The sequence below is a fragment of the Cornus florida genome, unplaced genomic scaffold (genome assembly GCF_030987335.1).
Source record: "Cornus florida cultivar Cherokee Brave unplaced genomic scaffold, ASM3098733v1 CherokeeBrave_3.0.0_Hap2_Chr03, whole genome shotgun sequence".
Taxonomy (NCBI): Eukaryota; Viridiplantae; Streptophyta; class Magnoliopsida; order Cornales; family Cornaceae; genus Cornus; species Cornus florida.
Window position 1 is genome coordinate 58,998,895 of NW_026775573.1, and position 66,295 is coordinate 59,065,189.

At 34.7% G+C, this 66,295-nt stretch overlaps 2 protein-coding genes and 1 long non-coding RNA gene across 3 annotated transcripts; 2 read left to right on the forward strand and 1 right to left on the reverse strand.

Moving 5' to 3' along the window:
• The first annotated feature begins 8,203 nt into the window (after positions 1-8,203).
• LOC132300618 (MDIS1-interacting receptor like kinase 2-like) lies at positions 8,204-11,932 on the forward strand. Its single transcript, XM_059797793.1, has 2 exons — positions 8,204-10,589; positions 11,154-11,932. The coding sequence occupies exons 1-2, from the start codon at positions 8,255-8,257 to the stop codon at positions 11,522-11,524; spliced, it is 2,706 nt and encodes a 901-aa protein (XP_059653776.1). The 5' UTR covers positions 8,204-8,254; the 3' UTR covers positions 11,525-11,932.
• A 41,037-nt stretch (positions 11,933-52,969) lies between these two features.
• On the forward strand, positions 52,970-56,202 carry LOC132300619 (probable leucine-rich repeat receptor-like protein kinase At1g35710). The gene is made up of 2 exons (XM_059797794.1): positions 52,970-54,871; positions 55,437-56,202. Exons 1-2 carry the CDS (start codon positions 53,053-53,055, stop codon positions 55,805-55,807), a joined length of 2,190 nt encoding a protein of 729 aa, XP_059653777.1. The 5' UTR covers positions 52,970-53,052; the 3' UTR covers positions 55,808-56,202.
• LOC132300621 (uncharacterized) lies at positions 55,611-57,633 on the reverse strand. Its single transcript, XR_009480513.1, has 3 exons — positions 57,498-57,633; positions 56,985-57,086; positions 55,611-55,750 (listed from the first exon to the last, which is right to left on the reverse strand). It is a non-coding gene; the product is annotated as an uncharacterized LOC132300621 (long non-coding RNA).
• Positions 57,634-66,295: the final 8,662 nt, after the last annotated feature.

A 66,295-nucleotide genomic window follows, 5' to 3' on the forward strand; every position in this document is an offset into this window, starting at 1 on the left:
GACTCAAGCTGAGAATAATGCTCACGAGGGAAACACTCGAGTCTTGTTTTCTTTATTCAAAGTTGTTGTCCAATCTGGGTTAGCTCGTATTTCTTATTGTAAAAGTGCAAAGGAAGCATGGAACATACTTCAACTTACCTATGAGGGTACAGATGAAGTCAAATCTTCAAAGATTGAGATGCTTGTGTTTCAATTTGAAAATCTTAAGATGGAATAGATGAAATATTTTCTTAGTTTTATATGAAACTCAACCATATTGTGTTTATCCTTCAAAACCTAGGAAAGAAAGTGATATATAATAAAATTAACAAGAAAATCCTTAGGTTTTTGCTTGAAATGTTCCAAAACAAAGTTGGAACACTACAAGCAACTCAAAACACCAATACCATGCAAGTTGATGGGGTTATAGGTCATATTAAGAGCTATGAGATAAAGTACTATGGAAATTCCCAAAAGCCTAAAGACTTAGCCCTAAAAGTTTCAAAGTCCGAGTCTTCCAAATCTAAGGCTAAGTTTGATAGGGAGTCTGATGAAGAGATTGCTCTCATCACTAGGAGATTCAGAAATTTGATCAAGTCTGAAAAGATGAATGCAGTTAAGAAAGGGGGAGTGTCACACGATGCATGCCATGACAAGCGGTGACCGGTCGCCAGATTGGGCCACCAGTCGCCAAAATCCCTACATTATGATGAATAGTGATTTTGCCCAAAATAAAAAAAAAAAAAAAGAAATTTTTGAATCTAAATCGCCTTTGTTCCACATTGAACCCCAATGCCTCTAAGGTCCATACCAAGTGAAATAAAGCATAGAATAATATATAACATTTAACTATATATATTTTTATAACATATATAACACTATCTATTTATATAACATGTACATTTAACTATATATATTTATATAACATTGACAATCCTAACATTACGAATACTATTACTATTAATAATGTAAATAATAATAATAATCATAGTAAAACTATCATTTTATACATATATACCCATATATATATATATATATATATATATCACTATTCATAGATAAATATCCGTACCCATAAAGACTCATATCCAAGTAGTCCATGCAACTCATTGGGTTGGTCCATTGCTACTATCTAAATTCATATCCTTTAAAAAATAAAAATAAAATAAACATTAAATTCCTAAATAATTACACAAAATCACATAGCATTTAAACAATCAATTTCATTCAACAATTAATTAAAAATACACCATTTAAGCACACATTTAAAATAAACAAATAATTCAATTAAAACACATCAACAATTTGCCACATAATCAAATAAAATATAACTAAATAATTAAATAAATCCCGATACTATCCTTTTAAAATTAGGGGTATTACATTGTATATGAAAATGTTCTACATTCCAAAAAAAAATGGGTAAAAAAAATTGAAAAACATATGTATTGATGTGGCAATTGCTGCAAGCAAAAAATTTAATTTATGGGATAAAATCATAAAAGTAGTGTATTTTGGTAGAAAATAGTATACATATTATTTCTCTTATAATTAGTTATTTAGTGAAAATCAAAAGCTTGACCACTAGTATTACAACTTTGAATGATCAGTCACCTTGGTGATGACAAAACCCACAAACAAGGCAGAAATTAGTCTTGGAGGGAGCCAAAAGTCTCTGGCTTGACTTCCTTTGGCTGTGTGTGTGGACCTAATTGGCGGAGAGGAAGACCATTTAACGTCTTCATTACTTTGCCGTGTTTAGCAGGATTGTCTAATACCAACTCCCAGCAATACGGAGACCGTGACAAGTTATGTATTCCTTGACCAATATCAATTGGACAAATAATATCACTCTCTAAAGTTTTAAACCTCCCAAAATTTCTAAGTGGAACTATCAAATGCGTTAATACATTAATCTCATCTTGACTTGGACGGAAGAGACCTGGTCTAGCAAGTTTGCAATGGAGAAAATTTCATCACAACCAATTGGGGCCCTATTGCCGACAATGCTACGAATCTCTAAGGAGTTTCTTGCTAGCAGGTACTCACTTGCTAAACCTCTGCAAAAAATCTCACTGTCGCAGCTAATGAATCTAGATACATAATTGATCAATTAATCATGTAATCTTTGTATTAGTCACTGCAAAATACAAAGTGATAGGGTTAATTTCTTGCTTGCTGGATTTCCGCTGGTTATTGACTCTATGCATTCCTATTACGTCGTCTAATAAATCAAGATGTTCATCTGTTCAATTGATACATTAAATTTGCGAGTGTCTCATGATGTTTTGTGCCAGCCTAATGTGTGTGTGAGAGGGAGATGGGAGGCTTCATGTGGGGAGTAAAGGACAGAAACATTGCATCTCAATTCTCAAATAAAAGACAATGGCTTTGTTTATTGAGCAACTGAAGATGTTGTTCTGGTGGATATCACTCTGTCACTCCGTAATGACATTGTGAAATCCACTAGTAGTTTGGTTTTTATCCTTGCCTTATATATATATATAACAAAAACAATTCACTGAAGCTTCTCTTATTTGTCAACTGAAGCTACATGGCTCCTGTCAGTATGGTTCTATTGTCTACACTTCATACTAATTAAAGGAGAACTTCAAATTTAGAATCGAGATCTTCACTGCCCAAAGATGCCAACGAGATATGTGGCAAGAGTGCCCCTCACAAATTTCTGGTAGGAAGAAATGTTTGTTTTTTTAGTTGGCAGCAGAACTCCCTCGGGCAGAGCCCTTTGGACCCCCCTAAGGTACAAATTGGGAATGCTACATCTGGCCCTACAGATACAGCACTAGATTAAGTCAGGCGATATAATGGAGGGTTGGGGAGTCGAACCCTAAATATGTTAGAGCCAAAGCCCTCTCCTTACCGCTAGACCAAACCCCTGGGGGCTGGTAGGAAGAAATGTTATGAAGCTTAACGAGGACATAATTTAAGAAGTATGGCGTATTCACATCAACTAATACACACGAGAGCTTTCAGAAGACACAGAACCAACAGTGAAAAATTAAAGGTAGCTATCAAAACCATCTCGTATGCATGTTCTAACTGAAACTTAATATAAACACTATATGGGAGGCAAACTTGACAACCATGGTGCTTCTAACTTCAAAGTGTGTATCAAGCCATAAAAAATATATTTTTGCACGGTTTAACCCAATCAAATGGTTGTTGAGACACCGACCAGAATAATAAACATTTTAAGAAATATAATAAAATAATATCAAGTCACCACAATCATTTCATGCCTTCTGGCATTTAAGACGAGAAAAATCAAATGCATCGGGTGCTGTGAACGAAATTCAGAGACTGGTTCCAGCATCAGTTATTATATTTGATTAAAAAAAAAAAAAAAAAAGCTACCAAAATTCTAAGAGGATTAAACACGGGAAAAAAAATAAAATAAAAAAGTATACACAATCAAGAAAACACTAATTAACCAAAAAAGAATATTCAAGAGATTGAGAATAAGATTTTCAATTGCGAAAGGGTTTTTTAGATTATGCGTTTCTTGAAAATCTCCTTGTTCAATGATGAGAGCTACAAACGCATTTTACTAATAGAACGCACCTTGATCTGATAGGCTTTCGCATTACATCTCTCCGGTGGGTTAGTCGATTGGCATAACTCTCGCCTCAAATCCTGCTTAAATTCCTTACTCTGTGTTTGGCAGCAAGGTGTATTGAATATTATAAATATATATATATATATATATATTAACAAAATATTTCTACAAAAACATATAGGAAAATTTTATTTTCTTTAAAAATTTATATAAAATTTCAATTATACTCATCTTTTTACTTACTAAAATAAAATGTGTTTATGCATAATTTTTTTATAAAAATATTATAATAATTATATCTCTCTTTATGTATCATCCTATTAAATTTTATTATTTATATTCCTTTTATTTTTTTTAAAATATTTATTAATTATAAATCTATTTAAATCTATTGTCATATTTAACAAGAATATAGACAATTTAGGTAAATTATAACATTTTTTATTAGTTTTCATGCTGTCCAAAATATGAAATGAGATTTTTTTATGTTAATTAAATGAATTTCATGCTAATCAAATGAATCCTTAAAATTTTATTTTTCTTTTCTTTAGTTCACTTTCTTACACTATTTCCACTGTAAATTTCCATAAAACCAAAAGATCCTTAACGCCACTCTAGAATTTAGTTTTTACTTTATTTTATTTTTTATAATAATTGTCAAGTGCACTTGTAACAGAAAACTTTCTATGTGAATTATGTAATTACTTAATGCATGTGAAATGAAGAACTGCATGTGTAACGTGCTAATTATAAATATTAGTTGTAATGTGTAATATTATATTTAGTCACTCAAATTGTCTAACAGAAAATATAAAATAAAAACATATCATCTTCCAATTAGTTCTAAAGAAGTTATAGAGAATTTTGTTATATATCAAAATATTTTTTAATAGGAAGTACTGTATAAAATGTTTTGTGTGGGCTTGTGTATGTTCAGGTAAGTACTCACACTTTTGCATACTCCCAAGGCTCGAACCCCTCCTCTCATCTTGAGGAGGGGAAGTTATACCATACCATTGGGCTTGAAGCCCTTTTTGGTTACTATACGTGAAATGTTTGTCCAAGAGAATGCCAAGATTGCTCACGTAGTCTCTAATCCATGAATTTGTCATAATCATGTTTCGTTTATTTAGTTTTGAATCCTGATGGCTAAAAATGTTACTGTATTCTTTGTGGTGGCTATATTCTGCTATGAACCATATAGATGATTGCTGTGATTGTGTGAATTGCGTGAATAAATGCGCTATGCGGTAGTCTTTTGTGAAAATTTTGGCATCATAATTATTTAGAGCATCTAAACTTTGCAGCAAGAGAAATTTTCATGGGTAGGGTTTTAGTGGTTGCGAGAGGGATTTACAAAACTTTGCAAAGGTTGATGACGTATCAAACTTTAAGCGGTTTTCACATTATAATGGGCCACATCATTTAGTCAACCTTATCTCTTAAAGGTGTGTTGTCGAATTTTTATTGGCCCTATTCACGTTACAACTAAGCAACTTCAAGTGACAATATTTGAAACTGTGTTAAAGGGTGAAATTATCTTTTGCCTTTTCCGGTGACCTGATGGGGTGAATTGCAACAAAATAATAGTTTAGAGGGGTTTCTTGTAGTTCAGAAGGGTTTCTTGCAAAACCACAATAGTTCAGGGAGTTTTTTACATTTAACCCTAATAATAATAGTAAAATTATCTTTATATACATATATACCCATGTATATATATAGACCACTATCCATGGATAAATATTCATACCCATAAAAACTTCTATCCAAGTAGTCCATGCAACCCATTGAATTGGTCCATTACTACTATCCAAATTCATATCCTTTAAAAAATATAAAATAAAATAAACATTAAATTCCTAAATAATTACACAAAATCGTATAGCATTTAAACAATCAATTTTATACAACAATTAATTAAAAATACACCATTTAAGCACACAATTAAAATAAACAAACAATTCAATTAAAACACATAAACAATTAGCCACGTAATCAAATAATAAATAAAATAATTAAATAAATCCTAAGACTATATTGTGTCATTTTTTTCATGTATATGAAAATGTTCAACATTCCAAAATAAAAAATAAAAAAAAAAAGGTTAAAAAATTTGAAAAACATATGTATTGATGTGGCAATTGCTGCAAGCAAAAAATTTAATTTATGGAATAAAATCATAAAAGTAGTGTATTTTGGTAGAAAATAGTATACATATTATTTCTCTTATAATTAGTTATTTAGTGAAAATCAAAAGCTTGACCACTGGAATTACAACTTTGAATGATCAGTCACATTGGTGATGGCAAAACCCACAAAGCTTAGCAGAAAATAAACAAGGCAGAAATTAGTCTTAGAGGGAGGCAAAAGTCTCTGGTTTGACTTCCTTTGGCTGTGTGTGTGGACCTAATTAGTGGAGACGAAGACCATTTAACCAAAGTTTTATACCTCCCAAAATTAAGTGGAACCATTAAATACGTTAATATATCAATCTCATCTTAATTTCGACGGAAGATAAAACTCTCAAAATTTTTCTAAGTGGAACCATCAAATACGTTAATATATCAATCTCATCTTGACTTGGACGGAAGAGACCTGGTCTAGCAAGTTTGCCGTGGAGAAAATTTCATCACAACCAATTGGGGGCCTTTTCTTTTTTTTTTTTTTTAAAAAAAAAAAGGCTGGTAATTCTATTTTGACTTTTCATATTTGGAAACTTTTAAAAATTCTTTTTATGTTTCCTTCACAATTCTCAACTCTACAAATATGAGTTTTGATTTTGAAATACTGTTATCTTATTATTTTTTCAAATGAGAATTAAAGAAATTTAATTTTATTATTTTTCACAATTAGAGAAATAATAAATAATAAATAAAATCAAAAATGTTATTTTATTATTTTATTATTTTTCAATTATGCTCAAATAATAAATAAAATCTAAAAAAATTATTATGCTCGAATAATAAAACTAAAAATGTTATTTATTAATTTTCAATTATTCTCGAATAGTAAATAAGATATTATTATATTATTTTTCAATTATACTCAAATAATAAATAAAATTAAAAAATATTCATTATACTCAAATAGAAAAATTAAAAGTGTTATTTTATTATTTTTCAATTATACTCAAATAGTAAATAAAAAAGTTAATTTAAAAAAATAAAATAAAACCAAACAAATGTTCTTACTCTCTTTTCAAAAATGTAATTGCCGAGAAGGTCACAAAGCAAATGTAATTTGAAAAGGCTCGTATTACAGCATTTTTGCTTATTGTGACTTCAACCCGTAAGCTTGATTCACATAAAAATTACTAAATGTGTTCTGAATGAATTTCTTAACAACAGAACCATCCCAAAAAACCTATATTTCACATAAATTTAAACTATTGAGATTTCAAACCTAATTTCTATAATATTATTTTTTATAGCAGAAGAACTCTAAGAAATGGTCCAATAAAAAAAAGGATTTGAAGACATTATTCATCACCTTCATATATAATAAATATTTATATTATTGGAGTTAATTGACAAGGATGGAAGGTCGACAAACTCAGGAAAACCTCACCAAAAATGGCCATCCCAAAATCAGCTCCTAAATTAAAGTAAAATGTACCGGCCTTTTGATTCAGTTTTCTGTTTGAAAAAAAAAAAAACAAACAAACCAAATTAGTCTCAAAATTCGTTTAACTGACAATTGTGTTGAAATCAATGCACGAGGGGAAAAAATTTAAGAAAAGAACCGAATTTAATAATATATTTTGGTTCGTTTGGGTTGTTGTGATTATCAGTCGTCTTCTTAAAATTACTGTTTGTTTTTCAAGTTCTTATGAGTTATTTATGTATATTTGGACTAAAAACAATCTGAACTTGTCAAATTTTCTTCTAGTTATTCATGAATTCGAACACATATCTTTTCCAACTAAAATAAATTATAGTGTAAATTTGAAAATTTCCATGTAAGGGGCTTCCTAAAAATTTTGAAAAGAAGAAAAACAGTTATTATTGTGGCTTCCTAAAAATTTTGAAAAGAAAGAAAAACAGTTATTATTGTGGGAAAAAAAAAAAAACAAAAAATGGAAATGCATATTACCTACAACCCAAAATAAATAAAACAAAAATGAATAAAGAAAAGGGAGAGAGAGAAGAAAATAATTTCCCTTCCTAATGAAAAGAGTTTGACTCCGGTGGTCTACGTCAACTTGCATTATTACTCCTGTTCTTTAAAAAATCAATAAATTTATTAAAAATCGATTAAGAAAAAAAAAATCACAATTAGAATAATTAATTTTGTTAGCTTACATTGATTTGATTTTGTTATATGCGGACCACAACTGCGACTATAGTGCAAATTTCGAAAAAAATAGGATTGAAAAAAAGGAAGACCTTGACACCAGTGTCTAAGTCAACTTGTGTTATATCATTTTGTATTATTATGGGTGTTCTTTAAAAATTCAATAAAAATAATTAAAATTTATTAAAAATCCATCTATATATAAATAAATTTAAAAAAATAAAATTACAATTGCTATAACTAAAAAAAAAAAAAAAAAAAAAAAAAAAAAAAAAAAAAAAAAAGACCTTGACTCCGGTGTCCAAGTCTCCTCCACACAAGTCCTTTTAAGTCTCTTGAGCATGATGATGATTATAAGCCCATCTGTTACATGCAATTGAATCCGATCAAATAAAACTTAGAATCATGTTATCCTCCAAATCCAATTCCAATTCCAATAATCTATTGTTTGTTATATGGTCTGTCTCACTCTTTTACTATGCTACTAATATTATTTTTACTATCTCTATACCTTATGTGGTGGCAGGGTCCACATCATCGGCATCGTCAAGAGAATTGGAACTAGAAGCTCTGCATAATAGTGGGTGGTGGGAAAACACGTCAGATGTTCATTGTAAATGGACTGGTATAGTTTGCGATGAGGCTGGAAGTGTCATCCAGATTAACCTACCTCACTGGAATACATTGGAAGATAAATTGGGGAAATTTAACTTCTCTTCCTTCCCAAACCTGGTCCGACTTGACCTCAGCTGCAATATGTTGTATAATGATTATACACTCTCTGAGTCGAGTGTGCCAGATCAAATAGGTACACTTTTAAAACTCAAGTACCTCAATTTGTCCTCTAATCGTCTTTATGACAAGCTACCTCTTTGGCTGACTAATCTGACTGAATTAGTAGAGCTTGATATTTCTCGGAACCATATTATATATGGTTCCATCCCTCCAGAAATAGGGAATCTAAAGAATTTGATTTATCTTGACCTCAGTCACAACCGTCTCCAAGGAACAATCCCAACGGCTGTTGCCCACTTACCCAATCTGACCTCATTGGACCTAAGTGACAACCAACTCAGTGGATCAATTCTTTCCGGCTTAGGGTCTTTGACAAATCTGATTGAGATAAACCTTGGTTACAACCAACTCGAAGGATCAATTCCATCCGGCTTAGGGTCTTTGACAAATCTGATTGAGATAAACCTTGGTTACAACCAACTCACTGGCTCCATACCTTCAAGTCTCTGTGAATTGTCCAAATTGACGTTCTTGTCCCTTGCTTCAAATCAAATCAATGGTTCCATCCCTGCAGAAATAGGGAATTTGAGTAATTTGGTAGATTTAAGACTCAATGATAACAAAATCAGAGGCCCAATCCCTTCAAGTCTCTGTGAATTGTCCAAATTGACATACTTGTCCCTTGCTTCAAATCAAATCAGTGGTTCCCTACCTCAAAACCTTACCAAATTATCTGAACTCACATATCTTGACATTTCCTCCAACCAACTCACTGGCTCCATACCAATCCCAACTGCTATTAAGAATTGGGCTAATTTGAAACACATGAAATTGTTGGGCAACAGCTTGAATGGCAGCATTCCGCCTCAGATAGCTAAGCTTCCTTCGCTATCATACCTAGATCTCTCATACAATACCCTCTCTGGCAGCATTCCGCCTCAGATAGCTAAGCTTCCTTCGCTATCATACCTAGATCTCTCAGACAATAGCCTCTCTGGCAGCATTCCGCCTCAGATAGCTAAGCTTCCTTCGCTATCATACCTAGATCTCTCATACAATAGCCTCTCTGGCAGCATTCCGCCTCAGATAGCTAAGCTTCCTTCGCTATCAAACCTAGATCTCTCATACAATAACCTCTCTGGCATCATTCCATTTCCCCCATCTCTTATATGCAAAACATCCATCATTTACTTGGATGGCAATCCTTTTCTTGAGAATAAATATTCATGGTATGAAAAATCTTATTCTGTTTCTTGCCATCCATCATCTTCCAAGAAAAGAATTGCAAATTTTCTTCCAATTGCAATTTTTCTTCCAATTGCAATTTTCATTGTCTCCATAATTCTAGGATATTTTTACTACTCAAAACGCAAGGTTAAGAAAACCCAGTCTCAGTCCAGAGTGACAAAGCATGGAGATTTGTTCTCAATATGCAATTATGACGGGACAATTGCATTCGAAGATATAATCGAAGCAACGGAGGACTTTGACATCAGATACTGCATTGGGACCGGAGGATATGGGAGTGTTTACAGAGCACAACTGCCCAGTGGGAAAGTAGTTGCCTTGAAGAAACTCCATCGCCTGGAAGGCGAAGTGCCAGCTTACGATAAAAGTTTCAGGAACGAAGCACACTTTCTATCACAAATACGACATCGGAACATTGTGAAACTCTATGGGTTTTGTCTACACAAGCAATGCATGTTCCTGGTGTATGAGTACATGGAGAGGGGAAGCCTTTTTTTGGTCTTGACAAGTGAAGTGGAAGCTATGGAGTTGGAATGGACTCAAAGGGTGAATGTAGTGAAAGGCATTGCCCATGCTTTGTCTTACATGCACCATGATTGCACTCCACCCATTCTTCACCGTGACATTTCGAGCAACAACATTCTATTAGATTCAGAATCCAAAGCTTGTGTGGCTGACTTTGGCACTGCTAGATTGCTGGATCCTGATTCGTCTAATCATACCGTGATAGTAGGCACTTATGGATATGTTGCTCCAGGTACAACACTGCTCTTTATTCCTTAATGTTAACTATATCTACCATTCTTTCCGTCTAATAAAAAGGGAATATAATTAACAAAATTGCGTATTATAGCATTTTTTTTTTTTTTTTAAGTTTTTGGTTACAATTTAACAGCAAAATTGTTTTAGTTGGTAAAATGTTTTCTATTCCAAGAATGATTTACTCTTCTACTAGCTGCAAGTCATTTTAGGACTTTTTAGTTGAAGGATCTCTGAGTATGGAAGAGACTGTGGTTTTACTCTCTCTACATTTTCCAACAAAATCATAAGGAAAAATTCAAAAAATCTCACCATCTGTACAAAATCAAATCTCACTATCTGTACAAAATCATAAGGAAAAACAATTAAATGTGTCTGTAACTGCTTCACTATGGATGAAACAAATTGATGGACAAATTCCATAATATTTAATTTTGAAACAATCTCGTTATTTATTTATTTATTTTTTTCTTACTGCAAAGGATAAAGTAAAAGTTGGTTTCCTCTTACATGTATATTTCTTGTTGATGCATCACTTGCATAATTCTTTTTGTTGATGCAGAACTTGCCTTCACCATGGTTGTGACTGAAAAATGTGATGTTTATAGCTTCGGAGTTGTGGCACTAGAAACACTCATGGGAAGGCATCCAGGAGAACTTCTCCAATCATTAGCATCAACATCAACTCAAAATATAATGTTAAATGATGTGTTAGACGCACGCCTCCAAGCTCCAGCAAGCGGAGTGGTTGCACGGGATGTTGTTCTGGTTGCTACATTGGCATTTGCTTGCTTACATCCTGAACCAAAGTCTCGGCCGACAATGCTACGCATCTCTCAGGAGTTTCTCGCTAGCAGGTACTCACTTGCTAAACCACTGCAAAAAATCTCACTGTCAGAGCTAATGAATCCAGATACATATTTGATCAATTAATCCTGTAATCTTTGTATTAGTCACTGCAAAATACAAAGTGATAGGGTTAATTTCTTGCTTGCTGGATTTCCGCTAGTTATTTGACTTTATGCATTCCTATTATGGCGTCTAATAAATCAAGATGTTCATCCGTTCAATTGATACATTAAATTTGTGAGTGTCTCAAGATGTTTTAAGAAGAAATGTCATGAAGCTTAACGAGGACATATTTTAAGAAGTTGTAGGCGTATTCACATCAGTTATTATATTTGATAAAAAAAAATAAAAAAAAAAACCTACCATAATTCTAAGAGGATTAAACCCCCCCAAAAAAAAAAAGAAAAAGGCAGACACTATCAAGAAAACACTAATTATCCAACAAAGAATATTCAAGAGATTGAGAATAAGAAGAAGAAGTCGGGTACAGAGATTGCCGGTGCAAATGATGTGGAGATCCCAATTGCCAGCACTAACATCATTCTCTTCTACTCCAACATTTTACATAAATCACCCAATGCTCAAAAATTTTATCACAATCTGCACCAAATTTTACAATAACTAAATTAACAAATAATTAACACCCGAATCTGCACCAAAATTTACAATTACTAAATTAACAAATAATTAACACCCGAGTAATGGCGAAGCACACAAATCTTCCAAAATTCTTGGAAAAAAATGGAAATTGTGACTTTATTCCTTAACATCACCTAACAGACAAAACCCAAAGATCCCAACACAAAATTTCAAATTCCATGGAATCGTGTTGATTCTACGGCTGTATTTTCAAGATCTACATAAAAAGCGTAAAATCGCATTGAAATATACAAAAATACACACACACATGAACACATGTACAAACGTATTCAAATCAAGACTCAGATTTGAGTTTTCAATTGCGAAAGGGTTTTATAGATTATGCCTTTCTCGAAAATCTCCTTCTCCTTGTGAGAGCCACAAGCGCATTTTACTAATAGTAGTACACCACAGTAGAACGCACCTTGCAGTGTTCAAAACGTTGCGTTTTTGTTTTTTTTTTTTTTTTTTTTTAACTCCCTAGCTCCCCAATAATAATAATAAATAAATAAATGTCATGCTTTTCTTTTTAGCATGTCCCAAAATAATTGTTCCTTTCGTTTTTCAAACACTATATTTTATATTTTTTCATATACATTCTTTGAGTTTAAAATTTAAAATTTTAATATTTAAAGTTTAGAAGGACAAATTAATAACTTTCTAAGAAAATAACGCATCCATAAAAATTTCTATTCCCCCAAAACAATATCTAAATTGAGACAATGGGAATCACATAGACTATTTGGATAGGAGGTTTAATGGTTATTATATATATAGATATGAGATAATTCCAAAAAAATGTTGTTTTGGAGGTCAAAGGACAAATAAATGGAGTCAAATTCAAGTTTTTCAAATTAATGGAGTTTTCTCAAATGCTAACATGGACATGGATTTTACTGTAGATCATTTATCCATTCCCAAACTGCCCCTCAAGAATTGACCCAACAACCCAGAACACGAAGGTACCAAGAATTCCATCTATTTTGTTTTGTTTGGATCTGTTAATTTCATCCAAATGAGTTTTGATTTGGCCTCTATCTTGACTCAGAAAATTAACATGGGTTTGCCCTAATTCGCCGCAATCAACTCTAACCAGAATTGGAAACTGGTCCGGTTGAAGGGCAGTCTCTAGCAACGGAAGCCAAACAGTCCTTAGATCCGTCACTGCCGATGACGCCTTTCACTGCTCCAATCGAACCTTGGGATCTGATATACGAAGTTGCTGGACAGTTCGCGAGCTTGAAGACGAACGGTGAAGGACCTGTGCAAATAAAAATGTTGCACAAATTGTTTATAAAGATATGAGAAAATTTTATATGTTGAGATATGTGAATGGTAAGAACATTTAATTAATCAGAGAAACGGATGTATCACCATTCCTTGGTACATCAGACGGTTCTCGAAGCAGTACTGGGACACAAAATTGATCACAGCCAAGAAACGGTGCCACTACGTATATCGGATTTATCAACCCATCACCGTTCGTCTTCAAGCTCGCGTGGAGCTTAAAAAAACACAGTGCCACTCGAATCACTCTCTCACTCCAAATTTATCAGAGGCCAGTCATGTAAGCTCTATAATTAAACAGAGTTTTGGCAGAAACATCAGCCATTTGATTGTACAAAATGCCCTTAACAGTCCAACCAAAGTTTTTTCTCTTCTCGACCAAATTCTCCGGCCAGAATCCCATCGTAGCACCACCACCACTCCACTTGCAAGTGCAACATAAACAATCTGAATTTACAATTTGGGTCTAGACATGTATAATATACTTATTTAATTTTGACATTAAGCAACCCCATCATATAAATGTATAATTTGATTTCAGTCAACTTTCACGCAACCGCAGGCCAACAGTATTGAAGTCGGATTTGATAAATCTAATTTCAATCCAACCCATCAACTTTATGTTCTGTCTTTCTCTAATCTATGACCGCCTTTGTGCTTTATTGTAAGATCAAATTTCCCAACGTGATGAATTACCCTGGAACAAGTCGTCGTTGTCTGTTGAAATGACTTGGATTATTGGGTCATTTCACAACAATATAGATGGGCAGTTTTGCAATAAAAAGATAATCTACATTAAAATTTCGTGTCCATGTCAGCATTTGAGAAAACTCCATTAATTTGGAAACCTAAAATTTGACTCCATCTATTTGTCCTTTGACCTCCAAAACATTATTTTTTTTGGAATTATCCCTATAGATATATAAATAAAAGGAAAATAATTTATTAATTAATATTACTGTAACTTAATATTAATAATCTGATATATAAATTTTTAAATTTGTATAATAACTATATACATAGATTATATACGTAACATATTGTTAGTTACCTAGTGTGTGTGTGTTGTCGTCGCGTGCACCAACAAGTTGTAATAAAAGTGTGGCCAAGTTTAAATTTATAAAGTGTTACTACTAACTCTAACTACTAATATAGCTAGGGTGAGTAAGGATCATCCCAAGGGATTGGGGGCTATGTTAATATGGAAACAAGGTCAGATTAGTAGGTCAAGTGAACAAAAAGTGTTTTGATTTGCCAATTAAACTACAATGTAAATAAATTCAACACGAAGCAATTGAAGTAAATAAAATGATAGAGAACAAGAAAGAGAGGTCTTGGGATCTAGAGGTCACCACTAAATATCACCATTCTAGACACTCAATGTGTAATGAATGAGGGGAAACATGTGTTACAATACAAAGAGGTGTGATTGATTGAATCAACAATCATGGATTGACTAATTAAGTATACATTGTCTAGACAACCTAGTGAATAGCACAATATATCAAACTAAGCCATTAATCCTTCCTTTAAGCTCACAATCAACACACTAACAAGATAGAGAATTGTACTACTTGCATTCATAAGTATGGAACATCAACAACAAGTATGGATTGTCCTCACATCTAAGAAAGTAAAACACCTACACTACTTCAAAGTTAAGGACTTGAAAATTAAACTAAGGTAGAGGCACAATCCATCAAGAAATGAGTATGAACCATCAAATAAACCACAAGAGTATTCTACTTAAGCACTATGCCTTAACAATCTCTAGATTCATAACATCAATACACATAGACATGCATCAATAACATAAAACCAAGTGATAAATACATGAACATCTACTCTAGCATACATAGACATATGAATAGAATGAAATGATCAATTGGAAGTATTAATCAACACAAATCATTGTAAGAACATGATTTATATATAAATCAAGTGTCAAGACAACATTACAACACAAATCCCCTCAAAATACAAAACATCAAGGTCTAGAAAGCATGCTTAGGGCTAATTCTAGCCCCAAGAAGATGTTTAGTCACTCATTGATGTAGTCATCCAACCCTCAAGGGCCATCTCCATGGTAGAAATGCTCTTCTTCTTGATGGAAACCCTAGAAGAATGAAAGAACTCCCAAAAATAGTGTATGTCTCTCTAAGCTCTAGCCTCATCTCTAAGATATGTGATATGAGATATATTAAGATATCTAAGTTATGTTGAGATGTGATGTAAAAATGGCTCAAAATCCTTATATGGGTAACTCAAGTGTCACACCCAATGGTCAGGTCTCGTGCACTAGGACCCCTTCCAATGATTGTACAACGAGCCATCTTTTAATGAGCTGGACTCTGTTTTAATTCGGACTTGAGGAGGTTCGATCGATCGAATTCAGATGAGATCGATTGAACTGTGGGCAAATCCATCGAATTACGGCTAAATCAATCAATCCTTGGCGGCGCCTTTTTAGAATACAACAAATCTCTGAGATATTTTGGGATATTTTGGGAAAAAGACAAAAGTGGTAGGTGAGGATAAGATCAAGGAAGTTCGATCGATTTGAAGGAAGTTGGATTGATCGAAGATAGAATTTCTTTAAGGATAAGGACAAGGGTTCTTGAGATACCCCTTGGATCCGAGACACGGGTTGATCAGGCCCAGGCCCAAACCCGAGGGAATATCAAACAATTAATATTTTATAATGAACACGGAATACAAAATAAACTAAGAAATGAAATTAAAGCTGGAAGGAACTAAAAATCGAATCCGCAAAATATTATAATTATTAAAATCCATCAAACCCAAACTCCAAAACTCCATCAGTTTACAACTTGGGAATCCATCTCTAGTGGACCCCTATTAAACATCCAAACGGAAGATAGAACAACTGTAATCAACGTCCAGAAATAAAACTATAGAGAGAGCCCTACATCGTCGGAAGAGTTAATAGAGACCTCTGCTCAGCACGAACACATCTAAGCCTGGAACTGTCGTGTATCTGAAAAATAGAAGTGGGTCAGGCCCACGCGCAAGTTCTATACTACTACAATCCAAATAGAGGCCCGATATGCATGTACATCCTAAACAATTCAACAATAGCTAATAGTCCGTAAATATATATATAGTCACACTAAAGGACTCCCACTGGACTACAAGCCGGTCTCAACCTGAATAGAGGCAACATGCTAAAACGCACACGAAGTGGGCATATGTACCTATACCTAAACAGGGTACACCTCCAACCATCGTAGCCAGCTACACATCCAGATGCATATACGCTCCCTAGCCATCGGTCCTGAGGCTTAAGCTCATACCGAGGCACCATAACAGTACATATATAAAATCCATCCAAAATCCCTGGTATTGCCGCTCAACAAGTAGTTGCCATGACAATACAAATCCACGGGACTTGACTTTTAGTTAATCCCATCCTTATTCCAAGTAGGTGGGTAATGGTATTATTTTAAAAACCAAACCCATCCTTAGTATGCCACTGTCCCATACCGGTGCCTACTTTTCAATCCTCCAGTAGTCAAAAATACCAATAAATCAAGTATATATCAACTAAATTCCAACATCCAACATTCAATGTTAGCAGTGATAAAATGTAATACCCCTAATTTTAAAAGGATAGTCCTGGTATTTAATTTTTCAATTTATGTTTTAATTGACTTATTTTTGAATTATTTGACGCACTTGACTTATTTGTGTTATTTAAATTTATTCTTTGGGTTACTTGTTTTCTTTGATTTATTAAGTTGTTGAATTCTCAGATTTATTTAGCTTTCATTAAGTGCTATATCTTTGTGACTGATTTTATTATCTGTTTAATTGTTAATATTGCTTAAATTGTTTATTTAATTTTGTTGTTTTTTTTTAATTGATTTATTTGTAATTGTTTTAATTATTTTAGAGGCAACTTAACTGTTTCTAATTATTAGGGTTTTTGTTAATTTCATCGTGTTTTATTCTGAGCCGACCTGTGGGTGGTTAAGGATTAAGGTTAGGGTTTCAGCTTAAGCCTATAAATACATATGTTTACGTCTGCTAAGGGTTTTTGTAAACCCTATTCACCATAGTCACGTATACAGTGATACAGAGGGTTGTGAGGGCAGAGAAACAGAGAGTGAGTAATTTACAGAGAGGGCTTAGGAAGGCAGAGCAAGGAAAACTAAAACTTAGAGACGTGGATTCAGTATTTCAACTTTGAAACTTAAGGCAAGTCTCTGTTCTTTCTCTATCCCTTTAATTTGTGTTCTGTGCATGCTTAGGAAGACTCTAGGGATTAAACTACGTTTTAATTACATCTTTTAAACATGTTTAATCGGAATATTAAAGTATTGAATAAATCCAGTTTCAATTGTTTTAACAGTTCAGTGTTGAACCTTATTATCGTTGCTATAAAAGTTGATGTTTAATTAAATTCTAAGCTGTAGAATTCTACCTTGTGATTAATCTGGGATGCGGATGGAACCTTAATACATGTAATATAACTGCATTAAAGGTCTGGAAACCACCGGGGTCGGAGAAGACAAACAATACAGGGGAAACGGCTCTTAAGGGTGTGAGAGACGGCTCTCAAAAGGAGGGAGCCGCCTCCCACAAAGCTAGAGCCGGCTCTCTAGGGTTGAGAGCCGGCTCTCAATAGCCTAGAGCCGGCTCCCAAGGGTGGGGAGCCGGCTCCCCTTGAATGGAGAAGGCTCTCCAAGTTTCAGAGCCTTCTCTCTCTCTTTTGTTTTTGCGCGTACTGAGTTTTAATGGACTGTTTGGCTGAGACTGAGTTTCTGAAACTGTTTCAAGGCTATTGAATGATGTAATACACTGCTTAAGACTTATATATGAATTGAGAAGCAAGCTTATATCCAAGAATTTGGGATGGAATTAGCCTAGGTTTTAAAATAAACCTGTACAGGGTAAGGTTTGACATAAATTGGTAATTACTCAATGTTTTTAGTAAGTTGGTTTCTCTGCATGTCTTGGAGTTATAAATCATGTTTTGCAGCTGTGTTATAAGCATACTGTTGTTTAATAATATGCATGCTTAGTGGGGATTAACTGATGATTAAATCTGTTATAAATTGTATCTACTATGACACTGTTCGGAGGAGTTGAGTGTATAGTTTTATTTTGCCATATTAGTGGACGGTAATTGGGATTCAAATTCTTATATTGGATGCATAATTTAGTTATACACATGTTAAACTGTACTTATGCAACTTTTGGAGTATGGTTGATTAGTATCTGATACTGTTTTCATTAACTGTGTTATCTGGAGGAGCTAAATGTACAGTCTTTTTATTTATAACAAGAACTGTGATGGGATATCTAAATGTTATATTGGATGCATATATTGGTTGTGTACATGATAAACTATATTTATGTTTATTCTGGGATGTGGTTAATAAGTAATTATACTGTGTTATTAACTACGGAAACTGGAGGATGGTATGCGCCGGTATGGGACGGTGTCATACTAGGTACGGATTAGTTCAGACACTAAGCTTTACCTAAATTTGGATTAAGGTATGGATTAATCATAAAGATTAAGTCCATCACCAACATATGTCATATCAATTGTGAATTGAATGATCCACTATAGTTTCAGGATGGATTTGTTATACATATATCAGACCACTACACAGATGGATGGTATTATGTATTAGGAGGAGTACGGACTTTAAATATATATTATATGGTGCCGTGGTATGAGCTTGAGTCTCATGACCATGGTTAGGGCGCGTATATCACCTAGGATGGATAACTGGACATAGGTGTTGTTCCCTGGTAGGTCTGGGTACTCATGCCCACCTTAGGGTGCGTATTTGCATGTTGCCTTCTATTCAGGCTGAGACAAACCTACTGGACTAGCGAGCGTCCTATAGTGTGTACTATATACTTATATGGACTACTCTAGTTATTGTTGAGTCTTCCTAGGATGTATCTGCGTATCGGATTACTGTTTGGATTGTAGTAGATCAGGACTTGCATGTGTGCCTAACCCACTTCTTTATTTTTCAGGTGTTCGTCAGTTCCAGGGTTAGAGCTTGGACGTGCAGAGTAGATACAGCTATTCATTCCTCCGATTATGTAGGAGCCTTCTCTATGTTAGCTTTGGATTTTATTTTTATTATTTCAGTATCTTTTAGAGAATTTCAATAAGGGGTCCAATGGATGGATTCCCGAGTTGTAAACTTATGGAGTTTTGGATTGTTTTAGATTTCAATATTTATATCTTAAGGATTTTCAGTTAGCACTCTTCCAGCTTATTATTTTTATTTCTTATTTTATCTTGTATTTTGTGTTCGATTATATATTAATTGTTTGATATCCCTCGGGTTTGGGCCTGGGCCTGATCAACCCGTGTCTCGGATCCGAGGGGTATCACAGTTGGTATCAGAGCACTCCAAATTCAAGTGTCTCTAGGATTCTATCGTATAAGACTTTCGCGTAGCGTTCTCTATTGTTTAGAGCTTAAGTTTAGGATGCATTGTATTCTTTACAGTTTGGTTTAATCGTGCTGATGTCTGTCTTTCTGTGTTGACAGAATGGCTAATGCAAGAACTAGACGGAACAATCGGCAACGAAGGGATGCGGCCCGTAGGCAGCGTCAGGAGGATGAAGGTCTGTTTTATGAAGAACAGGAGGAAGTTCAGCAGACTGGGGATCAGGGAGAAAATCCAGATTTTCCTCCTCACCTTAATGACTTGTTGCTCGGGCTATAGAGGCAGGGGTAACAGCTGCACTTCGGAATCAACCTCAGGTACAGCCGGCACCACTACCAGCACCAGTGGTTCAAACGGATTCTTGGGGAAAGGCTAGGAGCTCTTTCACAAAGGGGAATCCACCTGTGTTCTCAGGCTCAACCGATGCGAGAGCAGCTCACCAGTGGAAACAGGACATTGAGCGTCATCTTCGTTTGGTTCAGTGCACGGAGGTTCAAAAGCAGATGCTTGCTACTTTCAAGCTAGTTGGGGATACACTACAGTGGTGGGAGTCAGTTACCACCCCAGAGGAGAGGATGACATTGCCTTATGATGAGTTCAGTACTCGCTTTGATGAGAAATATTTTCCCTATGCGGTCAGGGCAGCTATGAAGACCAAGTTTCTAAATCTGCAGCAGGGAAACATGACAGTGGCGGAGTATGAGCAGCAGTTCATACGTTTGTCTCTCTTTGCACCGGAGGAGGTGGATACAGAGGAGAAGAAGCGTAACAGTTTCGTTAAGGGACTGATGTGGTCTACCAAGAGAGCTATTACAGGTAGTCCAGCCTATACTACCTATGCTCAGGTGGTAGACGCCGCTCTACAACAGTATCAGTTGACTGTGGACATCAGACAATCTCGTGGTGAGAAGCGGGGTGATAAAGACTCTACAAATCAGTCAGCTGAAAAGGGGAATGGTAATGGTCACCGGCAGAATGACAAAGGCAAGTTCCAAGGACAACAGCCTTGAAAGAAGCACAAGGGTGGTTCAGATGCTCACCAGAATGGGGCACCTATTCAGAGGCAACAGAATGGGGGACCACAGGCAGGACAGGGTCAGCCACAGGCTAACCGACAGAGGAGGCCATTTGGTACTTTCCAGGGTAGTTGTTACACTTGTGGAGAGTATGGTCATACCACCAGGCAGTGTCCTAAAGCAGGACAGGGACAGGGACAGTATGTGCAGTAGGGACAGAGGGCACCAGTGCCTCTACCAGCTCCACAGGTTCCACGGATTCAGGGACAGACACATCTGGCTTTACCGGCACCGCCGCAGACTCAGGGACAGGCACCACAGCAGTTGCATTATGGCAGGGTGTATAACCCCATGCCACAGGATGTTCAGGCACCTCAGACTATTGAGGGTAAGTTTCCTATTCATGGTTTGCATGGACGTGTTTTATTTGATACAGGTGCTACACACTCATTTGTAGCTAGGACTTTTGTTACTTTATGTGGGATGAGGACGAGGGTATGCATTAGACCTCAGGGTATTTCTACACCATTGGGTGATACAGCTATTATACATGAGAGTGATGGGCCTGTGACACTAGATATTGGCAGACTCAGATTTCTAGCCAATCTATTGGTCCTGGACATGCACACTTATGATGTGATACTTGGGATGGATTGGTTGTCTCACTACCATGCCCAAGTTGTTTGTTTTGATAGATCTATTATTTTTACCATACCTGGCCAGGATATGTATGTAGTAGCTATGCCACGTTCTAAAGGAGGCGGTAACACCTATTTGTTCCATGTGGAGGAGAAAAAGGATGAGGGGATTACTGTGTCATTGGATAACATACCAATTGTACAGGATTTCCGGGATGTATTTCAGGAGATTCCAGAATTGCCACCTAGTCGCGAGATCGATTTTGTGATAGACTTAGCTCCAGGCACTGTGCCTATTGTTAGGGCACCCTATAGGATGGCACCGGCAGAGACGAGAGAGCTGAGGGATCAGATTCAGCAGTTACTCAGCCAGGGTTTTATTTGTAGGAGTACATCACCTTGGGGAGCACCGGTTCTATTTGTAAAGAAGAAGGATGGTTCGCTTCGTCTGTGTATAGATTGCAGGGAGTTGAACAAGGTTACGATTCGTAACAAGTATCCTTTGCCCAGGATTGATGACTTGTTTGATCAGTTAAGGGGAGCCACATATTTCTCCAAGATTGATCTGCGTTCTGGGTATCATCAGCTGAGGGTTAGGGAGCAGGATGTTCCTAAGACAGCGTTTCTCACAAGATATGGTTCTTATGAGTTTCGTGTTATGCCGTTTGGGACAACTAATGCACCTGCAGTGTTCATGGACTTGATGAATAGAGTCTTCCGGGCTTATTTGGATCAGTTTGTTATTGTCTTTATTGATGACATCTTGATCTATTCTCGGTCGGAGGACGATCATGCTAGACATCTTTGCATAGTCTTGCAGACGCTCCGTGAGCATCAGTTATATGCTAAGTTCGAGAAGTGTGAATTTTGGCAGCGGGAGGTGAAATTTCTAGGTCACGTGGTGTCAGAAAAGGGGATAGCAGTGGATCCAGCCAAGGTTTCAGCGGTGGTTGAGTAGGGACAGCCTACGTCACCTACTGAGATTCGGAGTTTTCTCGGTCTGGCAGGATATTACAGGAGATTCATCCAGGGGTTCTCCAAGATAGCAGGACCACTCACTCGTCTGACCAAGAAGGGTGTACAGTTCGTGTGGGATGAACACTGTCAGCGAGCTTTTAATGAGTTGAAAAGGAAGCTGACTTCTGCACCGGTTCTGGCTACTCCGCAGAGCGGGATAGAGTATCTTGTTTACACGGATGCTTCGTTGCAGGGTTTCGGATGTGTATTGATGCAGGAGGAGCGACCGATTTCTTATGGATCTCGAAAACTTAAGCCTCATGAGCTTAATTATCCAACACATGATTTGGAGTTGGCAGCAGTGGTCTTTGCCTTGCGTATTTGGAGGCATTATCTGTTGGGTGAGTCCTTCAGATTATTCAGTGATCACAAGAGTCTGCAGTACTTGTTCACTTAGCGAGAGCTGAATATGAGACAGCGCAGATGGTTAGAGTTTGTAAAAGACTATCATTTTTTTATACAGTACCACCCAGGGAAAGCGAATGTGGTGGCGGATGCACTCAGTCGCCGACCTGTTGGTAGTCTTTTTGCTCTATTCACTACTGAGTGGAATGCTTTGAAGAGTGTGGATGAGTTATCAGATGCTTTTATGGCTTGCATGGTGGTTACACCTTCCATCATTCGCAAGGTCTTACAAGCACAACTCACCGATCAGCAGTGTGTCGACAAGGTCACAGAGATAGCTTCCGGGGAGGTTCCATTCTACTATGTTGGGGCTGATGGAGGTTTAAGGTACATGGGACGGTTAGTGGTACCTTCTGCTGATAATTTGAGGAAGGATGTGATGACTGAGACTCACCACTCTGAGTTCTCTGTTCATCCAGGAGGCGATAAGATGTATCAGGATATGAAGCGGCAGTTTTGGTGGGCAGGTATGAAGAGGGACATTGCTCTTTTTGTTTCTCAGTGTAGTACTTGTCAGATGGTTAAGATTGATCATCAGAGGCCACCAGGAGCTCTACAGTCACTACCAATTCCGGAGTGGAAATGGGAGAGCATTTCTATGGATTTTGTAGAAGGATTGCCAAATTCTTTCAAGGGGCATAATTCCATATGGGTCATTGTGGATAGGTTGACCAAGTCAGCTCATTTCTTGCCTATTTGCACTGACTACACTTCGGAGCAGTTGGCAAGGCTTTACATTTCAGAGATTGTGAAGCTACATGGCATTCCATTATCTATTATATCATACAGGGATTCGAGCTTTGTATCTGGATTTTGGAAGAGTTTTCAGCAAGCTTTAGGTACAGAGTTACACCTTAGTACTGCTTATCATCCTCAGACTGATGGACAGACTGAGAGGGTGAATCAAATTATGGAAGATATGCTTCGGTCTTGTGTTCTGGATTTTAAGGGCCACTGGGAAGAATATTTGCCACTTGTAGAGTTTGCTTATAACAATAGTTTCCAGAAGACTATTGGTATGGCACCATTTGAGGCATTGTACGGTCGACCGTGTCGATCACCTGTTTGTTGGATGGAGGTTGGGGAGAATCAATTCTTGGGTCCTGAGTTCATCAAGGATACCTCTGAAAAGATTGCTCTTATTAAGGATCGCATGCGTACTGCTCAGAGTAGACAGAAGAGTTATGCTGATCGGCGTACTCGTGCTTTGGAGTTTCGAGTTGGAGATCAGGTTCTACTCAAAGTGTCACATATGAAAGGTGTTATGCGCTTTGGGAAGAAAGGGAAGTTGTCTCCGCGGTTTGTCGGTCCATTCATGATTACGGATCGAGTGGGAGCTGTGGCTTATCGGTTGGCACTTCCGGATAACTTGGATCGCGTTCACAACGTGTTTCATGTTTCCATGTTGCGGAAATTTCTGCGAGATGAGGATCGGTATCAGCATATCGATGTTGGGGAGATTGAGTTGCAGCCGGATGCAACTTATTTGGAGCCACCAAGTCGTATTGTTGACCGTCGGGATCAAATCCTTCGCAATAAGGTTATCCCTTTGGTTCGTGTGCAGTGGAGTCATCACAATGAGGCTGAGTCCACTTGGGAACAGGAGGATGTCATTCGCCCGCAGTTTCCTGAAATATTGGAAGAAGGTAAGGGCGAATTCCGAGGACAGAATTCCTTTTGTTAGGGGAGAAGAATGTAATACCCCGAAATTCAAAAGGATAGTCCTGGTATTTAATTTTTCAATTTATGTTTTAATTGACTTATTTTTGAATTATTTGACGTACTTGACTTATTTGTGTTATTTAAATTTATTCTTTGGGTTATTTGTTTTCTTTGATTTATTAAATTGTTGAATTCTCAGATTTATTTAGCTTTCATTAAGTGCTATATCTTTGTGACTGATTTTATTATCTGTTTAATTGTTAATGTTGCTTAAATTGTTTATTTAATTTTGTTGTTTTTTTTTAATTGATTTATTTGTAATTGTTTTAATTATTTTCGAGGCAACTTAACTGTTTTTAATTATTAGGTTTTTTGTTAATTTCATCGTGTTTTATTCTGAGCCGACCTGTGGGTGGTTAAGGATTAAGGTTAGGGTTTCAGCTTAAGCCTATAAATACATATGTTTACGTCTGCTAAGGGTTTTTGTAAACCCTATTCACCATAGTCACGTATACAGTGATACATAGGGTTGTGAGGGTAGAGAAACAGAGAGTGAGTAATTTACAGAGAGGGCTTAGGAAGGCAGAGCAAGGAAAACTAAAACTCAGAGACGTGGATTCAGTATTTCAACTTTGAAACTTAAGGCAAGTCTCTGTTCTTTCTCTATCCCTTTAATTTGTGTTCTATGCATGCTTAAGAAGACTCCAGGGATTAAACTACGTTTTAATTACATCTTTTAAACATGTTTAATCAGAATATTAAAGCATTGAATAAATCCAGTTTCAATTGTTTTAACAGTTCAGTGTTGAACCTTATTATCGTTGCTATAAAAGTTGATGTTTAATTAAATTCTAAGTTGTAGAATTCTACCTTGTGATTAATCTGGGATGAGGATGGAACCTTAATACATGTAATATAACTGCATTAAAGGTCTGGAAACCACCGGGGTCGGAGAAGACAAACAATACAGGGGAAACGGCTCTTAAGGGTGTGAGAGACGGCTCTCAAAAGGAGGGAGCCACCTCCCACAAAGCTAGAGCCGGCTCTCTAGGGTTGAGAGCCGGCTCTCAATAGCCTAGAGCCGGCTCCCAAGGGTGGGGAGCCGGCTCCCCTTGAATGGAGAAGGCTCTCCAAGTTTCAGAGCCTTCTCTCTCTCTCTTTTGTTTTTGCGCGTACTGAGTTTTAATGGACTGTTTGGCTGAGACTGAGTTTCTGAAACTGTTTCAAGGCTATTGAATGATGTAATACACTGCTTAAGACTTATATATGAATTGAGAAGCAAGCTTATATCCAAGAATTTGGGATGGAATTAGCCTAGGTTTTAAAATAAACCTGTACAGGGTAAGGTTTGACATAAATTGGTAATTACTCAATGTTTTTAGTAAGTTGGTTTCTCTGTATGTCTTGGAGTTATAAATCATGTTTTGCAGCTGTGTTATAAGCATACTGTTGTTTAATAATATGCATGCTTAGTGGGGATTAACTGATGATTAAATCTGTTATAAATTGTATCTACTATGACACTGTTCGGAGGAGTTGAGTGTATAGTTTTATTTTGCCATATTAGTGGACGGTAATTGGGATTCAAATTCTTATATTGGATGCATAATTTAGTTATACACATGTTAAACTGTAATTATGCAACTTTTGGAGTATGGTTGATTAGTATCTGATACTGTTTTCATTAACTGTGTTATCTGGAGGAGCTAAATGTACAGTCTTTTTATTTATAACAAGAACTGTGATGGGATATCTAAATGTTATATTGGATGCATATATTGGTTGTGTACATGATAAACTATATTTATGTTTATTCTGGGATGTGGTTAATAAGTAATTATACTGTGTTATTAACTACGGAAACTGGAGGATGGTATGCGCCGGTATGGGACGGTGTCATACTAGGTACGGATTAGTTCAGACACTAAGCTTTACCTAAATTTGGATTTAAGGTATGGATTAATCATAAAGATTAAGTCCATCACCAACATATGTCATATCAATTGTGAATTGAATGATCCACTATGGTTTCAGGATGGATTTGTTATACATATATCAGACCACTACACAGATGGATGGTATTATGTATTAGGAGGAGTACGGACTTTAAATATATATTATATGGTGCCGTGGTATGAGCTTGAGTCTCATGACCATGGTTAGGGCGCGTATACCGCCTAGGATGGATAACTGGACATAGGTGTTGTTCCCTGGTAGGGCTGGGTACTCATGCCCACCTTAGGGTGCGTATTTGCATGTTGCCTTCTATTCAGGCTGAGACAAACCTACTGGACTAGCGAGTGTCCTATAGTGTGTACTATATACTTATATGGACTACTCTAGTTATTGTTGAGTCTTCCTAGGATGTATCTGCGTATCGGATTACTGTTTGGATTGTAGTAGATCAGGACTTGCATGTGGGCCTGACCCACTTCTTTATTTTTCGGTTGTTCGTCAGTTCCAGGGTTAGAGCTTGGACGTGCAGAGCAGATACAGCTATTCATTCCTCCGATTATGTAGGAACCTTCTCTATGTTAGCTTTGGATTTTATTTTTATTATTCCAGTATCTTTTTGAGAATTTCAATAAGGGGTCCAATGGATGGATTCCCGAGTTGTAAACTTATGGAGTTTTGGATTTCAATATTTATATCTTAAGGATTTTCAGTTAGCACTCTTCCAGCTTATTATTTTTATTTCTTATTTTATCTTTTATTTTGTGTTCGATTATATATTAATTGTTTGATATCCCTCGGGTTTGGGCCTGGGCCTAATCAACCCGTGTCTCGGATCCGAGGGGTATCACATAAAATAAGCATTGATAAACAGGGTCACAACAACAACATATACTTGCCCAGTTTAAGTTGTTCCCTTTAGTTTGATATAAAAACAGAATTAATTAAAACTTCCATTTAACACCTTACAAATGACATACAGATATGTAGGGTATGTATCACAAAATCCTAACCTCCACAGTTGATACTAACTGTGATAATGTAAGCATTAAAACAATATTCACAATATGTATGTAGACATGCTCAAACTATAGTGTTCCACAAAACCGATCTAGTGTTAAACTCAAATTCTCCTAGTATTTAAGTTCCAACAGTTGCTATTACAGAAGTTAAGATAGCTATCATCTAGACCCATCCTTCCAATAATTTATACTAGCAGTGGTAAGAAAAAACGTGAACCACAGAACCACAATGCATCCACAAACATGCTTAGTCTAGGTTGAACAAACATACAACACTACTGTAACTACCAGTTTCATAGCAAAACAGATATCATTTTCGTTTGGTTTAATCTTCATTAATCCTGGAATCATTTAAGAGTGCAAAGAGTATGAAGCCTAAGGGAAAGAGTAAGGATAGAATCTTGCCTCAGAAACTTTTGTTCAAAGTTTCAACGTCGTTTTCTTAAAAAATCCCGGCGAGTTCCAAAACCCGGTTACTGTTCACGGGTACAAAACACTATTCCTGAACTCAAAATCTAATCTCCACCGTTCAGATTGTGCGACACTGAGTTATGAACCTATCCTCCAAATTTTAGCTCGATCGGACCACGGACGAAGCGGGATCAGCTGTTTAATGAAATCTGGGCAGAATGGAAAAAAACCTGTGCGACCCAGTTACTGTTCATGAGTACGAATCACTGTTCCCGAGGTCAAACTCTGATCTTCACCATTCAGATTGTGCATCACTGAGTCGTAAACCTCTCCTACAAAATTCAACTCGATCGGACCATGGACGAAGCAGGATCGGATATTTGATGAAATCTGGGCAGAATGGAAAAAACCTGTGCGACCTAGTTAATGTTCATGAGTACGAATCACTGTTCCTAAGGTCAAACTCTGATCTCCACCGTTCAGATTGTGCGTCACTGAGTCATGAACCTCTCCTCCAAAATTCAGCTCGATCGGACTACGGACGAAGCCGGATCGGAACTTTGATCAAACCTTGGCAGAATGTGAAAAACTGCGTTTTTCCTTCTCCACTTCCACAAAACGTATGCTTTGTTTAAAAAAACCCTACACAGACGTCTACCTTATACTTATAGAGTTTTCCTAAACCCTAAATTCATTTAAGTCCAACTCACAATCCTAACCGGCCCATCCAATTAACGTAGAAACCTACGACGGCTATAATATAAAACCCTAATTTATACTGTAATTAAAACCCTAGTTAGATGTATTTACCTAATTACCCTATTCACCATTAAATACTTAACAAATAATCTAATTGAACAAAATAATAATTAGTAAACCCAATTAAACCAAATAAGACACACATAGAATAATTAAACCAATTACACTTAAACCATTAATGCCAATTAAATATTTAAAATACTAACAAGTAATTCCAATCAAATAACTAAACCAATTACACTTAAACCATTAATGCCAATTAAATAATTAAAATACTAACAAGTAATTCCAATCAAATAACTAAACCAATTACACTTAAACCATTAATGCCAATTAAATAATTAAAACACTAACAAGTAAGTCCAATCAAATAACTAAAAATAAATATCATTTAAATAAATTAAATCACCACAAAAGAAATAAATTAAATCACCACAAAAGAAAACAATTAAGCACCTAATAAAAAAAATAATGACACATAATCAAATAAAATGCACTTAAATAATAAATTAAATACCATTAAATACCAAGAATATCTTTTTTAAAATTAGGGGCATTACAGTTCTGATCCATCTCATCTCGGTGAGGCTGGATCGATCACTATGAGATCAATCGAAAATATTCTTGATCGATCGAAGTTTGCATATTTCTACCACTTTGCTTCCACTTTGCTCCATTCTTCCATTCAGCTTGAGATTGCTTCTTTTATGCTCTAATTTGGCTGAATTGACTTATTTTGGGGATAAGCACCTAAAAAGTGCAATAACATGAAATTAGTCTAAAACGGGAAAATAAGATAGATAAAGATCCTAGAATACTCTAGCTTAAGGGTTAAATGTGCACTTTTCAGCGCTCATCACACCCTCAAACTTAAATATTGTTAGTCCTTAGCAATAAATTACAAAGTAAAGGAATGAAATGAACATCTATACAAGTATGAACTAGAAAATAATAAATGGATAACGCCACTTTCGTAGGGAACACGATTCCATTTAGTACATGCAACAAGCCTTTTAAACCCCTAGGTTACCCTTAGTGGATGAGTGAAGTCTTGTGAGAGTTTTCAGAAATTGTGATACCCCTCGGATCCGAGACACGAGTTGATCAGGCCCAGGCCCAAATCCGAGGGAATATCAAACAATTAATATTTTATAATGAACACGGAATACAAAATAAATTAAGAAATAAAATTAAAGCAGGGAGGAACTAAAAATAGAATTCGCAAAATATTATAATTATTAAAATCCATCAAACCCAAACTCCAAAACTCCATCAGTTTACAACTTGGGAATCCATCTCTAGTGGACCCCTATTAAACATCCAAACGGAAGATAGAACAACTGTAATAAACGTCCAGAAATAAAACTATAGAGAGAGCCCTACATCGTCGGAAAAGTGAATAGAGACCTCTGCTCAGCACGAACACATCTAAGCCTGGAACTGTCGTGTACCTGAAAAATAGAAGTGGGTCAGGCCCACGCGCAAGTTCTATACTACTACAATCCAAATAGAGGCCCGATACGCATGTACATCCTAAACAATTCAACAATAGCTAATAGTCCATAAATATATATATAGTCACACTAAAGGACTCTCACTGAACTACAGGCCGGTCTCAACCTGAATAGAAGTAACATGCTAAAACGCACACGAAGTGGGCATATGTACCTATACCTAAACAGGGTACACCTCCAACCATCGTAGCCAGCTACACATCCCAATGCATATACGCTCCCTAGCCATCGGTCCTGAGGCTCAAGCTCATACCGAGGCACCATAACAGTACATATATAAAATCCATCCAAAATCCCAGGTATTGCCGCTCAACAAGTAGTTGCCATGACAATACAAATTCACGGGACTTAACTTTTAGTTAATCCCATCCTTATTCCAAGTAGGTGGGTAATGGTATTGTTTTAAAAACCAAACCCATCCTTAGTATGCCACCGTCATATACCGATGCCTACTTTCCAATACTCCAGTAGTCAATAATACCAATAAATCAAGTATATATCAACTAAATTCCAACATCCAACATTCAATGTTAGCAGTGATAAAATAAGTATTGATAAACAGGGTCACAACAACAACATATACATGCCCAGTTTTAGTTGTTCCCTTTAGTCTGATATAAAGGCAGAATTAATTAAAACTTCCATTTAACACCTTACAAATGACATACAGATATGTAGGGTATGTATCACAAAATCCTAACCTCCACAGTTGATACTAACTGTGATAATGTAAGCATCAAAACAATATTCATAGGATGTATGTAGACATGCTCAAACTATAGTGTTCCACAAAACCGATCTAGTGTTAAACTCAAATCCTCCTAGTATTTAAGTTCCAACAGTTGCTATTACAGAAGTTAAGATAGCTATCATCTAGACCCATCCTTCCAATAATTTATACTAGCAGTGGTAAGGAAAAACGTGAACCACAGAACCACAATGCATCCACAAACATGCTTAGTCTAGGTTGAACAAGCATACAACACTACTGTAACTACTAGTTTCATAGCAAAACAGATATCATTTTCGTTTGGTTTAATCTTCATTAATCCTAGAATCATTTAAGAGTGCAAAGAGTATGAAGCCTAAGGGAAAGAGTAAGAATAGAATCTTGCCTCAGAAACTTTTGTTCAAAGTTTCAACGTCGTCTTCTTAAAAAAATCTCGGCGAGTTCCAAAACTTGGTTACTATTCACGGGTACGAAACACTATTCCCGAACTCAAAATCTGATCTCCACCGTTCAGATTGTGCGACACTGAGTCATGAACCTATCTTCCAAATTTCAGCTTGATCGGACCATGGACGAAGCGGGATCGGATGTTTGATGAAATCGTGGCAGAATGGAAAAAAAACCTGTGCGACCTAGTTACTGTTCACGAGTACGAATCACTGTTCCCGAGGTCAAACTCTGATCTCAACCGTACAGATTGTACATCACTGAGTTGTGAACCTCTCCTCCAAAATTCAGCTCAATCGGACCACGGACGAAGTAGAATCGGTTGTTTGATGAAATCTGGGCAGAATGGAAAAAAACCTGTGCGACCCAGTTACTGTTCAAGAGTACGAATCACTGTTCCCGAGGTCAAACTCTGATCTCCACCATTCAGATTGTGCGTCACTGAGTCGTGAACCTCTCCTCCAAAATTTGGCTCGATCGGATCACGGACGAAGCGGGATCGGAGCTTTGATCAATGCTTGGCAGAATGTGAAAAACTGTTTTTTTCCTTCTCCACTTCTCCAAAACGTGTGCTTTGTTAAAAAAAACCCTACACAGACGTCTACCTTATACTTATAGAATTTTTCTAAACCCTAGGTTCATTTAAGTCCAACTCACAATCCTAACCGGCCCATCCAATTAACGTAGAAACCTACGACGGCTATAATATAAAACCCTAATTTAAACTGTAATTAAAACCCTAGTTAGATGTATTTACCTAATTACTCTATTTACCATTAAATACTTAACAAATAATCTAATTGAACAAAATAATATTAGTAAACCCAATTAAATCAAATAAGACACACATAAAATAAGACACACATAGAATAATTAAACCAATTACACTTAAACCATTAATGTCAATTAAATAATTAAAACACTAACAAGTAATTCCAATCAAATAACTAAACCAATTACACTTAAACTATTAATGCTAATTAAATAATTAAAACACTAACAAGTAATTCCAATCAAATAACTAAAAATAAATATCATTTAAATAAATTAAATCACCACAAAAGAAAACAATTAAGCACCTAATAAAATAAATAAATAAATAATGACACATAATCAAATAAAATGCACTTAAATAATAAATTAAATACCATTAAATACTAGGAATATCCTTTTTAAAATTAGGGGTATTACAGAAATGATACCCACAAACATTAAGCTCATTATCACAAAAGAGGCACTAATATTGCAAACTAGCAATGGGAGAAAACTACCTCAAGTATGCAATTTTTCAACCGTTTCCAAGCAATTTCCCAAAATCTCAACACCAAGTAAACAAGTATGGTCCTCCACACATCAAGAAAATAATCATGCAAATCAAAACAACACTAGAATCCTTTTTGAGTGGACCGGTGTCAAGTATGTTACTATCTAAGCCAACTAAAGAAATGATCACATCCTTACCCTCAAACTAGCAAACAAATCTAGTACCTATCATCAAGACAAAGAGTGGACCTTTTATTAAAGCTTTATTCACCAGGTGCGCTTATTCTTTTCACTCATTTTTCAAAATTTATTTATTATTTATTTTATTATTATTTATTTTTTTCTCTTTTTAATCCTAAGGATCAAAGATGGAAGCATGGTGCAATGTGTTGATCTATTAAGCTTTCTAGTGATCTATGAGGTCGAGCATTAGGTCAATGACTCCCAAACCGGACGGCTTTAGGGAATTAGGTGTTCAAACATCCGTAAGGACTTACAAGCTCAAATCAACTAAGTTATAAATCAAAACAACTTCCATCTAATCATTTCCCACTTCTCACCTTTTAGGATAAGTCCTCACTTTTTTTATTGCTTTTGCAATTTTTTTTTTTTTTTTTGAAATTCAATTATTAACCTAGAGTTTGGGTCCTCCACCTTTCGGCGCGAGAAATTCAGTGCTTGATGAGGCTAGAATCCCGGCTACTCAATGAAAAGGGTTTGTTATCCACCTTTATCAAGAATGAAAGTTTTCAATGCACTACTAGCCCAATTAGGATATAACCAATCCAATAATCAACAAAGCATGTACCCCACAAATGAATGCTAGTGTGCGTTTGTGCTAGTGTAGAATTCTAGAGTGAATCTCAAAACAATCACAAAATCAGGATGATGTGGACCACAAGTGTAAACATGATATTAATCTTTCGAAAAATTTACTCCTAAATTGCATCTACAAGGCATACAATGAATATTGGACTCTCAAGTCAATCAATTTTTAAATTTTATGCAATATAATCCTCAAAAGATCAAAATCATAGCTAGTTATGGACCAATCATAGAAAATCCCTCAAATACACAAGTCATACTCAAAATTTTGAATTGAAAGCAAACACTACAAATAACACCCATTACCCCCAAACTTAAACGGCACAGTGTCCTCAATGTGCAAAGAGAATAAAGGAAAGAGTATACTAGTGCAGCTAATGCAAAGAATGGCCGGGACACAAATATCCGAAGTGGGTGGTACAACCCCCCCAAACTTGGGATTGACTGTGGTCCTAAAAAGATGGCACTGGGACGAAATCTCATTAGATAACAAAGGGATAATAACAGTGCACAGTGGACATGCAAGTGTAAATGGGATAATAAATGAAATAAGGAGAGAGGAATAAGGATGGTCCTGAAAAATTTTGGGCAGCACTTTCTCTCACTGAAGTCACTGGGATGCACCTAATAATGGAGTTAAGAACAGAAAGATGTATCAATATAAGAATCTGACATCCAAACATAGCATGCATAGAAAGAGAAAAATAATGTATGGTACATTACAGTATCAGGGCCAACAGACTGGCCGCAAAAATATCATAACAGTATCAAAAATAGCAGGTATCACAGATATATATAAAAAGATGAAAGAGATGTATAGAGATCAGGCAAAGGAAGTAGGGCAAGCGGGGTATGATCCCCGAATATCTCTAGAAAAACCCTGCAGCACAGCTAAAACGTCCACATGGAGAGAGGATATATCTGCTCGGAGAGAGACTACCGCTCTCCTAGGCCAGGTGTCTGAATTGGAGCGTCAGGTATGACTGGATCAGGAGACTGATGTATGTCCTAACTCTGCTCCTGTGATTGACCTGGTAACCCCACCGGAGAGTGATGTAGTAGCTTCTCTGGAGACTGCTGCTCCAGGTCTATCTCCATATGTGCGGCAGCCGCCGGTGGGTCTGCTAGATCATCTGCCGTTGCTGCTCCTGCTGCTGCCTGCTTTGCCATCTCAGCTAGCTTTACTTTTGCAGCCTCCTCTGCTGCTAAGATGGCCTCCTGCTCTAAATTCTTGATAAGAGCATTATAGCTCTTGTTCCAATCCTTCTTGCCATAGTGGCAAACCCCTATCTCTGGACGCTCCTCCGGGTGAAAGGGATAGTGCTGGTCCCGAAGGATCTGTGTAATAAGGTGTTCGAAGGGGAGGAACTTAACCCGCTTGGGCTTGACCTTGCTGATGTAATCCGTATATAGCTTCATCAATACACTCTAGTAGAGTGTAGGAATAGAGATCCAGTGGCCTGTATAAAAGGCGTAAAGGGCAGCCAGAAAGTCTGAATGCCTCTAGATCTTATGGCCTACCATAAATACGTTTCAGTACAAGATCGAATCTAAGAACCATAAATCGTCAGGCAGATAAGTCCGAGTGGCGAATGTCTCGCCATCACTATAGTGGCCAGTTAGTGCAACGACCATGTCTGCATCAGATGGCCTACTTAGAATATGATAGTTGTAATACCCCTACTTTAAAAAGGGATAAAATTGGAATTTAAATGTTATTTTATGTGCATTTTTATTTTATTTATTAATTTTATGAATAAATGTTTATTTGTGTGTATTAATTGATTTATTTGTTAATTATTTATTTGCGTTTATTATTTTTGTTTAATTGTCTTAGTTGAATTATTTAACATTATTTGCATTAATTGACTTAATTGGATAATTTGATTTAATTGATTTATTATTGTTTATTTTAATTAAGGGTGTAATTCTTTATTTGTTGGTTTATTTTAATTACTTGTTTTATTTATTTTATGTGTTTTAAGTGATTCGTTGCCTCCTTATTTGATTTAATTAATGGGTTTAAATTAATTGTTTATTAAGTATTTAATTTTTGAACAGGGTAATTATGTCATTCCCATTAACTAGGGTTTTAGATACGTTTTAGTTAGGGTTTTTGGAGCCGTCTCATAAGCATCTGATATCTAACTAAACTCGGATTAAGTTTAGGGCTTTATCTCAATGTGACAAGGATTAGGGTTTTAGTATTTAGTTTATAAATACTCCATTATGCGTTAAGCTAGGGTTTTACGATATATCACGTAGTATATACACGTAGAGAGTTCTGCAAAACACAGAGAGATGCAGAGTAAGGGTTGAGATAACAGAGCAAATTGTGAGTTCTCGACTGAGGTTTCAAAGCCAAACCTAGGAGAGGGGAAACACAGAAGTAATAGGAGGCTAAGCAGTATTTCAGTGTGGCCAGAACAGAGGAAAGCAGACCAACTATTACAAAGGCAAGTTCTATCTTCCTCTTTCCCTTTGAGCCGTGTTCTGTGCACCTAGATATGCTCTAGGGTTTTAAGGAAATTAATAACTAAATCATTCATGTATGTTATACATCAAATTAATCATATGTATGCTTTGAATTATTTCTGTGATGATTTCTGCAATATCTGTTACAGTGCATGCAAGTTGGTTCAGTTTTATGTCCTTTAAGCATGAGGGTTCTGGTCGTAGTTTTGTCTCTGTTTTTATTGCAACTACTGTAAACTACGTATGGAAAGACTACGGGAGTTATGTAAATCTCATAGGAGGGTTGCTATTAATATTTTAGATCTCTGTTGCTTTTAGCTTCGTTGTAATCTATGCATGAGGTTTCAGTTTTTCACAAGTTTACTTCTGTTAATTGATTTAAATTGCTATAATCAAACCTTGGGGATGCTATCAGGAGGGTATTAGATCCTTTAGATCAGTTTAAGAAACAAGCAGAGGGGTAGGAATTGATCGGAGAAGGAGCAGATTGACGAAAACGAAGCAGAGACTGAACTGGAGGCTCTCAAGAGGGAGAGAGCCGGCTCTAGGAAGTCAAGAGCCGGCTCCCCTTCAGCAAGAGCTGGCTCCTAGGGGATTGGAGCCGGCTCCAATAGGGGAAGAGCCGGCTCCTCCATTCCAAGAGCCGGCTCCAATTTATTTTTACGTCCAGAAAGTGGTTTTAGGGCTCTGTTTGGTGTTTTGAGCACTGTTTGGGCTTCTGAGTGATTCTAATGAATTGTAGGGACTTAACAGAGGATCTAAGTAGTTAATTTTAAGTGTTATTAAAATTAATGTTGCACGGTTTAAGCCTTTAAGACAAAGGATGAAGCAGTGTAAAAATATACCACGGTGTATGCTACTAACAGAGAAAGGAACTAAATGGCTTGATTAAATTTTAGAAATTTAATAAGACTACACGGGGGATTAAATAGTTAATTTTTGGGTGTTATTAAGACCCTAAATTAATTTAAAGTTAATTCTAAATTAACGGATCAAACTGTATAACACTTATGTATAATGGTATACGGTTGGTGGATGAATGAGGTTTTAAATGCTTAAGCTTATTTTTTTTAGCATTCCAGTGGGATGTAATATATTTATAAAATGGTCTTAAATATATTATAGGGTCATTGATGTGTTAGATGTAATCTATGCAGGCTCTGGAAGTTAGTTATTGATTTATTAATTCATCCCCTGCAACTATATGGTTAATTGGTTGGATTCATATTGCTGAAACATTTAAAAATCTTCGGTGATTAATTGGATATTGGTTTTGGATTTTAAATTACTGTACTATCATTCGTAGTCTGTAATTTACATGGTTTTGGTTTTAAGTTGTTGAAATACTAAACACTATTCTACAATAATGTGGATGGTTGGTTTTGGACTATAAATTACATGCTTATTATTTATGCCTTGTAATTTACCTGGAATTATGTATTGGAACATAATTGCTAAATTCTTATACTTAATTCGGTCAATTATTTGGAATCATATATTGGATTATAATTGCTGAATTCTTATATTAAATTTGACCAATTATTTGGAATTATGTATTGGATTTTAATTGCTGAATTCTCACATTAAAATTCTGTCAATTATCTGGGTTTGGTTTTGCATTGTAAATTACTTGCTTATCATTTGAATGTTGTAATTTACATGGATATGGAGGATGGTATGCACCGGTATGGGACGGTGGCATACTAGGTATGGTTTAGCTCAAAATGCTAATTCCTACCTTATGGATTTTAATTGGTGAACAGTATGACTGGTTCTATCAATTATATGGACTTTGTGGATTGTATGCACCGGTATGGGACGGTGGCATACTAGGGACAGACTGATTTAAAATACTCAGTCCTACCTATTTTGGAATAAGGGAACGGGTTGTTAAATAAATCCTCCTTATATATATATAAGTCGGTACGGTTGAATACGCCGAATGACTTATTGGATTTCTTGTGAATGGTTAGGAACGGAGTTTAGATATATATGTTTATGGTACCACGAGTTGAGCTTGAGTCTCGAACTTGTTGGTTAGGGTGCGTATATGCAGTGGACGAGTAGCTGGTTATAGTAGGTTGGGTGTACCCTGTTAGGTCTAGGTACTCATGCCCACCTTTGGGTGCGTATTCGCATGTTGCCTTCTATTCAGGTTGAGACCCCTACTGTAGTTCAGTGAATGTCCCATAGTGTGGATATATATATGTATGGACTAGATAGATATTGTGAGGTATCTATGGTGTATCTGCGTATCGGGTCACTGTATGGATTGCAGTTAGATTAGAACTTGCTAGTGGGCCTGACCCACCCTTTTATTATTTTTTTTCAGGTGTTCGTCAGTTCTGGGCTGTAGAGCTTGATCGTGCTGAGCAGATACAGTTATTCACTCTACTGATGGCGTAGGATTTTATTTCATGTTAAGACTTGGGTTTTGTTCCAGTCTTTTGAGTACCATTGGTTTTTAGGGGTCCACTAGATGGATTCCCGAGTTGTATACATTGGAGAACGATTTCCATTCTTGGTGGATCAGTTGTATCAAAAATAGTTTTAATTATCAATGAAATTAGTTATTCTGAGGTTTTCAATTATTGGATTATTATTCTAGGTTCTTTTCAGCAAAATTTTATTTATTCTTGTTTTCTATATTGTATTCTGTGTTCATTAAATTGCTAATTGTTTTGATATCCTCGGGTAATCGGGCGTGGGCCTGGCCAACCCGCATCCGGAAATCCGGGGGTATCACAATAGTGAAGATCAAGAGGGCAGACATGCAGGCATCGAGAAGAAGTGGCCAAAGTATCCACTGTGATGCGGATGGGGTGGCCATCAATAGTAGTCCACAGCTCCGCCAAGTTACTCGGGGCCGACCGGAGGTTCTGGAAGAACAACCGGACGAGCCGTTAGTAAACTGGGTTGGCCATTGGGGCCAATATAGCTGATATGCTGTGCCGCTGAATATCTTCAAAGGCTGCCTTGGTCAAGACTGACCGGGAGAAGAAAGCAGTGTCGAACTCAGACTCATGTGCCACTGAAAGGCGTAAGTATTTCTAGATAGGTCTATTGCGGACCTGGCCATGTTGTGCCGGTGGTGGTGATGGAGAAGGCATATGCTCAGCCTCATCAGAAGAAGATGATGCGGAAGCAGAAGACTATAGTCTGGTATCGGCTGATGAGGACTGAGCTGAAGCTGGCACGTAACTCCCGAAAACAAAATCGGAATCAAATATATGCAAATATATATATACATATATATTACTTGCTTTGAGACTTCAAAAATACGTAGAAATCAAACATAGAAACTCAGATCTAACATAGAAAACACGGAAGAATCAAGATTAAAGCTTAAAGTTGAAAATAAAACTTAAAACTTACCAAATCGAATGACAGAAGTGGAGATGAAGAGATGAAATGAAATCAGAGGCAAGAGATGGAGTTCGAAGACTTGGGATGGTCGCCGGAGGTTCGCCGGAGGTGGGAGAGATGATGGGCAGCGGTGGAAGAAGTTAGGGTCTGAGATCGATCTTGAAATCGATCTAAATGACCTTTGGCTTCTATTTTTAAAACGATCTCTGACATGTTTGATCGATCATGAAAGAACCCAGATCGATCGAACAAATATCGATCTGAAAGGGACTCAGATCGATCTAACCTCGCAAAACGACAAGTATTTTTTTCAAAATTTTTGAATTTTTTAAAATTAAAAATATTTTTGGATTTTCGAAAAGTAAAAAAAAAAAAAAATGAAAGTAAAAATAAAATAAAATAAAATTCTTTTAGGATTTTTGAAAATAAAATGGAATAAAAATAAAAATAAAGAAAAATATTTTTTGGATTTTTGAATTTTGAAAATAAAATAAAATATTTTTGGTTTTTGGTTTTTGGTTTTTTTTTTTTTTAGAATGAAATGCAAAATTCAAAAAGCAGTCAAAGTCAACAAAAAGAACATGGATCGATCGATCCAACAGGTGTAAACCTGCATACAAGTTTAAACGATGCACAGAGAGGCCTTTTTCTTGGGTTCCAAATTTTTTTCTAAGTATGGACAGAAGATCGATCCAAGGAAGAACTGGATCGATCTTGGAATTCTCAGATCGATCAGAAAGGAACTTCGCACAATACATAGGGAGCTGATTTATGCAGAGAATTTACGCACGATGGAACAGAGAGATGATTGGATGCAGGGATGGCTGTTCGATCGATCGAACCTCTATCGAGATTGATCGAACAGGCACAAAATGCTTAATTTGAAAATGACAGTGCATGCATTCTCAACCAAAGTCCGTAACAATGTGTATGAACTCAGAACATATCTAGACGTCGCAAAAAATGAAAGGTAAAATATAAATGAGGGAGGAATAGGGTTGTAAACTATACGAAGCACTAGTGTTTGATGTTTCTAGCAAGATGTTGGGCTCTTTTAGCCCGGATAAAAAATCTTGTTGTGCACCCCCTCCTTGACGGGGTGAATGGCACTTTAAATCCCACCCAACAAATTGTTCCCTAAAGAACTTGTTGAATTTGAATCAAAAGAGATTGACTATTTTTTGTTTATGCAATTCTTGGGCTTCCATGCCCTTTCAAACTTTGTTGTTGAAATAACTTTCTTAGAAATCAAATTGGAAGATGAACTTTTGGAAATTTGATCTTCAAGTAACGACTCAACTTTGTCACATTCATTGCCAAGACGTTTTTCCACAACACACACTTCTTCATGCTTGTCTATTGAATTCGGGGTTGGATTGAAAATATTCAACTTCACTTTCATGTGGCCAAATGAGATTTTCATTATCCCCGTCCTACAATTGATGTTGGCATTCGCGGTTGCCAAGAAGGGACGACCAAGGATAACGGGAATTTGGCTCTTAGGATTTGGAACCGGTTCCGTGTCAATGACAACGAAATCAATGGGAAAGAAGAACTTATCAATTTTAATCAACACATCCTCAATGATACCCCGGGGCTTTTTGATGGATCGGTCGGCAAGTTGCAAAACCACCGACGTCGTTCAAGTCTCCTAAGTCTAAAAGAGCCCGATTAATGACATGGTCACCAATGATGCAAAAAGTAGTAGGTGAACCGGGGTCCTTAAACTTTGGGAGAGTGTTGTGTTGCAAGATAGAGCTTACTTGCTCAGTCAAGACCACTTTCTTTGGTGTTTGGCTCTTATTCTTCCTCTTTTGGGTAGAAAGGTCTTTTAAAAACTTAGCATAAGCCGGAATTTGCTTAATTGCATCCAAAAGTGGAAGATTGATCTTCACTTACCTAAATACTTCAATTATTTCATTCACCTTAGTCTTTTATTTTTCAAGAGAAATGGACCTTTTCAAGGCGTCTAGAAATGGAGCACTTGGCTCAAAGTCTTTTTCAAAATCTTTTGTCACAACATCCTCAACACAAGAATTCTTCAAATCATTGTTCAAATCACTTTTCAAATAATTTTTTAACACTTTCTCAACAAAATGGTCATGCACATGCAGTCAAGGAGGAGTAGAATGTGAAACGGGATGGGTGTCAACTTTTGGTTGCACCGGTTCACTCTTTTCATTGAAACACCAATTTGATTGTCCACAATTCTCCCACTTCTCAAGGTCGTCACCGCACTAACATGTTCAATTGTGTGACCTTCATTGGTTTCTACAACAAATTGTTGCTTTGGTGGGGCATTTAGAGGCGTCTTCCCTTTCTTTTTAACATTCAAGGTACTAGCTATTTGCCCGACTTGGGTTTCTAGTTTAGCAATGGATTGAGAATGAGAATGAAGCAATGGATTGAGAATAAGAATGAAGCAATTGAGTGTTTGCCTCTAGAGTACCCAAAGTGGTCAACACTTTCTCTTCAGCAGTGGGACTCCTAGAATTTCCTTGGGAATAAGATGATTGATTAGGAAAATGAGAGTTAGAAAATTGGTTTCCATGTGATGATTGAAACGAAGATCTATAACCTTGGGAACCTTGGCTTTGCATTGGAGGCGGACCATACTTTCCTTGAAAACTACCTTAGGAAGGGTTTGATCCTTACCATTGGTTTTTCCAAGAGAAGTTTGGATGGTTCCTCCATCTGGGATTGTAGTGTGAGCCATAGGGATTATTCCCTTGGTTGACAAATGCATCATTAACTTGTTCATGATGCTCATTTTGCACATGTCCATAGGGACAATTGGAAGTAGTATGTAAGACACTAGAACAAATCATATAAGATTCATTTGAAACATGATGAGTATGATTAGGGGAGGAAGACATTTGATTTGCAGAATTGTGGTTGACCAAAAATTGATCAGACATTTGAGTTAAAGATTTTACCTCGGTGGCTATGTCATTTGAATTGTCTACTTGGTATAAGTCGACATTCTTCCTTCCACTTAGAATTCTACCATTTTTAGAAGACAAAGATCTATGCATGGAATTTTCACTCATACTTTCATACAATTGACAAACATCATTCTTATGTTTATCAAGGTAAGAACCACTCATAGATGCATCTACCATTCCTTTTTGATTATCCGGCAAACTTTCGAAGAAGTATTGGACTAATTGCCACTTAGGAATGTCATGATGTGGACATTTCCTAAGCAAATCATTAAATCTTTCCCATACCTCATGAAACAGTTCCCTTTCCCCTTTAGAAAATTCACGAATGGAAGTTCTCATAGCATTGGTCTTTGATACCGGGTAGTACTTCTTTAAGAACTCTTGTTGTATTTTTGCCCAAGAAGTTATCGAAAAAGGCCTAAGATTTTTGAACCAATATTTTACTTTGTCCTTAAGGGTAAAAGGAAAAATTTTGAGTCTTAATACTTTTTCTGGCATGTCCGTGTATTTCACAGTAGAACACACTTCAAGAAACTCATCTAAATACTTATACGTTTCTTCACTTGGAAGTCCATGATAGTTAAGAAGCATTTGAATGGTTTGCGGTTTAATTTCATAGTGATGTGCTCTAAATGGGGGCAATTGAATGCATGTCGGTGCATTGTGTTCATTTGCAACATAATGATCACGCAAAACAATGGGAGGATTCCCAACCGGTGGTGCTAAACGAACACCGTGATTAACTTGAACCATGGGAGGTTGTGGAGCAAAAACTGGCCGAGGCATTCCCAATAGAATTTGGCCTTCTTGTTGTGGTGGAATGAATGGTCTAGGCACGCCTAATGGTATTTGGATGTTGTCATGATGCACATTAGGGTGGAGGATGCCTTGTTGGTCTATGTGACTAAGGTCCTCCACATGGTCATCATGTTGCTCCTCCATTGATGAAATGGAGTGATAAGAACTACCTCTTCCCCTAGGATTATGAACAATCGATTCAAGATTTAAATTAAGTGGGACAAGAGTAGGATTTAATGATATACGACCATGCATGCACTAGCTAAACAAATAACAAGTAATCAATCAAATAGCAATCACTTCACCCCCACAACAAATCAATCAATAAACATTCTCCACATACATTGATCCCATACTCCCATGCCTGAACAATATGCAAAGAAAAGTAAATTGCCTCCACGCGGGCTCACGATCTATCTAAGAATTTAAGAACTTGTCACCACGCGGGCCGACGATTTAACTAGAGATTAAGTTAGAAAGATCTCACAAAGGTTCCTTAAGCAACTTCAATTCATTTTTCAATTTTTCCGCTTAGCTTTGCAATTTTTAGATTTTAGCCTTTTTGTGCTTAGCTTAGCCCCTTGTTTGACTTCCTTTGCTCAATTCACCTAGCCAATTAAGAACAAACACAATAAGTAACTAACAATAAAGTAAATAAAGACACGACCAAAAGAGTACTAATTCCTAATTGTTTCCAAAACACGGCATTGCCAAATCAATCCCCAGCAACGGCGCCAAAACTTGGTGTGTGTGTTGTTGTCGCGTGCACTAATAAGTTGCAATAAAAGTGTGGCTAAGTTTAAATTTATAAAGTTCCACTAATAACTCTAACTACTAATATAGCTAGGGTGAGTAGGGATCGTCCCAAGGGATTGGGGGCTATGTTAATATGGAAACAAGGTCGGATTGAGTGATCAAAAAGTGTTTTGATTTGTTAATTAAACTACAATTTAAATAAATTCAATACGAAACAATTGAAGTAAATAAAATGGAAGAGAACAAGAGAGAGAGGTCTTGAGATCTAGAGGTCACCACTAAACATCACCATTTTAGACACTCAATGTGTAATGAATGAGGGGAAACATGTGTTGCAATACAAAGAGGTGTGATTGATTGAATCAACAAGCACGGATTGACTAATTAAGTATACATTATCTAGATAACCTAATGAATAGCACAATATATCAAACTAAGCCATTAATCCTTCCTTTAAGCTCACAATCAACACACTAACAAGATAGAGAATTGTACTACTTGCATTCATAAGTATGGAACATCAAACAATAAGCATGGATTGTCCTCACATCTAAGAAAGTAAAGCAACTACACTACTTTTAAGCTAAGGACATGAAAATTAAACTAATTAAACTAAGGTAGAGGCATAATCCATCAAGAAATGAGTATTAACCATCAAATAAACCACAAAAGTATTATATTTAAGCACTATGCCTTGACAATCTCTAGATTCATAGCATCAATATACATAGACATGCATCAATATCACAACCAAGAGATGAACACATAAACATCTACTCTAGCATACATAGACATATGGATAGAATGAAATGATCAATTGGAAGTATTAATCAACACAAATCATTGTAAGAATAAGATTCATATATAAATCAAGTGTCAAGACAACATTACAACACAAATCCACTCAAAATACAAAACATCAAAGTCTAGAAGGCATGCTTAAGGCTAACTCTAGCCCCAAGAAGATGTTTAGCCACTCATTGATGTAGTAATCCATCCCTTAAGGGCCATCTCCATAGTAGAAATGCTTTTCTTCTTGATGGAAACCCTAGAAGAATGGAAGAACTCCCAAAAATAGTTTATGTCGCTCTAAGCTCTAGCCTCCTCTTCAAGATATGTGATATGAGATGTATTGAGATATCTAAGTTATGTTGAGATGTGATGTAAAAACGGCTCAAAATCCTTATATAGGTAGCTCAGGTGTCACACCCAATGGTTAGGTCTCGTGCACTAGGGTCTCTTCCAATGATTACATCACGAGCCATCTTTTAATGAGTTGGACTAGGTTCAATCCTTGGTGGCGCCTTTTTAGAATACGACAAATCTCTAAGATATTTTGGGATATTTTGGAAAAAAGAGAAAAGTGGTAGGTGATGATAAGATCAAGGATGTTCGATCGATCTGAATGAAGTTGGGTCGATCGAAGATGGAATTTCTTTGAGGATAAGGACAAAGGTTCTGATCCATCTCGGTGATGCTGGATCGATCACTGTGAGATCGATCAAAAACATTCCTGACCGATCGAAGTTTGTTGATTTCTACCATTTTGCTTCCACTTTGCTCCATTTTTCTATTCAACTTGAGATTACTTCTTTTATGTTCTAATTTGGCTTAATTGACTTATTTTGGGAATAAGCACCTGAAAAGGGCAATACACTTGAAATTAGTCTAAAACCGGAAAATAAGATAGATAAAGGTCCTAAAATACTCGAGCTTAAGGGGTTTAAATGCGCACTTTTCAGCGCTCATCATTACCTATGGATAGTTATATATATATATATATATATATATATATATATATATATATATATAAGGAAAGTAATTAATTAATTAATATTATTGTAACTTCGTATTAATAATATGATGTTTATATTTTTATATTTGTAAAATAAGGATATACATAGATTATATATGTAACATATTTTTAGTTACCCATAGATAGTTTTATATATATAGATATATATAAGAAAGGAAAGTAATTAATTAATTAATATTATTGTAACTTAGTATTAATAATCTAATGTATATATTTTATATATTCGTGTAATAAGGAAATATATAGATTATGTACGTAATATATTTTTAGTTACCTTTTTAATATTTTAATTTTATTATTTTCTTTTATTAAGTTGACTTGGATTGGGAAAAGGATTAGGTTATTTTATTTGGCCTATAAATATATAAATATAGGTTAGCAAAAGGGGTTAGAAATTAAATCACGTAGTATACTTTAGAGGAAAAAGGCAGAGAGTTTAGAGAGAAAAAGAAGAAAAAAAAGTAAGAAAAGAGGAAGAAGGAGGTTAGAGTTTTTATCAAAATCCTTAAGGCAAATTATTTTCTTCTCTTCTCCTTTGCTTCAGATTATATACATGCTACATTAGTTCCAGGATTATTTAATTAAATTAATTGAACCTAATTGAATGATTAAAACTGAAATTACAGTGTATGTATATATGAAATGGGTTTGTATATATGTTTGGTAATTTGGACAAATTGATGCATGATGTATGTTCTACAATGTTTAAATAATGTTTATGAACTGAGGTGGAATTATTGGGACGTTCTGGGAGGTTGATCTGTTATTAAATCTGTCTTAATGATTTTAAATTATTAAATTAGATTTATGGAGGATTTTAAAAACATGATTTAAGTACACATGTTAAGTATGAAATTTAATTAATTTAAAATATTAAATTAATTAAATATGGTTGGATTGAATTATTTTAATCAATTATTTAGTTTTAAATAAATTTGATCAGATTATTGAGTTGTACAATTTAATTGAGATTCATGTTAATTTCTTATGAGATAAATTCAATGCATGTTACTTAAAATTATTACATTTTGCTCAATTAAATGCAAATGAATATCTGTATGATTTATATCATGCTATGTACGGATTTATTTGATATGATATTATAAGTGTAGCATCATTTATGGATTGTATACATTATATGCACTAGTATGGGATGGTGGCATATTAGGGACGGATTAACCAAAAACGTTAAGTCCTACCTATTCATGTATAACGGAATGGATTAACTAAAATTGTGACAGCTTGGTTTTTAGGCCAGTGCGTCAGTAATGAACTGAAAGGATGATCTGATAATGGATCCGAATTTCGAAAGCGAAAACAGAAAACAAGATTCTAAGAAGTCAAAGTGACTTTCCATGAGGTCGTGGAACTCAATGAGAACTGATGCGAAAGCAAAAGATAAAAAATATGACAAATAAGCCTCTAGGGGTAAAATGGTAATTTTCTAAAACTATTGATTCGGGTGCCACTGTGCACACCTTTGGAAAGATAACGAAAAACTAATCAAGATGGACTCAAGAATCGCATGATTCGGAGTCTGGACGAAAGAGAAACGACATGACGAAAAAAAAACGAGCACTTAAAGCAAAAATGGTAAACTGATAATTATCCAGGAAGATCCGGGTGTAACCGAGTACACCATTAGAAAGACAGCGAAAAATTAATCAAGTTAAACTCAAGAATCACTTGATTCGGAATCCGGATGGAAGAGAAAAGTCAAAACAAAGTTTTGACATCGCTGTAGCCATGAATAGTATTTTGACAACAATGAATAGTAACCTGGGCAAAATGCTGAAATGCCTGTGCCGTTTTGAGGCACTAAACGACGTTTTCTGGAAAAATACGAAGAAGAAATCTCCCTCAAAATAATTTTCTAAGGAGAAACAAGGCCCTCTCTTTACCGCTGGACCAAACCCCTGGGGACTGGTAGGAAGAAATGTTATGAAGGTTAACGAGGACATAATTTAAGAAGTATAGAGTATTCACATCAACTAATACACACGAGAGCTTTCAGAAGACACAGAACCAACAGTGAAAAATTGAAGGTAGCTATCAAAACCATCTCGTATGCATGCTCTAACTGAAACTTAATATAAACACTATATGGGAGGCAAACTTCACAACCATGGTGCTTCTAACTTCAAAGAGTGTATCAAGCCATACAAAATATATTTTTGCATGGTTTAACCCAATCAAATGGTAGTTGAGACACCTACCAGAATAATAAACATTTTAAGAAATATAATAAAATAATATCAAGTCACCACAATCATTTCATGCCTTCTGGCATTTAAGACGAGAAAAATCACATGCATCGGGTGCTGTGAACGAAATTCAAAGACTAGTTCCAGCATTAGTTATTATATTTGATAAAAAAAAAATAATAATAAAAATAAAAAAAATAAAAAATAAAAAAAACATACACAATCAAGAAAACACTAATTAACCAAAAAAGAATATTCAAGAGATTGAGAATAAGATTTTCAATTGCGAAAGGGTTTTTTAAATTATGCGTTTCTTGAAAATCTCCTTGTTCGATGATGAGAGCTACAAACGCATTTTACTAATAGAACGCACCTTGACCTGATAGGCTTTCGCATTGCGCTCGCTTTATTACATCTCTCCGGTGGGTTAGTCGATTGGCATAACTCTCGCCTCAAATCCTTCTTAAATTCCTTACTCTGTGTTTGGCAGCAAGATTTATTGAATATATATATATTAACAAAATATTTCTACAAAAACATATAGGAAAATTTTATTTTCTTTAAAAATTTATATAAAATTTCAATTATACTCATCTTTTTACTTACTAAAATAAAATGTGTTTATGCATAATTTTTTTATAAAAATATTATAATAATTATATCTCTCTTTATGTATCCTATTAAATTTTATTATTTATATTCCTTATATTTTTTAAAAAAATATTTATTAATTATAAATCTATTTAAATCTATTGTCATATTTAACAAGAATATAGACAATTTAGGTAAATTATAACATTTTTTATTTGTTTTCATGCTGTCCAAAATATGAAATGAGATTTTTTATGCTAATTAAATGAATTTCATGCTAATCAAATGAATCCTTAAAATTTTATTTTTCTTTTCTTTAGTTCACTTTCTTACACTATTTCCACTGTAAATTTCCATAAAACCAAAAGATCCTTAACCCACTCTAGAATTTATTTTTTACTTTATTTTATTTTTTATAATAATTGTCAAGTGCACTTGTAACAGAAAACTTTCTATGTGAATTATGTAATTACTTAATGCACGTGAAATGAAGAATTGCATGTGTAACGCGCTAATTATAAATATTAGTTGTAATGTGTAATATTATATTTAGTCACTCAAATTGTCTAACAGAAAATATAAAATAAAAACATATCATCTTCCAATTAGTTCTAAAGAAGTTATAGAGAATTTTGTCATATATCAAAATATTTTCTAATAGGAAGTACTGTAAAAAATGTTTTGTGTGGGCTTGTGTATGTTCAGGTAAGTACTCACACTTTTGCATATTCCAGGGCTCGAACCCCTCCCCTCATCTTGAGGAGGGGAAGTTATACCATACCATTGGGCTTGAAGCCCTTTTTGGTTACTATGCGTGAAATGGTTGTCCAAGAGAATGCCAAGATTGCCCACGTATTCTCTGATCCATGAATTTGTCATAATTATGTTTCGTTTATTTAGTTTTGAATCCTGATGGCTAAAAATGTTACGATATTCTTTGTGGTGGCTATATTCTGCTATGAACCATATAGATGATTGCTGTGATTGTGTGAATTGCGTGAATAAATGTGCTATGCGGTAGTCTTTTGTGAAAATTTTGGCATCATAATTATTTAGAGCATCTAAACTTTGCAGCAAGAGAAATTTTCATGGGTAGGGTTTTAGTGGTTGCGAGAGGGATTTACAAAGCTTTGTAAAGGTTGATGACATGTCAAACTTTAAGCGGTTTTCACATTACAATGGGCCACATCATTTAGTCAACCTTATCTCTTAAAGGTGTGTTGTTGAATTTTTATTGGCCCTTAGAATTCACTTTACAACTAAGCAACTTCAAGTGACAATATTTGAAACTGTGTTAAAGGGCGAAATTACCTTTTGCCTTTTCCGTTGACCTGATGGGGTGAATTGCAACAAAATAATAGTTCAGAGGGGTTTCTTGTAGTTCAGAGGGGTTTCTTGCAAAACCACAATAGTTTAGGGGGTTTTTTGCATTTAATCCTAATAATAATAGTAAAATTATCTTTATATACATATATACCCATATATATATATAGACCACTATCCATGGATAAATATTCATACCGATAAAAACTTCTATCCAAATAGTCCATACAACCCATTGGATTGGTCCATTACTACTATCCAAATTTATATCCTTTAAAAAACATAAAATAAAATAAACATTAAATTCCTAAATAATTACACAAAATCGTATAGCATTTAAACAATCAATTTTATACAACAATTAATTAAAAATACACCATTTAAGCACACAATTAAAATAAACAAATAATTCAATTAAAACACATAAACAATTAGCCACGTAATCAAATAATAAATAAAATAATTAAATAAATCTCAAGACTATCCTCTTAAAATTAGGGATATTATATTGTGTCATTTTTTTCATGTATATGAAAATGTTCAACATTCCAAAAAAAAAAAGGTTAAAAAATTTGAAAAACATATGTATTGATGTGGCAATTGCTGCAAGCAAAAAATTTAATTTATGGAATAAAATCATAAAAGTAGTGTATTTTGGTAGAAAATAGTATACATATTATTTCTCTTATAATTAGTTATTTAGTGAAAATCAAAAGCTTGACCACTGGTACTACAACTTTGAATGATCAGTCACATTGGTGATGACAAAACCCACAAAGTTTAGCAGAAAATAAACAAGGCAGAAATTAGTCTTAGAGGGAGCCAAAAGTCTCTGGCTTGACTTCCTTTGGCTGTGTGTGTGGACCTAATTAGTGGAGACGAAGACCATTTAACCAAAGTTTTAAACCCCCCAAAATTAAGTGGAACCATCAAATACGTTAATACATTAATCTTATCTTGACTTCGACGGAAGATAAAACTCTCAAAATTTCTAAGTGGAACTATCAAATACGTTAATACATCAATCTCATCTTGACTTCGACGGAAGATACCTGGTCTAGCAAGTTTGCCGTGGAGAAAATTTCACCACAACCAATTGGAGGCCTGTTTTTATTTTATTTTATTTTATTTTCTCTGGTAATTCTATTTTGACTTTTCATATTTGGAAACTTTTAAAAACTCTTTTTATGTTTCCTTCACAATTCTCAACTCTACAAATATGAGTTTTGATTTTGAAATACTGTTATTTTATTATTTTTTCAAATGAGAATTAAAGAAATTTAATTTTATTATTTTTCACAATTAGAGAAATGTTATTTTCTTATTTTATTAATTTTCACAATCAGAGAAATGTTATTTTATTATTTTAAAATTGTACTCAAGTAGTAAATAAAATTTTTAAAAAAATATCTTTTATTATACTCTAATAGTAAAATTAAAAATGTTATTTTACTATTTTATTAATTTTCAGCTATACTCAAATAGTAAATAAAATTAAAAATTTATTTTATTATACTCGAATAGTAAAATCAAAAATGTTATTTTATTATTTTTCAATTATACTCAAATAATAAATAAAATTTTAAAAAAATTATTATGCTCGAATAATAAAACTAAAAATATTATTTATTAATTTTCAATTATACTTGAATAGTAAATAAGATATTATTATATTATTTTTCAATTATAGTCAAATAATAAATAAAATAAAAAAATATTCATTATACTCCAATAGAAAAATTAAAAGTGTTATTTTATTATTTTTCAATTATAATCAAATAGTAAATAAAAAAGTCAATTTTAAAAAAAATAAAACCAAACAAATGTTCTTACTCTCTTTTCAAAAATGTAATTGCCGAGAAGGTCACAAAGCAAATATAATTTGAAAAGGATCGTATTACAACGTTTTAGCTTATTGTGACTTCAACCCGTAAGCTTGATTCACATAAAAATTACTAAATGTGTTTTGAATGAATTTCTTAACAACAGAACCATCCCCAAAAACCTATTTTTCTCATAAATTTAAACTATTGAGATTTCAAACCTAATTTCTATAATATTATTTTTTATAGCAGAAGAACTCTAAGAAATAGTCCAATAAAAAAAAGGATTTGAAGACATTATTCATCACCTTCATATATAATAAATATTTATATTATTGGAGTTAATTGACAAGGATGGAAGGTCGACAAACTCAGGAAAACCTCACCAAAAATGGCCATCCCAAAATCAGCTCCTAAATTAAAGTAAAATGTACCGGCCTTTTGATTCAGTTTTCTGTTTGAAAAAAAAAAACAAACAAACCAAATTAGTCGCAAAATTCGTTTAACTGACAATTGTGTTGAAATCAATACACGAGGGGAAAAAATTTAAGAAAAGAACCGAATTTAATAAAATATTTTGGTTCGTTTGGGTTGTTGTGATTATCAGTCGTCTTCTTAAAATTACTGTTTGTTTTTCAAGTTCTTATGAGTTATTTATCTATATTTGGACTAAAAACAATCTGAACTTGTCAAATTTTCTTCTAGTTATTCGTGAATTCGAACACATTTTTTTTCCAACTAAAAGAAATTATAGTGTAAATTTGAAAATTTCCATGTAAGGGGCTTCCTAAAAATTTTGAAAAGAAGAAAAACAGTTATTATTGTGGCTTCCTAAAAATTTTGAAAAGAAAGAAAAACAGTTATTATTGTGGGAAAAAAAACAAAAAATGGAAATGCATATTACCTACAACCCAAAATAAATAAAACAAAAATGAATAAAGAAAAGGGAGAGAGAGAAGAAAATAATTTCCCTTCCTAATGAAAAGAGTTTGACTCCGGTGGTCTACGTCAACTTGCATTATTACTCCTGTTCTTTAAAAAATCAATAAATTTATTAAAAATCGATTAAGAAAAATAAATTCACAATTAGAATAATTAATTTTGTTAGCTTACATTGATTTGATTTTGTTATATCCGGACCACAACTGCGACTATAGTGCAAATTTCGAAAAAAATAGGATTGAAAAAAAGGAAGACCTCGACACCAGTGTCTAAGTCAACTTGTGTTATATCATTTTGTATTATTATGGGTGTTCTTTAAAAATTCAATAAAAATAATTAAAATTTATTAAAAATCCATCTATATATAAATAAATTTAAAAAAATAAAATTACAATTGCTATAACTAAAAAAAAAAAAAAAAGACCTTGACTCCGGTGTCCAAGTCTCCTCCACACAAGTCTTTTTAAGTCTCTTGAGCATGATGATGATTATAAGCCCATCTGTTGCATGCAATTGAATCCGATCAAATAAAACTTAGAATCATGTTATCCTCCAATTCCAATTCCAATTCCAATACCAATACCAATAATCTATTGTTTGTTATATGGTCTGTCTCACTCTTTTACTATGCTACTAATATTATTTTTACTATCTCTATACCTTATGTGGTGGCAGGGTCCACATCATCGGCATCGTCAAGAGAATTGGAACTAGAAGCTCTGCATAATAGTGGGTGGTGGTTAAACACGTCAGATGATCATTGTAAATGGACTGGTATAGTTTGCGATGAGGCTGGAAGTGTCATCCAGATTAACCTACCTCACTGGAATACATTGGAAGATAAATTGGGGGAATTTAACTTCTCTTCCTTCCCAAACCTGGTCCGACTTGACCTCAGCTGCAATATGTTGTATAATTATACACTCTCTGAGTCGAGTGTGCCAGATCAAATAGGTACACTTTTAAAACTCAAGTACCTCAATTTGTCCTCTAATCATCTTTATGGCAAGCTACCTCTTTGGCTGACTAATCTGACTGAATTAGTAGAGCTTGACATTTCTCGGAACGATATTATATATGGTTCCATCCCTCCAGAAATAGGGAATCTAAAGAATTTGATTTATCTTGACCTCAGTCACAACCGTCTCCAAGGAACAATCCCAACGGCTCTTGCCCACTTACCCAATCTGATTGAGATAAACCTTGGTCACAACCAACTCAATGGTTCCGTACCTGATGGTATCGGGAATATGAAAGGCTTGATTGCACTAGACCTTTCCTATAACAACATACAGGGTTCCCTACCTCAACACCTTACCAAATTATCTGAACTCACATATCTCAACATTTCCTTCAACCAACTCACTGGCTCCATACCAATCCCAACTCATATTAGGAATTGGGCTAATTTGAAACACTTGAAATTGTGGGGCAACAGCTTGAATGGCAGCATTCCGCCTCAGATAGCTAAGCTTCCTTCGCTATCAGACCTAGATCTCTCAGCCAATAACTTCTCTGGCATCATTCCATTTCCCCCATCTCTTACATGCAAAATATCCATCCGCTTGGGTGGCAATCATTTTCTTGAGAATATTGATTCATGGTATGAAAAATCTTCTTCTGTTTCTTGCCATCCATCATCTTTCAAGAAAATAATTGCAATTTTTCTTCCAATTGCAATTTTCATTGTCTCCATAATTCTAGGATATTTTTACTACTCAAAACGCAAGGTTAAGAAAACCCAGTCTCAGTCCAGAGTAACAAAGCATGGAGATTTGTTCTCGATATGGAATTATGACGGGACAATTGCATTCGAAGATATAATCAAAGCAACGGAGGACTTTGACATCAGATACTGCATTGGGACCGGAGGATATGGGAGTGTTTACAGAGCACAACTGCCCAGTGGGAAAGTAGTTGCCTTGAAGAAACTCCATCGCCTGGAAGGCGAAGTGCCAGCTTACGATAAAAGTTTCAGGAACGAAGCACACTTTCTATCACAAATACGACATCGGAACATTGTGAAACTCTATGGGTTTTGTCTACACAAGCAATGCATGTTCCTGGTGTATGAGTACATGGAGAGGGGAAGCCTTTTTTTGGTCTTGACAAGTGAAGTGGAAGCTATGGAGTTGGAATGGACTCAAAGGGTGAATGTAGTGAAAGGCATTGCCCATGCTTTGTCTTACATGCACCATGATTGCACTCCACCCATTCTTCACCGTGACATTTCGAGCAACAACATTCTATTAGATTCAGAATCCAAAGCTTGTGTGGCTGACTTTGGCACTGCTAGATTGCTGGATCCTGATTCGTCTAATCATACCGTGATAGTAGGCACTTATGGATATGTTGCTCCAGGTACAACACTGCTCTTTATTCCTTAATGTTAACTATATCTACCATTCTTTCCGTCTAATAAAAAGGGAATATAATTAACAAAATTGCGTATTATAGCATTTTTTTTTTTTTTTTAAGTTTTTGGTTACAATTTAACAGCAAAATTGTTTTAGTTGGTAAAATGTTTTCTATTCCAAGAATGATTTACTCTTTCTACTAGATGCAAGTCATTTTAGGACTTTTTAGTTGAAGGATCTCTGAGTATGGAAGAGACTCTGGTTTTACCCTCTCTACATTTTCCAACAAAATCATAAGGAAAAATTCAAAAAATCTCACCATCTGTACAAAATCAAATCTCACTATCTGTACAAAATCATAAGGAAAAACAATTAAATGTGTCTGTAACTGCTTCACTATGGATGAAACAAATTGATGGACAAATTCCATAATATTTAATTTTGAAACAATCTCGTTATTTATTTATTTATTTTTTTCTTACTGCAAAGGATAAAGTAAAAGTTGGTTTCCTCTTACATGTATATTTCTTGTTGATGCATCACTTGCATAATTCTTTTTGTTGATGCAGAACTTGCCTTCACCATGGTTGTGACTGAAAAATGTGATGTTTATAGCTTCGGAGTTGTGGCACTAGAAACACTCATGGGAAGGCATCCAGGAGAACTTCTCCAATCATTAGCATCAACATCAACTCAAAATATAATGTTAAATGATGTGTTAGACGCACGCCTCCAAGCTCCAGCACGCGGAGTGGTTGCACGGGATGTTGTTCTGGTTGCTACATTGGCATTTGCTTGCTTACATCCTGAACCAAAGTCTCGGCCGACAATGCTACGCATCTCTCAGGAGTTTCTCGCTAGCAGGTACTCACTTGCTAAACCACTGCAAAAAATCTCACTGTCAGAGCTAATGAATCCAGATACATATTTCATCAATTAATCCTGTAATCTTTGTATTAGTCACTGCAAAATACAAAGTGATAGGGTTAATTTCTTGCTTGCTGGATTTGACTTTATGCATTCCTATTACGGCATCTAATAAATCAAGATGTTCATCTGTTCAATTGATACATTAAATTTGTGAATGTCTCAAGATGTTTTGTGCCATCCTAATGTGTGTGTGAGAGAGAGATGGGAGGCTTCACGTGGGGAGTAAAGGACAGAAACATTGCATCTCAAATAAAAGACAATGGCTTTGTTTATTGAGCAACTGAAAATGTTGTTTTGGTGGAAATCACTCTTATGTCACTCCGTAATGACATTGTGAAATCCACTAGTAGTTTGGTTTTTATCCTTGCCTTATCAACTATATATATATATATATATATATATATAACAAAAACAATTCACTGAAGCTTTTCTTATTTGTCAACTAAAGCTACATGACTCCTGTCAGTATGGTTCTATTATCTACACTTCATACTAATTAAAGGAGAACTTAAATTTTAGAATCGAGATCTTCACTGCCCAAAGAAATGTTATGCTTAACGAGGACATAATTTAAGAAGTTGTAGGGCGTATTCATACCAACTAATACACACAAGATTGTTTCAGAAGACACAGAACCAACAGTGAAAAATTAAAGGTAGCTATCAAAACCATCTCATATGCATGCTCTAACTGAAACTTAATATAAACACTATATGGGAGGCAAACTTGACAACCATGGTGCTTCTAACTTCTAAGTGTGTATCAAGCCATACAAAATTTATTTTTGCACAGTTTAACCCAATCAAATGGTAGTGGAGACACCTACCAAAATAATAAACATTTTAAAAAATATAATAAAATAAATTCAAGTCACCACAATCATTTCATGCCTTCTGGCATTTAAGCTCGATTTTGTCTTTATGGGCACAAAGATTAAATTATAGTCAGACAAGAAAAATCAAATGCATGGGTGCTGTGAACCAAATTCAGAGACTGGTTCCAGCATCAGTTATTATATTTGATGAAAAAGCTACCATAATTCTAAGAGGATTAAACCCGAAATATATATGGGTGTGTGTGTGTGTGTGAAAGAAAGCATACCCAAGAAAACACTAATTAACCAAAAAAGAATATTCAAGAGATTGAGAATAAGAAGAAGAAGTGGGGTACTTTGATACAGAGATTACCGGTGCAAATGATGTGAAGATCCCAATTGCCAGTACTAACACCATTCTCTTCTACTCCAACATTTTACATAAATCACCCAATGCTCAAAAATTTATCACAATCTGCACCAAAATTTACAATAACTAAATTAACAAATAATTAACACCTAATAATGGCGAAGCACACAAATCTTCCAAAATTCTTGAACAAAATGGAAATTGTTAACTTTATTCCTGAACATCAGCTAACAAACTAACCCTCAAATATAGAGATCGAGTGAGAAATTCCCGACACAAATTTTAGGTCTCAGAGTGGTGACAACACAAAATTTCAAATTCCATGGAATCGTGTTGATTCTACGGCTGTATTTTCAAGATCTACATAAAAAGCATAAAATCGCATTGAAATATACAAAAACACACACGTGTTTATATATATATACACACACGTGAACACTTGTACAAACGTATTCAAATCAAGACTCGGATTTGGGTATAAGATTTTCAATTGCGAAAGGGTTTTATAGATTATACCTTTCTTGAAAATCTCCTTCTCCTTGTTCGATGATGAGAGCTGCAAACGCATTTTACTAAGTACACCACAGTAGACCTTGCAGTGTTCAAAACGTCGCGTTTTGAACGATAGGGTCGATAGGCTTTCGCATTGAGTTCGTTTTATCACATCTCACGGGTGGGTTAGTCGATCCGCATAACTCTCGGTAATAAATCGGATTCAAATTGGATCGATCAAAATCATATCCGATTTATTAAGCAAATGAATTATTAAATTCGGATCACTAACGAATTCTCGAATGTCTCAATTCATATACTATTTACCTCAGACTCGGATCGAATTAGATACGAATTCGGATTAAAATCATATTTACTAACATATATAATTATAAAAAGTATGATATTATTAGTATGTATATTAAAAAATTTATTAGTTTGTGGATGTGGGTCACTATTGAATATATAACATTATAATTTATTTTATTTTTTTTTTTGAATTTTTGGGTTACCTCTGATACAATTCTAATAAGAGTATTGATATATATATATATATATATATATATATATATATATATATGTAAAATTATTGATAAATAATTATTTATATATATAATTTTAATCGGATCCAATCAGTATAATTCATATCCGATTTGTTAAGCTAACAGATTATTAGATTCGGATCGTAATCGGGTTATCGGATTTTTTGTTCAATCCATATCCGACTAAACGGATCGGATCGGATCCGGATCAACATCCGCTCCATTGACAGGTCTAATAACTCTCACCTCAAATCCTCTTTAAATTCCTTATACTGTGTTTGGCTGCAAGGTGTATTGAATATTATATATATATATACATATATATATATATTTTATAACAAAACATTTCTACAAAAACATATAGGAAAATTTTATTTTCTTTAAAAAACTATATAAAATTTCAATTATACTCATCTTTTTACTTACTAAAATAAAATGTGTTTATACATAATTTTTTTTATAAAAATATTATAATAATTATATCTCCCTTTAGGTATCCTATAAAATTTTATTATTTATATTCCTTTTATTTAAAAATAAAAAATAAAAAATATTTATTAAATATAAATTTATTTAAATCTATTGCCATAGTTAACAAGAATATAGACAATTTAGGTAAATTATAACATTTTTTTTTAGTTTTCATGCTATCCAAAATATGAAATGACTTTTTTTATGCTAATTAAATGAATTTCATGTTAATCAAATGAATCCTTAAAATTTTATTTTTCTTTTCTTTAGTTCACTTTCTTTCACTATTTCCACTGTAGATTTCCATAAAACCAAAAGATCCTTAAAGCCACTCTAGAATTTATTTTTTCTTTTATTTTATTTTTTATAATAATTGTCAAGTGCACTTGTAACAGAAAACTTTCTATGTGAATTATGTAATTACTTAATACATGTGAAATGAAGAACGGCATGTGTAATGCGCTAATTATAAATATTAGTTGTAATGTGTAATATTATATTTAGTCACTCAAGTTGTCTAACAGAAAATATAAAATAAAAACATATCATCTTCCAATTAGTTCTAAAGAAGTTAAGGAGAATTTTGTCATATATCAAAATATTTTTTAATAGGAAGTACCGTATAAAATGTTTTGTGTGGGCCTGTGTATGTTCAGGTAAGTACTCACACTTTTGCATACTTTGGGGCTCGAACCCCTCCCCTCATCTCGAGGAGGGGAAGTTATACCATACCATGGGGCGTGAAGCCCTTTTTAGTTACCATGCATGAAATGTTTATCCAAGAGAATGCCAAGATTGCCCACGTAGTCTCTGATCCATGAATTTGTGATAATCATGTTTTGTTTATTTAGTTTTGAATCCTGATGGCTAAAAATGTTGCGGTATTCTTTGTGGTGGCTATATTCTGCTATGAACCATGTAGATGGTTGATGTCACTGTGTGGATTGCCTGAATAAATGTGCTATGCTTCTGTGAAAATTTTGGCATCATAATTATTTAGAGCATTTAAATTTTTATTCGTTTGAGGATTATGCTCTTAAAATTATGATTCTTGATGTAGGTGTGCGGGAATCAAAGTGCAGGGAGAGAGTAAAGCGCTTTCATTGGCAAGACTCAAGGGAATGGAACTTGATGCAAATTGGTTTTTTGATAACGAATGGAAGAAGCATCGATGGCATTTGTTGGACTAGTTATATATCTGAAGTTATGGAGTTGAAGCATGTTAAATATAAAAGAGAGAACTCTGTATATTGTATTGATGTGAAATAAGATGTATATAAGAGAGGTTTATATAGGAAGAGTTATGTGTGATGAACAAGTAAATCATATATGTATATGGTAACTATACATATGGTAATCCTATACATGGTAAACCTATATATAGTAATCCTATATAAGGTTAAAATATATTATACAATATAATAATAATATATTCTAACAGTCCCCCTCAAAATCAAGGTGGATTAAATGAAACCAGCTTGAGTTTGGAAATGAGATCTTGAAAGCGGCATGATGGAAGCGATTTGTGTAATACCCCTCGATTCTAGAGTCACGGGTGATCAAGTTCGAGCACAGATATAAGGGATACCAAACAATTAAGTATGTAAATGAACACAGAATACAAAAATAATTTAACAATAATTAATTAAATAAGCTGAAAAAGAATTCTAATTAAAAAAACCTAGAAATACTAATTATATAATCCTCCAATATAAGTACAACTCGGGAATCCATCTAGTGGACCCCTATTAAAATCCCAACTAAAAGTAAATAACTAAAATGAAATCCAAAGCAAAACCATGAAAGGAAATCCTACGTAGTCGAAAGAGTGAGTAACTGTCTTTGTTCAGCACGAACAAGCTCTAAGACTAGAACTGTCCAATACCTGAAAAATAATAGTGGGTTAGGCCCACGAACAAGTTCTTCTCTAACTACAATCCAAACAGAGACCCGATACGCAGATACATCCTAAATAACTCAACAATAACTATCTAGTCCATAAATATATATATATATATATATATATATATACACACTAAAGGACTCTCACTGGACTACATAGGGGGTTTCAACCTGAATAGAAGGTAACATGCAAAACGTACCTGAAGTGGGCATGAGTACCTAAGCCTAACAGGGTATACCTCAATCTATCATAGCCAGCTATGTATCCCACTGCATATACGCACCCTAACCATTGACTCTAAGACTCAAGCTCATATCGTTGTACCATAATTATATTTTTAAATTCCATCCAAAACTATAGTAGTGCCGCTCAACTGTTCGTCGCTATGACACGAAATATAAGTAGGATTTAAATGTTATAATTAAATCCGTTTCCTTAATCCAGAATAGGTAGGAGTTAACGTTTTGATCTAATCCGTACCTAATACGCCACCGTCCCATACCGGTGCATATAATCCACAAAACAATTCAATAATTGATAAAACAGATAAAATAGTTCAACAATTTGAAATCCAGAATAGGTAGGAATTAGCGTTTTGATCTAATCCATACCTAATATGCCATCGTCCCATACCGGTGCATATAATCCACAAAATCCATATAATTGATGCAATAAATGATAAAGTTAGCCATCAACTAAAATCCAAAGCATGATATAATGATAATCAGAAATATAAACTGAGCACATTATATTAAATTATTCAAGAATATATCCATGTTATTAAACTTAACTTGCTAGTACAAACAACAAACAATTAAATCCTCCATAAACATTGACACTGCAATACCCTTAATTTTAAAAGGATAGTCTTACCATTTTAATTATTGTTTTATTGCATTTTTGTATGACTATTTGCTTATTCGTTTAATTGTTTAATGGTTTTAATTATTTATTTGATTTAATTGTTTAATTATGTATTTAAATTGCATTAATTGAATTGTTTAATTATGATTTCTTGTTTTTCTTTAATTGAATTGTTTGATTTAAGTGTCTTTTGTATTTTCTTTGATTGGATTACTTTAGTATTATTAATTTTAATGTGTAACTAAGTTTAATTAAATGTTGTATTAGATTAAATTTGAGTAATTAGATTAAATTAGTAACAATTATAATGAATTAAATTAGTAACATTAATAGTGTTAAACAATAGGGTTTATTTTCTTTTAGAATGCACGTTGTGGCCGACTAAGTTTTACATTAGGGCTCTGTCTCTAATTATACATGGATTAGGGTTTTTATTGTTCTAAACCTATAAATATAATATTACGGTGGTTTAGGATTTTACAAACATAAACAGAGTTCTATTCACATAAAACAGAGGGTTGAGAGAACGGAGGCACTGTAAGGGTTGTCAAGGAGAAAAAAACAGAAAGGACCAAGGGAGTGTTGTTGTGGATTAAACTAGAACTATAGGAGGCTTGAAGGTATTCAGTGGTTGTCGGAAATTTAGAGACGACGCCGGGATTTCATAACTGAAATCACAGGCAAGTTCTTTTCTTCCTCTCTCCCGTTGGCTTGTGTTCTGTGCACCTAGATAGTCTCTAGGAGATTAATTGGACATTAATTGAACTATGCATGATTATTAAGTGTTAAATTGATTATCTGTAGTCTGTGAAAATTTATCTGAAGTAATTCTTGCATGTATGGTTTCATCATCTGTTTTTAGTATAAAAAGTCGTCACTGCTTTAATCTTTGTATTGAGTCTTACTGTTATAAACCAAGGTCTGGACTAATACTAGATGAGATTTAAGACCCTTAAGTTCAATTTAGAGGAAGAACAGTAAGGTTGGAATGGCCGGAGACGGAGCAGATAGGCTGAAATGGAGAGAAACTGGACTGGAGGCTCTCAGAGGAGGAGAGAGCCGGCTCCATAGAAGTGGGAGCCGGCTCCCACACTCTTAGAGCCGGCTCCAAGATGCATGGAGCCGACTCCAAGCACAAAAGAGCCTGCTCCTAAGTTTATGGAGCAGGCTCTCTTAATTTTGCCTTTTTTGAAATTTTTTGACACAATGTATTGAGACTGTTTGAGGTTTGAACTGTTCTGATTAATTCTGGGACTTCACAGAGGGATTAAGTAGTTAATTTTGGGTGTTATTAAGACCTCTAATTGATTAAGCTTTACCTCTATGTTAATGGGACGAACAGTATAAAATTAAACTACTTTTTATGTTGTTAACGGATGGAAGGAAATTAATTGCCTAGCTTAATTTTAGCAATATAATGGGATATAGTATAAGTATAAAAGTTATTGTAAATGCATGATAGGGTCATTTATTTATTAGTTTTGATCTATGCATGCTCTGGATGCTAATTATTGAAATATTAAACATGTTTCTGCAATTACATGGATTATCGCTTAGATTTTAATTGCTGAAATATTAAACACTCTTCTGCAATTATTTGGATAATGGTTTGTAGTATAAATTGCTAAACTATTATTTATGTGTTGTAATTTACCTGAATATTGAGGATTGTATGCATCGGTATGGGACGGTGGCATACTAGGGATGGTTTAGCTTAAAACTTTAAGACCTAACCTATCGGATTAAAGGAATGGATTGTAAAATATTGAATCCTAATTGTGTTTAAGTCAGATCAATTGACTAAGTTGAAAGACTACCTAGATTAGTTGGTTGTAGTTAAGTCATATCAACTGAATAAGTTGAGTGACTAACTGGATTCTATATTGTGTATCAGTTCAATGAATAATTGAATGACATACTCTGGTTTTGGACGGACTATAGATATATGGTTATGGTACCACGAGATAAGCTTGAATCTCAAGCTCATTGGTTAGGGTGCGTATATGCAGTGGATGCGTAGCTGGCTATGATAGGTTGAGGTGTACCCTGTTAGGTCTGAGTACTCATGCCCACCTTTGGGTGTGTTTTCGCATGATGCCTTCTATTCAGGTTGAGACCCCTATTGTAGTTCAGTGAATGTCCCTCAATGTGGATATATATAAGTATGGACTAGATAAATATTGTGAGGTATCTAGGGTGTATCTGCGTATCGGGTCACTGTATGGATTGTAGTTAGATTAAAACTTGTTCGGGGGCCTGACCCACTCTTATATTTCTTAGGTATCGGACAGTTCTAGTCTTAGGCTTGATCGTACTGAGCAGAGACTATCATTCACTCTATCGACGACGTAGGATTTCAATCCATATTTTAGATTTATTTTTATTTCCAGTTATTTTATGTTCAGTTGGGATTTGATTTAGGGGTCCACTAGATGGATTTCCGAGTTGTACTCTTAGAGGTTTTGGAGAATTAGATTCTATTATTCATTATCGTTTGGAGGATTTTATATTTAATATTTCTTTCGGTTTCATTATTTAAGTTTCTTTTTGTATTTTGTGTTCGTTTTAAAATATTAATTGTTTGATATTTCCCTCGGGTTTGGGTTTGGGCATGATCAACCCGTGTCTCGGATCTGAGGGGTATCACAGACACCATGCAAATCAGTATATAAATTCATGATGTCCAATTTCAGTATAATAGCATAGACTAACAAATCCTGGGATTTTAACATGTTTGTTTAATTTATTTAAAACCCCTTAACAAAACCCAGAACCACGTTTCTGTAATACCCCTAGTTTCAAAAGGATATAATTGGAAATTAATTGTTTTATTTTATTGTATTTTAGTTGTTTGTGTGGCTTCATGTTAATTGTTTAATTGCCTATTTATTTTAATTAATTGATTCCTTGTTTTATTTATTTGTTTGAATTGTTGTTTTGTTTAATTGTTTCTTTCGTTGTATTTTAATTCATTTAATTGAATTTCTTGTTTTAATTATTTTATATGGTTTATTAGTTCATTTAAATGGAACGAATTGGATTAAATTAGTATTTTTAATTGTAATGTTAAATTAGGGTTTTAGTTTTTATGGATCACGTTGTTGGCCGACTAGGGTTTAGTTAGGTTTCCATCTCTAATTACAAGTAAACTTAGGTTTTATATTTACCTATATATACTGTTATAAGTCTGCCAAGGGTTTTTAGAACCCTATTCGCGTACAGAGACATAGAGAGAAATAAAGAGGGAATTGTGAGAAAAACTAAGAGAACAGGGCTAGGGTTTTGGCAAAGGTCCAAGACCTGACCAAGGAGGAAGAAAATGAGGCTATGTGTAGGCTGGAACAGTTCAGCAGAGGGCTTCGACGGTAATTAGAGTCGCCAAAAAACATAGTAAGATGACGCTAAGGTTTCAAAACTGAAATCAGAGGCAAGTTCTTTTTTCTCTCTCTCCCGTTAGCCTATGTTCTGTGCATGCCTAGGTAGTCTCCAGGGTTTTAATTAACGTTAAAACTGATCTTATAAGTATGGTTTTAGTGAATTTAAATGCTTTGAATTAAAAGGTTTAATGGTTTATACATGTTCTTGTTTTAATCATGATTTAGTTGATTTTTAAACTGGTTTTAATTCATGTTGATGATGTATGAAATCTGCATATAATTAATTCTGTGACATAAATTGAACCCTAGATAGTTAAATAAAACAATACGGAGGGTCTGAACTTCGCTGGAGGCGAAGAAGATGAGAAGTTTTAGAGAAGGCTCCCAAGTGAATGGAGAAGGCTCCCATGTATTGATACGTTCTGGGTTTGTTCGGGTGCACTGTTTGGACGGTTTAAGTATTTTGAATTGTTCTAAAAATAAACTGGGGGTATTTAACATTTAATTCAAGTGTTATTAAAAGCTCTCATTGCATAGTTTATACAGTTATGCGAATAAAATGATCGATATGAAATTAAGTAACTATGCAGGCTATTTACGGATGGAATGGATTTAATCGCCTAATTTTAATTTAGCGATTTAATGGATTATGGCATGATCTTAAATCGCCTTTGTTCCACATTGAACCCCAATGCCTCTAAGGTTCATACCAAGTGAAATAAAGCATAGAATAATATATAACATTTAACTATATATATTTTTATAACATATATAACACTATCTATTTATATAACATGTACATTTAACTATATATATTTATATAACATTGACAATCCTAACATTACGAATACTATTACTATTAATAATGTACATAATAATAATAATCATAGTAAAACTATCATTTTATACATATATACCCATATATATATATATATATATATATACCACTATTCATAGATAAATATCCGTACCCATAAAGACTCATATCCAAGTAGTCCATGCAACTCATTGGGTTGGTCCATTGCTACTATCTAAATCCATATCCTTTAAAAAATAAAAATAAAATAAACATTAAATTCCTAAATAATTACACAAAATCACATAGCTTTTAAACAATCAATTTCATTCAACAATTAATTAAAAATACACCATTTAAGCACACATTTAAAATAAACAAATAATTCAATTAAAACACATCAACAATTTGCCACATAATCAAATAAAATATAACTAAATAATTAAATAAATCCTGATACTATCCTTTTAAAATTAGGGGTATTACATTGTGTCATTTTTTTCCTGTATATGAAAATGTTCTACATTCCAAAAAAAAATGGGTAAAAAAAATTGAAAAACATATGTATTGATGTGGCAATTGCTGCAAGCAAAAAATTTAATTTATGGGATAAAATCATAAAAGTAGTGTATTTTGGTAGAAAATAGTATACATATTATTTCTCTTATAATTAGTTATTTAGTGAAAATCAAAAGCTTGACCACTAGTATTACAACTTTGAATGACCAGTCACCTTGGTGATGACAAAACCCACAAACAAGGCAGAAATTAGTCTTAGAGGGAGCCAAAAGTCTCTGGCTTGACTTCCTTTGGCTGTGTGTGTGGACCTAATTGGCGGAGAGGAAGACCATTTAACGTCTTCATTACTT

Excerpts from the sequence above, each read along its gene's own strand:
- LOC132300618 (XM_059797793.1), top strand. The coding sequence starts at position 8,255 with ATGTTATCCTCCAAATCCAATTCCAATTCCAATAATCTATTGTTTGTT. Across the intron at positions 10,590-11,153 it reads TTATGGATATGTTGCTCCAG|AACTTGCCTTCACCATGGTT; the intron begins GTACAACACTGC and ends TTGTTGATGCAG.
- LOC132300619 (XM_059797794.1), top strand. The coding sequence starts at position 53,053 with ATGTTATCCTCCAATTCCAATTCCAATTCCAATACCAATACCAATAAT. Across the intron at positions 54,872-55,436 it reads TTATGGATATGTTGCTCCAG|AACTTGCCTTCACCATGGTT; the intron begins GTACAACACTGC and ends TTGTTGATGCAG.